This window comes from Phyllobates terribilis, unplaced genomic scaffold (genome assembly GCF_046119375.1).
Source record: "Phyllobates terribilis strain yellow unplaced genomic scaffold, ASM4611937v1 Scaffold_66__1_contigs__length_7565176, whole genome shotgun sequence".
Lineage (NCBI taxonomy): Eukaryota > Metazoa > Chordata > Amphibia > Anura > Dendrobatidae > Phyllobates > Phyllobates terribilis.
In genome coordinates this window covers 1057460-1129548 of record NW_027362826.1, presented here as the reverse complement: position 1 = coordinate 1129548, position 72089 = coordinate 1057460, and the positions used below count along the sequence as shown (strand labels likewise).

Genomic DNA, 72089 nt, shown 5'->3' with positions numbered 1-72089 from the left:
TTTTTGGATTTTAGAAGGGCATGACATGCCTATATCTGTGTCTCCCCCTCCTTTTACTCCTCCACCTCTTTTATTTTCGCATGACTATATGTACTTGTCACTTTTCCATGTGTTAGTTATGTCTTCTGAGCAGTTTGTCAGCTTTTGGACACCTTTGAAGGTGTTTTCTATGTGTTTCTATGTGTTTTTGTTTGCCTGCCATTGGTTTTAACGGTGTTCGAAGGTGTTCGACGAACAGTTCGACGAACAGTTCGGCGAACACACGGGTGTTCGACGAACCGAACCGAACTCGAACACTACGGGGGTGGCTCAACACTACTTTTAATCCACCCCTGTGTATATACATCATATAGGATACGTTGGGGACGATGTATATATGACGCGCCCCCTGGGCCATGTTCAAGGGACACCCGGAGCCGGATCTGGATAGGGGTAGTAGTCCTTGTGGCGGTGACCCGGTCCGTGCCCAGGGTGGTCAAACTAAGTGTGTGGCAGTCTTTTGTAGATGTTGTTTAAGTGTCGACTACGCCACCCGTTGATTGCGGCTAGGAGGCCGCCGCTGCAGAGCAGTCCGCTGAGGCCGGTGGTAGGATTGTGCAGCAAGGATGGTATAACCCCCAACGGGAGGGGTATGGCCTCAGGGCAGCAGATGTGGAAGATGGTGGTTGTGATGGTGCAGCAAGGAAGCTCAGAGACATGCGATGCAGTTTCAGGGTTTTTACTCACAGGTGTTGTTCCGGTCACTCCGGCCTTGAGTGACCACCCGAGCCGTGCTGCGTCCACCAGGTGTGGGACTCGGCCAACTCCCAGGCAGTCCAGAGCGTGGTCCTGAGCTCCCCTCTCTTCCTTCCTACTGGCCGTTCCCACCAGGGATCCACCTTTGTCCGGCTCCCTCGGGCCTCTTGGTGGTAAAACCTTCTCTGGCTTTCCTGACCCTATTCGTGGTGTGCCTTCCTGGTGGATGTGGTGAGGGTCGCGCCAAAACTTGACCACGACCTCCGGTTCCTGGCTGAGGATCATTAGCCTCCACCAGTTTGGGTTCCGGTACCCTTTTCTGCCAACCCTTCACCCCTTTTGGTTTACTTCTGGGATCTCAGGGTTCCCTCTTGTCTTGCGTCTCTGGGCCTCTCTTCCTCCTCCTTTCCACTGCAGGCCTGGCCCTGGAGCTGGGCCCAGCCGGAGCCACAGCTCCCTGTCAGCCCTCCTGGCTGAACTCTCCCTCTGACTCCCTCAGCTCTGCTCTCCCTGTCTCTAGATGGTGCCCACCATATATACTCCCTCTATGTGTGAGCCCAGGTGACTAGCACCCAATGGGCTCCTACCTCTATGCCCAGAGTCCCTCCCCTATCTGCCCCTACACTACTGGGATGTTCCTCCCCCCCTCCCACTCCAGCCAGGGACAGACGCTGTCGTACCTGCACATCTATCTGGTGGGAGTACCGTTGTTCTGTCCCCCGGAAATGGGATGAGTGTAGTGCATGCAGCTAGCTGAGCTCAGTCCCACACTCCATCCTTACCCGGGAGTGGAATACCACACCTCTGGATCGAGGTGCAATACCCCTGTAGCAGCCGAGTCCTCGGGGTGCTACATATACATCACATGGGATACACTGGGGCCGATGTATATATAGGTGCATCTCACTAAATTATAATATCATCAAGAAGTTAATTTATTTCAGTTCTTCAATACAAAAAGTGAAACTCATATATTATATAGAGTCATTAATATAATTGTCTTATCCCGTCTGTCTGTCTGTCCTTCTGTCCAGGAAATCCTGCGTCGTTGATTGGTCCGGCGCTGTCAATCAGCGAGGCGGCATTTCAGAAAAAGATGGCGGATGTTAGCGGCTCATCTGCCACACGGAGGTCAGCGGCGATGCAGCCGGGAGATGCAGCCGGCTGCTCGCAGCATAAGTCCCCCACCGGAGGCGCTGCTGACCTCCATGCGGCTACCGTCGGGAGATCAGCGGCTACGGCCGCTTATCTCCCGACGGCAAGTGTGACGCCCCCCCTCCCCTCTCCTCTCCCCCCCTCTCCCCTCCTCTCCCCTCTCCCCCCTCCCCTCTCCCCGCTTGCTCAGGGCCCCGGCACCCGGCGCCATACTTACCCCTCCCTGTGCCTCCGCAGCAGCTCCTGTGTCTGCCGCTGCTGCTCTGTGACGTCTCAGGTCAGAGGGCTCGGTGACGTCTTTACACTGCGCTCTCTCCTGAGCGGTCACAGCGTGCAGCGGGAAGATGCCGGCTACGCTGGAGTCCGGAGCAGCAGCTGAGAAGTGAGGTGAGTATTGGATTTTTTTTTTTTATTGTATGGGGGCATAGGGCATTAAATGGTGGGGTGGGGGTGTGTGACATTGTGGAGGGGCCATTATAAGCGAGGGGGGGGTGTGACATCCTGCATGGGCCACTATGGGGGGATGTGACATCCTGCATGGGGTATTATATAAGGGGGATGTGACTTTCTGCATGGGGCATTATCAGGGAGGGGGGGATGTGACATGCTGCATAGGGCACTATGGGGGGGATGTGAGTTCCTCCATGGGGTATTATATAGGGGGGATGTCACTTCCTGCATGGGGCATTATAAGGGAGGGGGCGATGTGACTTCCTCCATGGGGCATTATAAGGGGGGTGGTGACATCCTGCATGGGGCATTTATATGGTGGGGGGGAGTGACATCCTGCATGGGGCATTATAAGGGAGGCGGGGATGTGACATCCTGCATGGGGCACTATGGAGGGGATGTGACTTCCTCTATGGGGCATTATATAGGGGGGATGTCACTTTCTGCATGGGGTATTATATAGGGGGGATGTGACTTCCTGCATGGGGCATTCTATAGGAGGGATGTGACATCCTGCATGGGGCATTATAAGGAAGGGGGGGGATGTGACATCCTGCATGGGGCATTATACAGGGGGGGGATGTGACATCCTGCATGGGGCATTATCCTGCATGGGCCATTATATGGGGGGGATGTGACATCCTTTTTGGGGCATTATAAGGGAGGGGGGATGTGACTTCCTGCATGGGGCATTATAAAGGAGGGGGATGTGACATCCTGCATGGGGCATTATATGGGGGGGGAGTGACATCCTGCATGGGGCATTATAAGGGAGGGGGGGTGACATCCTGCATGGGGCATTATAAGGGATGGGGGGATGTGACATCCTGCATGGGGCATTATATGGGGGGGGGAAGTGACAACCTGCATGGGGCATTATAAGGCAGGTGGCTACTCCCCGGTCCTCACTAACACGGTTCGCTGATTGGTCGCAGCCGCGACCAATCAGCGATTTCGGCGCCAAATTTAAACACCGCTCTGCTGATTGCTCGCGGCCGCCCGCGGCGACCAATCTGCGATTGTGGCGCCAAATTTATACACGGTCTCCGGCCAATTGGCGGCAGATTTAAAATAAGTATGCCACCGTCGGGAGACATTCTAGAATACCCGATGCGTTAGAATCGGGCCACCATCTAGTATATTATATAGAGTCATTACAAACAGAGTGATCTATTTCACGTGTTTATTTCTGTTAATGTTGATGATTATGGCTTACAGCCAATGAAAACACAAAAGCCATTATCTCAGTGAATTAAAATAATTAACAAAAAAACACATGCAAAGGCTTCCTAAGCATTTAAAAGGTCCCTTAGTCTGTTTCAGAAGGCTCCACAATCATAGGAAAGACTGCTGACATGACAGATGTCCAGAAGGCAGTCATTGACACACTCCACAAGGTCCCAGAGTTCCAATTTTCATTTGGAAATCAAGGTCCCAGAGTCTCGAGGAAGAGTGGAGAGGCCACAATCCAAGCTGCTTGCGGTCTAGTGTGAAGTCTCCACAATCGGTGATAGTTTGGGGAGCCATGTCATCTGCTGGGACTTGACACTAGAGTTGAGCGAGTATGTTCTATTAACCCTTTCGCCGACTATGCTCGGGCCGAGCTCCGAGTATTTCCAGCTGCTCGGTGATAAGGTTAAATTGCTTCTGTGTGCATGATTTGCAACTGTTTGACAGCTTTATTACATGTGAGGAATGTCTATTTCTTACACATTCCTCACATGTAATAAAGCAGTCAAACAGTTGCAAATCATGCACACGGGAGCAATTTAACCTCATCACCGAGCAGCTGGAAATACTCGGAGCTCGGCCCGAGCATACTCGGTCAGAACATACTCGCTCAACCCTACTTGGCACCTGTCCACACTGCCAAAAATACCAATACCTGGTTTAAAAACAACAGTATCACTGTGCTTGATTGGCCAGCAAACTCGCCTGACCTAATCCCCATAGAGAATCTATTATAGAGAATCTATGGGGTATTGTCAAGAGGAAGATGAGAGACACCAGACCCAACAATGCAGACGAGCTGAAGGCTGCTATCAAAGCAACCTGGGCTTCCATAACACCTCAGCAGGGCCACAGGCTGATCACCTCCATGCCACATTGCCGCATTGATGCAGTAATTGATGCAAAAGGAGCCCCGACCAAGTATTGAGTGCATTTACAGAACATACATTTCAGTCGGACAACATTTCGGATGTTAAAAACATTTTTCAAGCTGTTGTTATAAAGTATTCTAATTTACTGAGATAATGACTTTTGTTCATTGGCTGTAAGCCATAATCATCAACATTAACAGAAATAAACACGTGAAATAGATCACTCTGTCTGTAATGACTCTATATAATATATGAATTTCACTTTTTGCATTGAAGAACTGAAATAAATTAACTTTTTGATGACATTCTAATTTAGTGAGATGCACCTGTACATCATATAGGATGCTGGGGCTGATCAGTATACATAATGTAAGATACACTGGGGCTGATGTATATACGTCATGTAGGATACACTGGTGATGATGTACATACATTACATAGGATATGCTGGAGACTATGTATATACATCATATAGGATACGCTTGTGCCAGTGTATATGCATCTCTATAGGATACCTTGGGAGCGATGTACATAGATCATATAGGATATGCTGGGGCCGATATATATACATCATATAGAATACACTGGGGCTGTGTCATGGTGTGACTGTGGGATAGCAAGTGTGCTCCTATTCTGACCCTCAGGCTAGGGGTCCCTAGCTATTTCTGTTCCCAGGATTACTCCTGAATGTGGAGATGCCCGAGCCTCGTTCCTTACTATGCTCCTAAGCAGCACTAGTTTGTACAGTGTATGGGGGGAAAACAAAACAAGATAGGACAGAACTGAAGCACAGTCACACAACACGCTCTCAGGGAAATACACAAAGGAATATAAAGTCTAAAGCCCGAGAGGCAACAAAGTAATATAAAGACACCTAGGGAAAAAGGAAAGGGTTACCAAACAACGCTTGCAACAACTTTAGCAATAACCACTAAACCAGTATGTGTTCACCTTTCCAGAACAGGATAGAGAAAAACGATACTGGCATTGCCAGCAAAGCACAGCCGGCTTAAATGGAGAAACAGCAGACACGACTGGTTCTCCTCTAGCATGTGATCAAAGGCAGTCAACAACCTCAGCCCAGCAAAGACTAACTTTTGCTCACCTGCCAAGGAGCTGCAGCTCTAAGAGTCGATGCCCTAGTCACCCTGCACTGACCATAGCTATCAATGGAGTTACAAGGAGCAGTATATGAATCTGTGGAATCCACAGACTTGGACGCCGCCATCACAGTTTGTGATGTTAGAGAAAACCTCCTTGTGACATGCTGATGTACAAACATCATATAGGATGCACTAGGGCTGATGTATATATATCATATAGGATACACTAGGGCTGATGTATATATAGTACATCTTAAAGGATATACGGGTGCTAATGTAGAGTATATACATCATATAGGATACACTGGGGCTGATGTACAAACATCATATAGGATACACTAGGGCTGATGTATATATAGTACATCTTAAAGGATATACGGGTGCTAATGTAGAGTATATACATCATATAGGATACACTGGGGCTGATGTATATACATCGTATAGGATACACTAGGGCTGATGTATATATATCATATAGGATACACTAGGGCTGATGTATATACATCACATAGGATACACTGGGGCTGATGTATATACATCGTATAGGATACACTAGGGCTGATGTATATATATCATATAAGAGATACTGGAGCTAATGTACAGTATATACATCGTATAGGATACACTGGGGCTGATGTATATACATCATATAGGATACACTAGGGCTGATGTATATATAGTACATCTTAAAGGATATACTGGTGCTAATGTACAGTATATACATCGTATAGGATACACTGGGGCTGATGTATATACATCGTATAGGATACACTAGGGCTGATGTATATATAGTACATCTTAAAGGATATACGGGTGCTAATGTAGAGTATATACATCATATAGGATACACTGGGGCTGATGTATATACATCGTATAGGATACACTAGGGCTGATGTATATATATATCATATAAGAGATACTGGAGCTAATGTACAGTATATACATCGTATAGGATACACTGGGGCTGATGTATATACATCATATAGGATATACAGGTGCTGATGTACAGTATGTACATCACATAGGATACACTGGGGCTGATGTATATATATCATATAAGAGATACTGGAGCTAATGTACAGTATATACATCATATAGGATACACTGGGGCTGATGTATATACATCATATAGGATATACAGGTGCTGATGTACAGTATATACATCATATAGGATATACAGGTGCTGATGTACAGTATATACATCATATAGGATACACAGGTGCTGATGTATATACATCATATAGGATATACAGGTGCTGATGTACAGTATATACATCATATAGGATACACTGGGGCTGATGTATATACATCATATAGGATATACAGGTGCTGATGTACAGTATATACATCATATAGGATACACAGGTGCTGATGTACAGTATGTACATCACATAGGATACACTGGGGCTGATGTATATATATCATATAAGAGATACTGGAGCTAATGTACAGTATATACATCGTATAGGATACACTGGGGCTGATGTATATACATCGTATAGGATTGACTGGGGCTGATGTATATACATCATATAGGATATACAGGTGCTGATGTACAGTATGTACATCACATAGGATACACTGGGGCTGATGTATATATATCATATAGGATATACAGGTGCTGATGTACAGTATATACATCACATAGGATACACTGGGGCTGATGTATACACATCATATACTGTAGGATACACTAGGGCTGATGTACATACATTACATGGCCTCTGCTTGTTAACTCATTCATAGCCTGGAGATGAATCAGTGTAGCATGCAGCCCTCCCAGAGCTTGAAGATGAGTCTGCAGGAAAGTAAGGAGCCGGCGCGCAGAGAGCGGTAGCCCCTCCTACCAAGAACATCCTGATAACACTATCTGGCACTAGGCCTGGCAAAGAGTACGCCACTGCGGTGTACTGAACGCTGTGCGTGTGCGTCGTGCATGGGCGCGCATGGGCGGGTACACACGACATGGACATGAAAAAATATTAAAAGGCCAGCAGCTGCAAAACCACGGCCGATGGCCCACAATGTAGGTGAGGGCTGCAGCCCAGTGAGCATGTGCCTGTTGGGCTTGTAGTAGTGGCATGGTTCTAGAGGTCAATATATCTTTGAACATAAGTATGAGATATACAACCAATACCATTTTAATGGCAACTCTCGTATATATATATATAGACAGTGTCGGACTGGGGTGTCTGGGGCCCACAGGAGGAATTTATCCTCAGGGCCCACCCTACAACTATATGTAAATACCTGATAGCCGATATCCCCGTTATAGTGGAGCGTCTGCTGTAAATCACAGGCGGCTCCTGCACATCTACTGTGCACATGCTATAACTAGGATGTACAATTACGGTAGTTTGCAGTAAAGGGGTTCTTTGGTTAAAACAAGTTATCACCGATCCAAGGGCTCCATGGGATAGGTGATAACTGACTGATCGTTTGGGTCCGAACATTGGAAACCGCACCGATCAGAAGAATGGGGAAGTTTTATCCCTGTCAGGACACTTATCCCCATTTTAAAATGCAGCGGCAGGTGGGACGTTTGACTGCAGCTCCCTTCATTCTCTTTGGGGTTTCCAGAAAAAAAACAAGAACAGCCACTGAGGGAATGAATGGATCAGTGGTCAAGTCGCACATGAGCTCCAGTCTAATGGGGATAAAAGCTCCACATTCTACCAATCGGTGCAGGTCCCAGCATTCAGACCCCCACTAATCAATAACTTATCACTTATCCTGTGGAGAGGTGATTACTTGTTTTCATCGGAGAACCCCTGTAAGTGCATCTTGTTCCAAGTATTTAATTAATCACTAATGGAAATAAAGAATCTTCTCCTAATTAATATCAGAGAGAACAAATGACTGCCATACACAACACAATCCACTGTACCAACACAAACAGTACTACATACAAGGGAGAAATACTGCCACACCATGACTGGACTACATATTACTACCACATAGTGACCGAATAATACTACGTATAAGGGAGAAATACCACCACACGATGACCAGACCACATATTACCACCTCATAGTGACTGAATAATACCACATACAAGGGAGAAATACCACTAAACCATGACCAGACCACATATTACCACCACATAGTGATCGAATAATACTACATATAAGGTAGAAATACCACCACACCTTGACCAGGCCAGATATTACCACCCCATAGTGACCGAATATTACTACATACAAGGGAGAAATACCACCATGCCATGACCAGACCAGATATTAACAGCAAATAGCGTCCAAATAATTCCCCATCATTTCTCTCTACTACCTCCATAATTGCTCTTCTCCATCCCAATCATTGCTCTCCCCCACCTTCTCCAACATTGTCATATCTCCCCCACCTTCTCCATCATTGCCATATCTCCCCCCACCACCTCCATCATCATTGCCATATCTCCCCCCACCACCTCCATCATTGCCATATCTCCCCCCACCTGCTCCGTCATCATTGCCATATCTCCCCCACCTGCTCTGTCATCATTGCCATATCTCCCCCAAACTGCTCCGTCATCATTGCCATATCTCCCCCCACCTACTCCATCATCATTGCCATTTCTCCCCCCACCTGCTCCACCATCATTGCCATATCTCCCTCACCTCCTCTATCACTAATGCCATGTCATATCTCCCCCTACCTCCTCCATCACCATGCCATGCATATCTCCCCCCACCTCCCCCATTGCCATGCCATATATCCCCCACCATGTCATATCTCGCCGCACCTGCTCAATCACCATTGTTCTCCCTCAAAAAAACCCAAAACTTGTCTCTCAGCGCGCTCCCCCGCAGCACTGTCCTCTGCTTCCTGCCCGGCATCTTTCTCCCTGACACAGGCCCATGCTGCATGATGACATCATCAAGCAGCGCGAGCCTGTGTGAGGGAGGAAACGCCGGGCAGAAAGCAGAGGTGAGGACGGATCCCTGCAGCTATGCTGCCATTTTCCTCCTGTCGGCAGTGGAGCTGGAGGGATCGCTCCTTGCCTGCCGCACAGGATGAGGGCAATCTGCCCATGGGACCGAGAAGCAGGCCAGATTGCCTTCATCAGCCGCACTGCAAGGGCCCCTCTGACCCTCCAGGCCCTTGCAGTGCGGAGCACCGGCGGCCATGTTAACCAGGGGCACCCGTGTGTCCTGCTCGGGGGCCCGCTAAGGACCCGGGCCCACCGGAGAATTCTCCGGTGTCTCGGTGCCCCAGTCCGACCCTGTTTATAGACACACTTACACATTGGTGTGTACATACAGTACATGTGCATGTGTGTGAGTATATACTGTATGTGTATATGTGTATAGTGGCGTTGCTCGCAGTTTATAGACCCTGTAAGGCAGCGCTAGTCATCATGCTGCGGGACACTCGCTGCATCGGGTCAATTAAAGCACACCAGCCACGTTTTCCAGTATTTCACAATCCAGCAGTTTATTACACTTCACTACTGCTTATCACCGAGTCCAACTCAGTGGCTCGCCGACATACACATATAATGTCCAGGAGCCTTTCAAGTGGCAGACAGGCCCACTTGGCTCCAGTTACAGCCATCAGCAAAGTCACTTATATCAACGTCCATATAATGCAGTGCTTTACCTTTGCCCGGTTTTAGCTGCTTCAGTCAGATTTGTTCTGCCACCACTGTGGCTTTACGGCTTCCCAGATGGGGGTCTCCAGCCCTCGTTCCTTCAAAGGCTACTGGTATGTTTTCTCACCTAACATCCAGCCTATGCCTTCCAGGGCTCTTGCCTTTCAAGCCTCTGGCCCTCCAAGGCTACTGGTATCGCTTACACGTAAGGATCCAGCCTCTGCCTTTCAGGCTTCACTAGGCCTCACTAAGCCTCTCCAGGCTAACAGTGTCCCACACACGGGAACAGGCCTCACGCCTTTCACACCTGTCTCAAATCTACCAGGGTTTATATATCCTCTAGTGCACACACAGGACCTGTGCTGATGTCACAGTCATGTGATCAGACCTTCTGTATGCACAGGACCTGTGCGATGTCACAGTCATGTGATCAGTAACCTCGGGAGGTACATGGCCGGCCAAAACACACCCTGGACCATTACAGTAATGCCGCAAGCCGCTGCCCCCAACCATTACAGATCTTTAATAGTACTGGTGTTCTCTTATGGGCCAAAAGGATATTTTGGCCCCATAGGCTCCAGGGCTAAGTGCGACTGCAACACATGTACCTACTATAGTTATGTCTCTATGTTTGTATCTGGACAATCAGACAGGCATTTACCATGTAGCCTATAGTTATTCTGTCCTATTCTGTAGTAGATGTGTAGGTACTGTAATAATCTGGCAATTCACCTATATCTCTGCTCTGTACAACAGCTGCATTTGCTCCTTGGTCTGAAATACGTGAGCTGCGGGGACTTTTACAGCTACTTACTGATGAAGGGGCAGCTTGACATCCCCAGTGCAAGGTAAAGTTTTATTTTTATGTAATTATACACGAATAGAAATATACAGTATATATAAACAGCAGTTCCGTCATCAGTATTGATTGCTCTTTGATGCCAATATGGATTAGACTAAAGCAATATATTAGTCATCAGAACCTGGACAGAATCCTGACCGGCCACTTTATTACACTATGGATATGTAGCACCCCGAGGACTCGGCTGCTACAGGGGTATTGCACCTCAGACCAGAGGTGTGGTATTCCACTCCCGGGTAAGGATGGAGTGTGGAACTGGGCTCAGTTAGCTGCATGCACTACACTCACCCCATTTCCGGGGGACAGATCAACGGTACTCCCACCAGATAGATGTGCAGGTACGACAGCTTCTGTCCCTGGCTGGAGTGGGGAGGGGGGAGGAACATCCCAGTGGTGTAGGAGCAGATAGGGGAGGGACTCTGGGCAGAGGTAGGAGCCCATTCAGGGCCGGCGTCAGCACCCGGCGCACCCGGGCAAATGCCGGGGCCCTGAGCAGGCAGAGGGGCCCACTGGCGGTCGCGCACCCCGCTGGGCTATGGGCGGAAGAGAGCGGTGTCAGCGCCCGCCCTTCTCCTCCGCTTGCTCAGGGCCCCGGCAGCTGGATACTTACCTCTCCCCGTGCCTCCGCAGATCAGCTGTCTTCCTGCTCTGCGCTCCCTGTGACGTCTCAGGTCAGAGGGCGCGGTGACGCCTTTACACCGCGCCCTCCCCTGAGCCGTCACAGGGAGCGCTGAGCGGGAAGACGCCGACAACGCTGGAGTTCGGACCCGAGCAGCGGACAGCGGGCAGCAGGCAGCAGGTAGCAGGTAGCAGGTGAGGAGAAGGGAGGTGAGTATTTGATTTTTTTTTTTTTAATGTATGGAGGCATGGGGCAGTATAAAGAGAAGGGGGGGGCATCCTGCATGGGGGATTATAAAGAGGAGGGGTGACAGCCTGCATGGGGCATTATAAGGTGGGGAACAGCCTGCATGGGGCATTATAATGAGGGGGGGGGACATCCTGCATGGGTCATTATAAAGAGGAGGGGTGACAGCCTGCATGGGGCATTATAAGGTGGGGAACAGCCTGCATGGGGCATTATAAAGGGGGAGGACAGCCTGTATGGGGCATTATGTGGGGGGTAACAGCCTGCATGGAGCATTAAAAGGGGGGGGCCTGTATGGGGCATTATGTGGGGGGTAACAGCCTGCATGGAGCATTAAAAGGGGGGGGCCTGTATGGGGCATTATGTGGGGGGTAACAGCCTGCATGGAGCATTATAAGGGGGGGGCAGCCTGTATGGGGCATTATGTGGGGGGTAACAGCCTGCATGCAGCATTATATGGGGGCCAGTATCCTGTATGGAGCGTTATAAGGGGACCGGTATCCTGTATGGAGCGTTATATGGGGGCCAGTATCCTGTATGGAGTTTTATAAGGGGACCAGTATCCTGTATGGAGCGTTATATGGGGGCCAGTATTCTGTATGGAGCCTTATATGGGGGCCAGTATTCCGTATGGAGCCTTATATGGGGGCCAGTATTCCGTATGGGGGCCAGTATTCCGTATGGAGCCTTATATGGGGGCCAGTATTCCATATGGGGGCCAGTATTCCGTATGGAGCCTTATATGGGGGCCAGTATTCCGTATGGGGCCTTATATGGGGACCAGTATTCTGTGTGGAGCGATTCACCGGTTTCTGAGCTATTGTGGAATTTACAATAGATATCACTCATGTAATGTAAGAAGTGAAATCTTTGCATTGTACTATATATATATATTTCTCCGCCGTATCTCTGCATCATGAATCGTGGTATGTGTTAAAGGGGCCCACTGAGACTCTTTCGCCCGGGGCCCAGAAAAACCTGGAGCCGGCCCTGAGCCCATTGGTTGCTCGTCACCTGGGCTCGGGTGTCAGAGGGAGTATATAAGGTGGGCACCATCTTAGGACAGGGTCTTTTTGGTCTGCTCTGTGCAGAGAGGAGCTCAGCCAGAGAGGGCTGACAGGGAGCTGTGGCTCCGTCTGGGCCCAGCTCCAGAGCCAGGCCTGAAGCAGAGAGAGAGAGAAGTCAGAGGAAGAAGGAACAGAAACACCAGGAAAGGCCCAGAGACGCAAGAGAAGAGGGAACCCTGAGATCCCACGAGTTAACGGGTGAAGGGTTGGCAGAACAGGGTACCGGATCCCAAACTGGTGGAGGCCAATTATCCTCAGCCAGGAACCGGAGGTCGTGGACAAGTTTTGGCGCGACCCCTCGCCATATCCACCAGGAAGGCATACCACGTATAGGGTCAGGGAAGCCGGGAGAGGTTTCACCACCAGAAGGCCCGAGGGAGCTGGACAAAGGTGGATCCCTGGTGGGGACGGCCAGTAGGAAGGAAGAGAGGGGAGCTCAGGACCACGCTCTGGAACTGCCTGGGAGTTGGCTGAGTCCCGCACCTGGTGGACGCAGCACGGCTCGGGTGGTCACTCTTGGCCGAAGTGATCTGAACACCAACTGTGAGTAAAGCTGTGAAAACTGCAATGCACGTCTCTGAGCTTCCTTGTCACACCACTACCACTATCATCTTTTCCTGCTTCATCAGCTGCCCTGAGGCTATACCCCTCCCGTTGGGGGTTATACCATCCACGCTGCACATCCGTACCACCGGCCTCAGCGGACTGCCCTGCAGCGGCGGCTTCATAGCCGCATTCAACGGGTGGCGTAGTCGGACACTAATACCATCATATCAATAACGCCACTTAGTTTGACACCCTGGGCACGGACTGGGTCACCGCCACGAGGACTACTACCCCTATCTGATCCGGCTCCGAGTATTCCCCGCGTGCGCAACGCTACACAAACATGGCCCAGGGGGCGCGTCACCTTTGGCGTAGTCGGCAGGATTACGTGCCCGCAACCACCGGGTACTGCGTGCCTGAAGAAAAGTTCACATTTACCTCAAAAAGGAGTCTCCCGCCAATTCCAGAGGGTTCCCGCCATCAGACGCCGTCCGGAGTCGTTTCCCGCCGTTTGCCCGCCATCTGCAGCCTTTGCCCGCCATCCACGAAGTTTCCCGCCATCAGTGGACGATTCCCGCCATCTTGGGCAGTTTCCCGCCCTGGCAGAGCGGACGCCATTGTGGGCGTGCCAGAGAGTGGCAAGAGACCACCTCCCATCGTGGGCGCGGTCCCAGAAGGGCGCCAAAAGCGGAGACCGCCCCCACCAGCCGAGACTACCACCATGGAAATGTCCATCAAGGTGGGGGGTCTGCCCCTGAAACTGACTGTCACTAAGTTGCCCCGGGACCACTCCCAAGGGGGGCGGATAGAGAACAAAACGGAGAAGATGGGTGCAGCCTGGAGGAGTCTGGACAGATCGCACCCGGGGATGGAGGAAGAGACAAGCGGTACCGACCCCGTGGTCCGGGGCCTGCTGCAGGCCGCCACCCCAGAAGGCCTGGTGGAGATCCTGGCACAGCTCCCCAGAGATCGGGAGCGTGCACAGACCGCGCTGGAGGCCTTGGCCCGGAAGATGGCCCGAGTACAGCAGGAAGCACTGGCCGAATGGGGGAGGGAGATGGCCCAGCAGGCTGGAACCCGCCAGCAGAGGACGCCACCCGCAACGTGGAGCATGTCTGCCCCTGAGGATGGTGCAGGAGGGACGAAGGCCGGAGACGACGCCGCGGAGGGAGCCGCAGGGATGGAAGCAGGTAATGGGGACGTCACCACCCTGAGCCCAGTAGCCGAAAACCTGCCCCAGCTCCCCGTCGCAGAGCCTGAAGTCCCACTCACCGCGCCCGTTGCCGCACCGCCACTGCTCCCAACTAGGCCTCAAGCGGCCGGAGCCGCGGTCACGCCCCCTTCCGCGCGCCACGCCCCTTGACCCTGAGCGCGGCAAAAGAGGAAGTGCCCCCGGCCTGGTCGCAAGGCCGAGTACCCCCGGGCGCCGCGGTCTCAACAGCGCCCTCCTCCCGGAAGGCGCCATATTTGAATCCAGACAGGATGCCTACGGCCTGGACACAAGGCCGAGCACCCCCGGGCGCCACTGCCCCTACAGCGCCCTCTACCTCCACCGTGCCACCCCTGGGTGAAGATCTGTTTGCACAGCATACTAGCCCGGATGGGCTGCCCTTCGTTTGGCCACCGGAGTACATCAATTCCCGACTCCGGAGGGAACGGCCCCTGTGTGAGCCTCTAATCCCGGCTCCGGCGCCCGCCAAAATTGTCCCACTCCCGTTGGAGGAAGCCCAGTTTGCATGGGACCCCACCGGTGAGAACCTAATGGGGTTTACCCAGGAGACCCGGGCGGACGCAGCCCGGCGTGAGGAGTGCTGCCGTCAACAGCTAGAGGTCTTCGGGAGAGAACGACGAGAGAGGCGGATCCGCGAAGAACAGCTGCAGGTCCGGAGCGCGGAGCAGAAACGCCGAGCCCGACGAAACCCCCGTGCGGCCCACGGTCCCCGCGCCACCGGGACCGTAATAAAGTTCCAGCTGGAGCATGGCTGGGGCTTTATCCGGGATCACCGAACCCCCGGCGACGTCTTTGTCAACCGCAGGGATGTCGAGAGCCACCTTCCAGAAGGACACCGAGGACGCGACCTCTACTCAGGTGATGAGGTCACCTTCACCCGGCATCAGTGTGCCAAAGGACCGTACGCCCTTCACGTACACCGGCTGACTGAGGAGGAGATACAATATGAGGAAAGCCAAGAGGACCCGGACGGGTCTGAAGACTACCCTCAGGAGGAGGCAAGGAGAGGATACCGCTACTGAAGGAAGTAGCATAAACAAAGTACTGTATATAGTTACCCGTCAGGGAATGAGAACTGTTGCTGAAGTTGTTGCTGAGTGAAGTGTGGTCCCCGTTGGGACTAGTGTGGGACTGTTAAAGAACTGTTTCCTGTGTGCCCCTATCCATTACCAGGCTGAGGACTGTGAGCAGCCATTCCCCTATTCCCACTGGCCGAGGACTGAGAGCGGCCATACCCTGTAAATAGTTGCGCTTCTTAAGGCGCCCCCTACTGGTTTTAGAGAAGAACTGCTTTTCTACTTTGGAACTAGTGACTGTTGCACTTTACCTGGTCACAAGTTGCACCGTGGCCAGAAGATCAAGAATATGTTTGAAAATGTTTTATTTGAGAATGTCTTATAATGGAAAGTTAAATATGCTGCTAAAATAATAATGCCAAAAGTTTTAAATGGTGTTTTTCAAAAAGAGTTCCGGTGGCATTAGGAAAATGTTTTATACCTGTAACGTTTAAAAAGAGTAGAGTACCTCCCATAAAGGGATGAGTTCATAAGTTAATATCTTATATATGAGTGCACTTTAAAAATTTTGTATGTTGTAATTTGCTTTTGCTCTATTCCAGCCCGAGGACGTGCTGTGGTTTACCAGGGGGGAATGTAGCACCCCGAGGACTCGGCTGCTACAGGGGTATTGCACCTCAGACCAGAGGTGTGGTATTCCACTCCCGGGTAAGGATGGAGTGTGGAACTGGGCTCAGTTAGCTGCATGCACTACACTCACCCCATTTCCGGGGGACAGATCAACGGTACTCCCACCAGATAGATGTGCAGGTACGACAGCTTCTGTCCCTGGCTGGAGTGGGGAGGGGGGAGGAACATCCCAGTGGTGTAGGAGCAGATAGGGGAGGGACTCTGGGCAGAGGTAGGAGCCCATTGGTTGCTCGTCACCTGGGCTCGGGTGTCAGAGGGAGTATATAAGGTGGGCACCATCTTAGGACAGGGTCTTTTTTGGTCTGTCTGTGCAGAGAGGAGCTCAGCCAGAGAGGGCTGACAGGGAGCTGTGGCTCAGTCTGGGCCCAGCTCCAGAGCCAGGCCTGGAGAGGAGGCCTGAAGCAGAGAGAGAGAGAAAGGAGAAGAAGGAGGAACAGAAACACCAGGAGGGGCCCAGAGACGCAAGAGAAGAGGGAACCCTGAGATCCCACGAGTTAACGGGTGAAGGGTTGGCAGAACAGGGTACCGGATCCCAAACTGGTGGAGGCCAATTATCCTCAGCCAGGAACCGGAGGTCGTGGACAAGTTTTGGCGCGACCCCTCGCCATATCCACCAGGAAGGCATACCACGTATAGGGTCAGGGAAGCCGGGAGAGGTTTCACCACCAGAAGGCCCGAGGGAGCTGGACAAAGGTGGATCCCTGGTGGGGACGGCCAGTAGAAAGGAAGAGAGGGGAGCTCAGGACCACGCTCTGGAACTGCCTGGGAGTTGGCCGAGTCCCGCACCTGGTGGACGCAGCACGGCTCGGGTGGTAACTCTTGGCCGAAGTGATCTGAACACCAACTGTGAGTAAAGCTGTGAAAACTGCAATGCACGTCTCTGAGCTTCCTTGTCACACCACTACCACTATCATCTTTTCCTGCTTCATCAGCTGCCCTGAGGCTATACCCCTCCCGTTGGGGGTTATACCATCCACGCTGCACATCCGTACCACCGGCCTCAGCGGACTGCCCTGCAGCGGCGGCTTCATAGCCGCATTCAACGGGTGGCGTAGTCGGACACTAATACCATCATATCAATAACGCCACTTAGTTTGACACCCTGGGCACGGACCGGGTCACCGTCACAAGGACTACTACCCCTATCGGATCCGGCTCTGGGTATTCCCCGCGCGCACGCGCGCCGCACCCCAGACATGGCCCAGGGGGCGAGTCAGATAGGGCAGGATTTCTTGTATTTCTGTAGACCGTCACTAATTTCTTGTCTCTCTGTCAGATTCTATGCCGCTGAACTCGTCTGTGGAATCCAACATCTCCACTCAAAGGGCGTCATCCACAGAGACCTCAAGCCCGAGAACATCTTGGTGGCTGAAACGGGCCATATTAAGATCACAGATTTCGGTCTCTCAATTGACAACATGCATGGAGACCGAACAGCCACTGGATACGCTGGAACTGCAGGCTACATGGCTCCTGAGGTGAGAAGAACAAGGATTTTCTCTTTTTTTCATACTGTAATTGTATGTCTGCCTGGATCACACACATAATCCAACAAATGTCCATTACAGTAAATGGGACATTCTGACATTGACATCTGGCATGCCATACACATTAGATAGGCAGCTTGCCTCAGCTGAGTGTACATGCGTTCTGAATGGGAGGGGGGAGTATGACCATGCCAGACACAAAGGATCGGGCACTGAAATTCAGCATCCAGTGTTTGAGCTGAATTGGGATGTCTCCATACACATTAGATGATCTCTCCGGAATCTGTGAGTCCGGCCACAATACATGATCATGCTATATGTTTTGCCAGCATTAGAGACCCAAAGAGTTACAAGTCAGCCAGCAAAGGTTCTGGAGCTCAGAAGAGCAGCATGGCTCCTTTCAGTCATTAGTGTAGTAATCATAATATTCAAGTGATGCCACAACCAGAGGAATCATCCACTCTCACTATATTACATAGTCTTACAATTATTATACTGAGAACTTTGTTACACTGAAGATATGGAACTTTTTGACCAACTCTTTATTTTCTTCTTCTTTATGTAGATTTTGGCTGGGAAGGAGTATAACGCCGGAGTAGACTGGTATTCTTTTGGTGTCATCTTAAAAGAAATGGTTACCGATGAGTGCGCCTACCATCAGACACTCAACGATAAATCCTCCGGCATCAGGAACATCATTAAACAGGTCAGTTGTCTTAACAGTCATTAGTACTATGATGTATACAATGTTATAGTTGTAGAGATGAGCAAACCTTTTGAAATTCAAATTAACCAGCTTGTTCCAATTTTTTCCCAAAAATGTTAAAATCGCAAGTACTCAACATAAATGGGTAAACTTGTGGTAACCGTTCTTTACTGCTGTGCTGTCACATACTATCTGTGCAGTCTTTTACTGTTTTATGTCTTTCTCTCTCAATCTCTACTGCTAAGCTGTGATGTGCTCTCCCTATCCAGATTCACCACAAAATGACTCCTACATTCATTGCTTTGGCTTTCATACAGGCTATGATAGTCCCTCCTGATTGTGCTATAACATGTGATGTGACACCTTAAAGCATTATGGTGAAGCCTGGACGGCTTACATCAGAGGTCCCATAAGTCTTCTCTGACTGATGTAATTTTTAGTAATACTGCATGAAAATTGGCTGCAATTATTTTAGGTGATTCCCAAGAAGCAAATCACAAATTGTTGAAATTCACCGGGTTCAGCAGATTCACAAAAATTCAACACAAATTCAGTTCGCATCAAGTGGATTTGCTCATCTCTGCATAGTAGTCATCATTTTCTCTCCAGTTTACATTCATGGATTTTGGTTTTATCTTTATTAGCTCCTTCAGAAAGATCCTGCCAGTCGCTTAGGAGCCAACGATAACATCAGAAAGCACAGGTTTTTTCAGCGTATCGACTGGGTCTCTGTGGAAGCCCTGAAACTGCCTCCACCATACGTCCCTGTGGTAAGTATATGAGCAGATATGGTTTCTTAGTATTAAAATCTTTGTGTCTATTCTTTTACTAGTTTTCAATCAACACAACTTGTTTTTAACGGAGACTCTGATATAAAGTCATAATTTTAATGTTATAATTCCTTTTTTCCTTTATAGCCATCTGAGCCTCCCCGTCGTCATAAACCATTCCATCTGGAGAAACTAGAAGCAGCAGAGGCCACAGCACCTATATCAACAAAGGACCAGGCATTGTTTGAGGGATTTTCATTTGTCAACTTGGAAACCCTTGAGCAGACCCCAGCTCTATAGTCATCAGAGCGAGCGGCCCACCTGAGCCTCCGGAAGACTGAAAATCAGAAGACTGGACATCACTGGAACAAACGCTGCAAGAATCAAGGTGACCATGGAGACGTCGAGGGACCCCGAATGAAGACACAGAGAATGACGGAGCCAGCAGATCCACCTATGGGCTGGCGGTAAGAATAAGCGCCATAATATCTGCGCTTTATTCCAATCATAGGCATGTGCCAAACATTTTTCACTGACCGGTAATAGGATTTCCTCCTGCTCATTTTAGCTCCAATTTTTGGTGCTGTCTTGGGCAGCGATGAAATACTGAGGTGCGTGATGGCCGGCTATTAAGGGGTGGCAGGAGGCCGGATTTTTTTTTTTTAACAACATCTTGCACTTGCCTATGATAAATCTACCATTACCGGCAGTTGGATTTCCTCATACTTATGATAGTGTTGTCATAGGAGTGGGGAAAAAGGTGAGAGATGGCCGGCTATTAAGGGGTGGCAGGAGGCCGGATTTTTTTTTTTTTTTTTTAAAATAGGGAAAATTTGACCTATGGAGAACACAAGAGCTTACAGCTAGTGGACTTGCACATCCTCCAGATGTAAGTGTAAAATGAGAGCCGCAGTCTTAAAAAGTACATTTTGTTAAGACCCTGAGGATGGCAGAGCCGGCAGATCCACCTATGAGCTGGGGGTAAGAATGGAGGACTATTTCATCAAAGTCCTGTGAAGACACCCATGCCAATGTCATTCCAGTCCATGCCAGGGGTACCCATTCCAGAAGCCATTGAGCCTTCTCATGGAACATCTATATAGTTAAACAAAACAAAAAAACCTGCAAAGCTTTTTAATGCAACTAAAACCTCTTACATTTTTCTTACATCTGTAAATAACAACAGAATGAAGTGGGTTAAAAGTGTATTTTGAATATTCCCATTTTTTAAGGCACCTAAACAGGAAAGGGTTCTTTACAGTCAGAGCAGTGGGACTGTGGAATTCCCTACCACAAGAGGTAGTGATGGCAGACACTATAACAGCTTTCAAAAAAGGGTCTGGATGATTTCCTCGAAACACATAACATTGAGGGTTACAGTTAAATTAGACAAAATGTTACAACTATAGAAGTACATTTAATACCATAATAGTAATTACATAATTAGTATCATAATTAGGTTTGATCCAGGGTTCCTGGACTGATCGCCTATTTTCGGGGTCAAGAAGGAATTTTTCCCCTGTGACACAAATTGGCTGAAGGTGTCCTGGGGTTTTTGCCTTCTTCTGGATCAACAATGTAGGCATAGGGCAGTATTATTAGTGATAGGAAAGTTAGAATAATACTGTAATAAGATAGCAGGATGTTAATAATAGTAACGATATCAAATAGTCACATTTATAAAAATAAAAACAAATTAATTAATAACTGCAGTAGTACAATAAGTAGTGTAATATTAAATATATAACTAGTAATAACATAATTAGGTTTGATCCAGGGTTCTAGGACTGATCGCCTTTTCTCGGGGTCAAGAAGGAATTTTTCCCTGTGATGAAAATTGGCTGAATGTGTCCTGGGGTTTTTGCCTTCTTCTGGATCAACAGATTTAGGCATAGGGAGTCTAGTAATACCATTATTAGAATCACAAGAGTAATACAAAATATAAAACTAATTAAAAAATTAAATTATAAACGGGTACATTCTTAATTGTTATAGTGCAGCAATAATAAAAAAGGTAATAATAATAATAATAATAATAATAATAATACATTTGTGAGGCCTAGTGCCAGTTAGTTAGTAAGTTAGTGTAGTGTTAGTGTAGGGAGTACAATTGGGGGAGGAAAGTTGAACTTGATGGACCGAGGTCTTTCTTCAACCTACGTTACAATGTTACTAATATCTGCGCTTTATTCCAATCATAGGCATGTGCCAAATATTTTTCACTGACCGGTAATAGGATTTCCTCCTGCTCATTTTAGCTGCATTTTTTGGTGCTGTCTTGGGCAATGATGAAATACTGAGGTGTGTGATGGCCGGATATTAAGGGGTGGAGGAGGTTGGATTTTTTTTTTTTAAATAGAGAAAGTGTTTGACAAGTCAATGTATTGTTCAACCCGGCCACACAAGGCTTCAATACTGTATAACCCTAGAGACATTGCTTCATCTTCCGGCTCAGCTGTAAATGGAGAAAATCATAATCTTTGAATGGGCGTTAATATACTTTTTTTTTTTTTAAATCAAAGCAGCAAAAGCATATATAAATATAAGAGCTATAAAATACATACACATTTTGCCAAGATGTTCTTTCTGTAGGCTTTAATTCTGAAAAAGAAGAGGTATAATATAACAGCACAGGCAGAAATAAGCATGCTGTTACAGTGTAACCCAATGAATGAGGTTATGACCCGGAAATATGAGCCCCGAGTCGCCGTCTGCTGTAAAGACTTAATATTCTATTCTGTATTGAATGATCTTAAGGGCAATAAGCACAAGAAGAACAGTTACTCGCTCCAACACTTTTAATGCTCTCACTATTGTAAGGCTACAATATGTTTACATGGGGCGTAATTACTGAGGATTCACCATCCAAATCTGCAATAAAGCTCAGTACAGAATTTGTGTTTATAAAGGAAAAATATCTCAGCAGATTTGAGAATTTCTTGTAAGGCATGGATGCTCCTAAAAAATATATATTTAAAAAATAAATCCAACGCAGTTCGCTCTGAGGTCGGTGCTGCCTGCTCCGTTTGGAGGACCCAAGACTGCTAAAGCCTGTGATTGGCAGCAGCGCTCAGGTGACTAGAATTGGATGTTTCTTTATTGTCCCCATCACAGCCTCGGTGCAGGAGATTTTGGGAAGCGAGTGACGTCTTACACTAAAACTATGACAGGGACATTGAACTCTTCTTCAGTCACAAAGAGGGGGCATGATTATAGCACATGAGGCCGGGCTAGTCCCGGCCAATAGATGCCCACCCCCCTCTGGACTAGTATTGGTGGCCAATAGATTGCGCATCCCCACTTCCCCCTCTGGACTAGTCCCAGACAATAGATGCTGCTGCCCCCCCCCCTCCAGACTAGTCCCAGCCAATAGACCCCCCCCCCCCTCTGGACTAGTTCCAGCCAATTTGCATATTGCTAGCAGCAATGTAAGAAATGTTTTTACTGCACGTAGCAATCAACTTTTGGTTCCTGCATCATAATGAAGGATAATAGCAGTTTGGGAGACTTGGAAGACATCACAGGTTTCCTTTGATAGGAATATCCCATAAAGTGTCATACATGACAAATCTATAGACTGCGTCTCTTGTTGGGATACCCCTTTCACTTTCCAGTAGAATAGGATTTTATAGCATCAGTATAAAAAAAAAGTGCTAGGGGCCACACATGCTCAGTCTCCACAGCCAGATCTCTGTGTCCGTTCACAGGAAACTATTCCCATTGGTTCTTTACAGTGAACAGAGGATAACTGTGCAGAGGACAGGATGGGGGGACATAGGTCCATTAGCATTAAGCTTATTAGATGGACATGCAATTTGATACACACTTTGAACACCAGGTGGTGCAATACTTAACTTCACTTTTTTTTTAGTTTTTTTTTTAGTTGTGCTTTCAAGTAATGTTTCCGAATAACCAGTCTTGTGTTTGTGCATAAGGAATAACACTTTCTGGCCATTATAGGACTTGTTTTCCTGCATTTTCACCAGTTTTCCCCTCTGCAGGCTTTATCTCTTAATTTTCAACAGATGCTGAGCTGGTGGGAGGAGAATCCTGGCAGCTACAGAGGGATTCCTGCTCTTTATTCCTTAGTTAGCACACAGATGACAAAGCAGAAGCATGGAGGACATTATTATTATTTATTTAAAGCACCATTAATTCGAGGGTGCTGGACATGTGAACAGGTTTATATACATATAACAAATAGACTGGTACAGAGAAGAGGACCCTGCCCTCAAGGGCTTATAAAATACAGGGTAATGGGGAAGTAGAGAGAAGAACATTATACAGCAGTACGGAGCTGTGTAGCTGTGCATCCAGCTCTTATGTAAGGTAAAGCACTTAAGAGGAAGCTCAGTCCTCATTTTCCTCAGTCTGCGTCTCACTCCTCCTTCCACTCTCCATAGATTATAATGGGCAGCGTCACGACACCACAGTGAGCCTGCTGTCCGTCTTCTCCCAGCAAGTTAGATTTGAGTTTTGGGTTTTTTTTATGACAAGTTCAGGAGGTAAGGGGAGTGGAGAAGTAAGCAGATTTCTCTGATCAGATATATTACAAGGTGTTTTTTTTTGTTTTTTAGTAATCTCCTGTTCTATTGAGTTATGTAAAGCTGGTTGAAAATACAATTTCCTTTTAAATCTTGTAAATTGTAAAGTTTAATGTTTTATAATGAACACAGTGGATGTGATCTCCGTATCAACAAAAGCTTCCAGGCTCTCTGCAAAAACGTGAAGACCTATGGGCTTCTTGGCTCGATACTCCCGGCCTAGCACCACTGAGATTCACAAGGTTTAGGTTGCTAAACGCTGTCAAGATTGAGACCTTGGAACGGATTTGTTTTTTTGCTCTCCTTTCCCGATTATGTACACCCTGCTATGGTGTACGGTTTTATGTACTCTCACTTATTGCTGCTGGAGAAGGTAAACCTCATAAGCCCCTTATTCATCGAAGAGTCCTAGACCCCTAGAGAAAGCCCTAGGAGATTCCCTTATGGGGCATCTGATCTTCTTGTGATAATGTGCCTCAAACTGGACCAAATAGACTGTCAGTCTCTTGGAGTTGAGTAAGAAGATAATGTAGAACAATCGTACCATCTTTTGACTATATAGATATATCTTGTTTGGGAACAGCAAAGGCCGGGCGGAAGGGGTGAAGGTTTTGCATGGTTTTGTAGGTCTCACCTTGCATATCCTGAAGATAAGGATTTTAAGTTGTCATAAAAATCAACCACAACTTCATTCAAAGGTAACAAATACTTCATCATGATCCGGTGTTCGTCTATGTAAAGAAAGCTCTTCTGCTCTGCTCGCCGGGTCTGCGGAAATAAGCAATTGGCTTTATTGGAACGTAGTTCAGATTGGCATCACAGCTGCCATTCCTCATGGAGCCATGGACCAAGAGATCCGTCTTCTAATGAAACAAAATGAATCCTTGTGGGTCCCATTGACTTACAATTGGTATATCCGGTCTTCGTTATTTCTACATACATTACCACTACATTAAAAGGGAGTGGAAACCTGATGTAATGGAGGGTGGCAGAAACCAAATTGCCTGCTACGTGTCTCTGCTCCACTTGGCTCCTACATTAGTTTTGCTACATCTACCCCAAAATAGGGTGACATTTCCTATAATCTGCCGTCCTTGTATTATACGGGGTTATCTAGGACTTTGATAGATCAGGGGGCTTCTTACACTCGGTGATCCACTGTTTGCAGCTCACATGGCACCCAAAAGTGAACAGTGTATGGAGTCAGGACACCACATAGTGGCCATTCTCAGGTACTACAGCTCAGCTCCCACTGAAGTAAATAAGAGCAGAGCTGCAGAACCTGATAACAGTCTCTACACAGTGTACAGAGCTCAGGTGTTCCACCTCCGTATACTGTGTACACCCAGCTGCCGGGGGAGCTGCTGCGGACCTCCACCCATCCAAAAGATAAGTCATCAATATCTAAGTCTTGGACAACCTCTTTAACATATGGAGAGTTTAAGATAACATATATAATGTGTTTGCAAAATTAATGTTTATGATATAATTTCCCAATGTCATCACCTCAAATTTTGTGATCCAATGGTCACTGACCTGACACAGCGACATGATCTTTCCAAGATAGTCATCTGGTGAGATAATTGTACCCAAAATCATAGGTTCAAGATATTCCTTTACTACAGATTTGTCAGGAAATTCAGATGGATTTACAATAGTAATCTCCGATTCTCCATATTCCTAAAGAAATATAGTGGAAAATTAGATGGGATCATACAATTGGAGCTGATCTGCAGAACCCGGCAGTGACCAGTGACCAGCGTGCTGGAGTGGTGTGGATCCGCGCCGAACACCATCTGGCCACCGCTGCACACAGCACATTGTTAGTGATGCCAGTTGTTGGGACTTCCACCGATCTGACATTGATGACCAGTGCTGGAATTAGGTCATTAATGTTACAGTAGCAGAAAACCACTTCAACTGCAAATACTGAACAATGTCAACATCTCAAAATCAAAGTCCAATTTTACTGATTTTGTTACCCCCAGAAATAATGAAACACCCTGATAGTTAGTTTTGGGGTATGGCACAACAAATCAGAGTGGCCCACAATACAGCGCAGAGTGGTTACTGTAACGGGTCTGGGAGGTGGAACCTCTGAGCAACTATACAAAGGGGCAGTCCTTGTAAGGAAGCGGGTGGCTCCCAGGGAAGGCGGGCAGGCAGTCACGGCAAGTGACGGGGACAGTCTCTTGACAAGCGGGTGGTCACGGCAAGTGACGGGGACAGTCTCTTGACAGGCGGGTGGTCACGGCAAGTGACGGCTAAACCTCCAGGTAGGCTAGCAGGCAGGTAGCAGGTGGACGCTCCCAGGTAAGCGGGCAGACGGATCCATAGACAGACTGGCAGGGCTGGTAGGCAGACTGTCGGACCGCAGGAATGACAGCAGATAGACACGTATCAGGCAGGTATCAAGCAAGAAACTGGCAGGTAACTGGCAGGTATCTGGTAACGGGACCTGAGGGCTGAAGCAGAGTGATAGGCTATGCAACAACATTGCTCGGGCACCTCCATTTTGGAGGAGGTGCCTTATATATGGAGAGATCCTCCGGCCATTGGCCGGGGACTCCTTAGGACGGCGCGCGCGGCCCCTTTAAGAGAGGGGGAGCGCGCGTGCGTCCTAAGCACAGTGGCCGGGAAGGAGCGCGCGCCGCCAGCAGAGCGGGAGGAAGACGCCGGGCACGGAGCGGAGAGGTGAGGGGAACAGCGTCCCTGCCTAGCAGGAGGCAGGGACACCGACGCTACAGTACCCCCCCCTTTAGGTCCCCCCTTTTTTAGGCCAGACAGAAATTTATCAAGGATGAGAGGGGCATGGATGTTCTCCCGGGGTTCCCACGTTCTCTCCTCAGGACCAAACCCCTTCCAATCTACTAAAAAAAAGGTCTTTCATCTTACCCTTTTGGTGGCCAGAATGTGCTCTACCTCAAACTTGTCCTCAGCAGAAACCAGAGCAGGAGGCGTACCTGTAGACTTGGAAAAAGAGTTAAGTACCACGGGTTTGAGGAGAGATACATGGAAGGAGTTAGGGATCCGCAAGTTGGCCGGGAGTTTCAATTTATAGGCCACTGGGTTGATTTGTTTGATAACCTCCAGTGGGCCGATGAACCGAGGCCCTAACTTGTAGGAAGGAACCTTGAGCCGGACATACTTAGACGAGAGCCAGACTTTATCTCCAGGTCGGAATTGTGGAGGATCCAGGCGTTTTTTGTCAGCGTGTTTTTTTCATCCGCTCGGACGACTGAAGGAGTGCGGATCGGGTACTCTCCCAAATGGAGGAAAATTCGCTAACGAGAGATTCCGCAGCCGGATTGTCCACCGAGGTGGAGACGGGAAATGGGATCCGAGGATGCTGACCGAAGACTACAAAAAAACGGGGATTTGGAGGAAGATTCGCCCATGGTAGGAGATCCACCCAGTCTGAATGGTGGGTATTAACGAAGTGCCGGAGGTAACTGGTCAGGATCTGATTGATCCGCTCCACTTGACCATTGGACTGTGGGTGGTAAGCGGAGGAGAAGTCCAGGGTGACGTCTAGCTGCTTACATGTGGCTCTCCAGAAGCGTGAGGTGAACTGAACCCCACGATCCGACACGATGTGGAGGGGCAGGCCATGGAGACGGAAGATGTGGCGGATAAAGTCTTTAGCCAGCTCGGGTGCAGATGGGAGGCCCGGCAGGGGAATGAAGTGAGCCATCTTGGAAAAGCGGTCAGCGACCACCCAAATGACCGTACAACCGGCAGAGACAGAGAGATCTGTTATAAAGTCCATAGCTATATGCTGCCAGGGAGCAGCAGGTACTGGAAGAGGAAGGAGGCAACCGGCTGGCAGGTGTCTCGGAACCTTGTTGCGGGCGCAGGACACACAGGCTGAAACAAAGTCTATTACGTCCTTGTGCAGGGTAGGCCACCAGTAGTGCCGGGTAATAAGCTGGAGGGTCTTTTTCTGACCGGCGTGGCCAGCTAGCTTAGACGAGTGACCCCAGTGTAGGACCTTCTCCCGATCAGGTACAGTTACGAACGTCTTATCGGGAGGGAGACGATTTAGATTCACGGGGGCCACCTGCATTACTCTGGCGGGATCAATGATGTGCTTAGGTTCCTCCTCTAGATCAGACACCAGGAAGGATTCGGACAAGGCGTCAGCTTTGATGTTTTTGTCTGCCGGGCGAAAATGAAGAACGAAATCAAAGCGAGCAAAAAACAAGGACCACCGGGCTTGGCGCGGGTTAAGTCTCTGGGCACTCTGGAGGTAAGCCAAGTTCTTGTGGTCCGTGTAAATTATTACCGGGTGAAGAGCCCCCTCGAGCAGGTAACGCCACTCCTCCAGTGCCAGCTTAATGGCCAATAACTTTCGGTCTCCTATAGAATAGTTGCGCTCAGAAGAGGAGAAGAGTTTGGAGAAGAAGCCGCAAGTTACCATTCTTCCGGAAGGCGACTTTTGGGTAAGTACCGCTCCGGCTCCAGAGGAGGAGGCGTCAACTTCCAGGAAGAATTGTTTGTTGCCGTCCGGACGATGCAGCACCGGGGCGGAAGAGAAAGCCTGTTTTAAGGAAAGAAAGGCTTCCTCTGCTTCGGGCGGCCATTCTCGGGGATTAGTACCCTTACGGGTGAGCGCAGAGATTGGGGCAGTCCGGGAAGAGAAGTGCGGTATGAAGAGGCGGTAGTAGTTGGCGTAGTCCAGGAACCGCTGAATAGTCTTCAACCCCTCTGGTCGAGGCCACTTCTGGATGGCAGACAGTTTCTCAGGATCCATTCGTAGGCCGGTCTGAGAGATTATGTAGCCCAAAAACGGAAGCGAGGTCTGCTCAAAGAGGCACTTCTCATATTTAGCGTAGAGGTGGTTCCGCCTGAGCCTGAGCAGGACCTGACGAACATCCCTCCGGTGAGAGAGAAGATCCGGAGAGAAGACCAAGATGTCGTCCAGTTACACCACTACGCAGAAGTAGAGAAGGTCCCGGAAGATGTCATTGACCAACTCTTGAAAGACGGCGGGAGCGTTACAGAGACCGAAGGGCATTACCAGGTATTCATAGTGGACGTCCCGGGTGTTGAATGCCGTCTTCCATTCATCCCCCTGACGGATACGGACCAGGTTATAGGCCCCACGGAGGTCCAGCTTGGTGAAGATCCTAGCCCCCCTCAGACGGTCAAATAATTCCGGAATGAGCGGAAGGGGGTATTTATTCTTCACCGTGATCTGGTTAAGGCCTCTATAGTCTATACAGGGACGGAGTGAGCCGTCCTTCTTTTTAACGAAGAAGAAGCCTGCTCCCACCGGGGAGGTAGATTTCCGGATAAATCCCCGGGCCAGATTCTCCTCAATATATTCAGACATGGACTGGGTCTCAGCAGCGGATAAAGGGTAAATACGGCCACGGGGAGGAGTAGCGCCGGGTATCAGGTCGATTGGGCAGTCGTATGGTCTATGAGGGGGTAAAGTCTCTGCCTCCTTTTTATTAAAGACGTCCGCATAAGACCAATAGGGAACCAGAAGACCAGGTAGATTGGCTGGGGTAGGAGAAGGACGGACAGGATGGACGGGAACTAAACAAGTTTTATGGCAGTCCTGTCCCCAGCGAAGGACTTCTCCGGTCTGCCAATCAAGCACGGGTGCATGTTTCTGAAGCCAAGGTAGGCCTAGCAAGAGGGCGTGAGAGAGTCCAGGCAGAACATGAAAGAAGATGCTCTCAGAGTGCAGCATTCCCACCTGCAGAGTTATGGATTCGGTGATGAGTTGGATGGGACGTGGTAAGAGGCCCCCATCCACGGCAGCGACAGATAAGGGTACAGCCAGAGGTTTGGTGGGAATGCGGTATTTCTCTACCAGGGACTGAGAAATGAGATTTCCGGCAGCTCCAGGGTCAAGTTGGGCTAGTTCAAAATAACGGTTCTCCCCGCAGATGATAGAGACCGACAGCAACAGAGATGGAGAGGGTTTAACTTTTGTCTAGGATGACCTCTCTGAGCGATCCTAGACACAGGCGTTTCCCGACCTCTCCGGGCAGGAACGGATCCGGTGCTCCTTACTGCCACAGTAGAAGCAGCTCCCCTCGGCTCGGCGTAACTCTTGACGGGTTTTGACCATCTTGGTCTGGTCGACCTGCATAGGCTCGGGTGAGTGCGCCTGGGGAGTAGAGGGAGAAGTGACGGGTTTCTGAAAGGTAGGGGCTAGACGTGGAAACCTCCTCTCACGGGTGACCTCTTTGGCGCGTTCCTGGAACCGGATGTCAATCCGGGTGGCAAGAGTTATTAAGTCGTCGAGAGTGGAAGGAATGTCCCGACCGGCGAGTTCATCTTTAATACGGCCGGACAGACCCTCCCAAAAGACAGACACCAGGGCGTCGTTATCCCAGGCCAGCTCCGAAGCAAGGGTACGGAACCGTATGGCATATTGGCCCACGGTGAGATTTCCTTGACGGAGGCATAGCAGAGATGATGCGGATGAGGTCTTCCGTCCTGGTTCGTCGAAGACTTTCCGGAAAGCCATGAGAAAGGCTGGCAGGTTGGACACCAGGGGGTCTCCTCTCTCCCATAGAGGATTTAGCCAAGCCAGTGCCTCCCCCGTGAGATGGGACATGATGAAGGCTACTTTGGCTCGATCGGTGGAAAACTGGTGTGCCAACAGTTCGAAGTGTAGAGTGCACTGGTTAATGAAGCCCCGGGCCTGGCAGGGATCTCCGCCAAAATGAGGAGGGGCGGCGAGGCGGGGACCGGGAAGAGATGCCATAGTGTTGATGGGCAGCGGCGGTGCCGGGGAAGTAAGTGTGCGAGTGGAGGCAGCTCCCGATGAGGTAGTCAATGTGTCCAGGCGGGAGTTAACACTTCGCAGGTGACTCAGGATGGACTCCTGTTGGGACCTCTGACGGGAAAGTTCATGACATAGGTCCGAGAGCGAGGGAGCTTGGGTGCCACCGGGTTCCATGGCCCGAGCAAACTGTAACGGGTCTGGGAGGCGGAACCTCTGAGCAACTATACAAAGGGGCAGTCCTTGTAAGGAAGCGGGTGGCTCCCAGGGAAGGCGGGCAGGCAGTCACAGCAAGTGACGGGGACAGTCTCTGGGTAAGAGGGCAGGAGGTCACGGCAAGTGACGGGGACAGTCTCTTGACAAGCGGGTGGTCACGGCAAGTGACGGGGACAGTCTCTTGACAGGCGGGTGGTCACGGCAAGTGACGGCAAATGACGGGGACAGTCTCTTGACAGGCGGGTGGTCACAGCAAGTGACGGCTAAGCCTCCAGGTAGGCTAGCAGGCAAGTAGCAGGTGGACGCTCCCAGGTGAGCGGGCAAGAGTCTCTGGACAGGCAGGTGATCACAGCAAGTGACGGCTGAGCCTCCAGGTAGGCTAATAGGCAGGTAACAGGTGGATGCTCCCAGGTAAGCGGGCAGACGGATCCATAGACAGACTGGCAGGGCTGGTAGGCGGACTGTCGGACCACAGGAATGACAGCAGATAGACAAGTATCAGGCAGGTATCAAGCAGGAAACTGGCAGGTATCTGGTAACGGGACCTGAGGGCTGAAGCAGAGTGATAGGCTATGCAACAACATTGCTCGGGCACCTCCATTTTGGAGGAGGTGTCTTATATATGGAGAGATCCTCCGGCCATTGGCCGGGGTCTCCTTAGGACGGCGCGCGCGGCCCCTTTAAGAGAGGGGGAGCGCGCGCGCGACCTAAGCACAGTGGCCGGGAAGGAGCGCGCGCCGCCAGCAGAGCGGGAGGAAGACGCCAGGCACGGAGCGGAGAGGTGAGGGGAACAGCGTCCCTGCCTAGCAGGAGGCAGGGACGCCGACGCTACAGTTACGTATAAGGCATTACTGCATCATGGAAGCCATAGACAGAAAGTACCTTAATCAGCTTTGGAGAGGACAGCACAGCTTTGTATGGGACTGTAGAGGATGTCATTATGACAGATGCATTGTATTCCTGCTCCAGTCTCTGGTTAAACACCTCCATGTGTAAAAGCCCCAGGAAGCCCAACCTGTGCAGGACATGAACATTAGTTATAATTTATATAGAGAGGCAAATATACCGAAAGTGTTAATAAAATGGGAAACTACTTAGTGCTCGATAGGTATCCACCACTCTAATAGAAATTGGTCTGAAAAATACCAGTAATGCGGTGTCCTTCATAATAGAGAAACACCACGCTATTTGCACTGCCTACTATACACAAGGCAGGTCGTAGACTGAACTACAAACCAGTTCAAGACCAGATCATTTCTGATCATCACCAGGCATATTTTTTTTTTCCGTACATGGGATTTTAAGATCTCTAAAAATGTCTCTGGTTCAGTCATCCAAATAATGTTTGCCTCCATTTTGTCATTACTGAATTCCCCTGTAACTGGGGCTTATATGCCAGGCCCAGTTACAGGGAAATTCAGTAATAACAAAACATGACAAAATTCAACTTCCTGCAAACTGCTGAGTCAATCTGGGGCTAACCTAGCAACGCATGCTGCCAGCAACCGGTACTCACATGATCACCGCCATTGCTTCCTAAACTATACGCACAGCACTCGTTTAGGAAACAATCAGGAAGGCAGAGGTGGTAATAAACCATTTCTGACTTCTCTATGGGAAGTCCAGCAGGCTCACGTGTACATGTACATGTGTATTGATGAGGATATGAGTATTCAGATCTACACAATACTGTACCGGTGACAATCCTGGCTATGGAAATGCAGGATAATATGTCACAAACATATCTGGATAAGCTGGAGGTTTGGGCCGAGAAGGGACAAATGTGATTTAACAATGAAAAATACATTTTCACTAGTCAGACTCCATATGGAGCATGGTGCACAGATTTGGCCACCAGTGGGCAAGAAAGACAAAGCCGAGGTCTAGCAAGTTCAAGGTGGGAGATTAAAGTAAAGATGGAATAGGTGGACTGCAATACAAGGAAAGAGTAGTAAAAATTAATTATTTAAAATTATTAGTTATTATTATTAAATTATTAGTTAAAAAGAAATGCTAAGGAGTGACATACTGTAATATATTCAGTACCGTATCTATAACAAAAGGGCCAAGACCAGGATTTTTTACTGTAAGAGCGTGAGACTGTGCAACTCTGCTGAATTCACTAGGGGACTAGATACCATTCGTGAGTGTAATATACAAGTGGTTAACACATTGCCAAGATGAATTGTTGACCCAGTGGTTTGTTCTGCCAAAAATTGGACTTTACCTTGTAATGTGTTTTTGCTTTCCTCCTGATCATTGTTACAAAAGAATTTTCTGAGCTGAAGACGTTTTTTTTCAGCCTTACACACTAAATCAATAATTAAACTTGCACAAATGACCCCTTTTCAGAAATTAAAGTTATTGAAATGTCTATCTAATGCTCAATTAATCGGTCCGTAGGTGATAACTGTGCCCTTATGATCACTGTAGGACACATTAATGCCCGCACGGTATATTTTCATCATAAGTATAGGAAATGACTGAAATAAAATATATAGTGATATAAAATAATTCAGATAATGGCAGTAGAAGACGCACCTCCAGCCAGCACCCAGAGCTGCACTGCTGTCCCGACTAACAGACACTTGAATCGTTCAAGGTCAGCTTTTCCAGCGCACTCTTCATATTGCTGTATTCGGATTGGTCAACTGGAAACATTCCTGGAACAGAAAGTTAAAAGAAACCATTAGGGTATGTTCACACAATATTCTGAAGTGGATTCTGCTCCAAAAACCACATTTAGGGTATGTTCACACTGAGTTTTTTGACCGCTTCAGAAAACGAAGGGGCCGATTCATCCAGCAGTTTACGTCCGTTTTCTAGTGTAAAATTGCTTAAAATTTTGTGGGTTTTTTTTTTGCCCGTCTGGGAACACTTTGCCAAGTTTTTGAACGGTGGTCAGAACTCAACTGGGAGTGGGTATGGCCACTCAATAAATGCACATAAAAAAATCCACATTAAAATACTGTGTGTGAACTTACCCCAAGGGTGTGCGCACATGGCATCTTTTTCAAGTGGATTCCTTCCAGGCTGCTTTTTCAGCCTGGAATCTGCCAGATAAAGCGCCCCTTAATATGAACATAATGCACAGCAATGTCAAAGCAACATTGCTGTGCACATCTTCTGTCTTATGTCTTTTAACCACTTTAGGATTCGGAAACTGAAGTGGTTAAAATAAGGAACAGGTTCATTCTTTGAGTGTCTTCCGCTAGGAAGCCGCCTGCTCTCTATAGTTACCAGCGTAAAGTGAAAGCCGCTGCAAAGCCGCCGGAGAAGACACCTCAGGAAAACGACCGTTGCGGTCTTCCTCAAGCGGCCTTGTCTGGGAAATCTCAGTGGCGGTACCGAAATCTAAGAGACGCCGTGTGCACATATCTTAAAATGGTTTTCCAAAAACTCAGGAAGCAGCAGGGAATGGGTTCAATTCAAAATCCCTATTCTCACCTCTTTGTTCCCCCCATGGCTCCATCACTAATGCTCCGGTAGTCCGCACTGGTCTCCGCTTACTTCCTGCAGGCTTTCCGTACATCATTCATGTGACTAATGTACTGACTAGTGTTGAGCGAGTATGTTCTGTCCGAGTATGCTCGGGCCGAGCTCCGAGTATTTACAGCTGCTCGGTGATATGGTTGAATCGTTTGACAGTTTTATTACATGTGGGGAATGTGTAAGAAATAGACATTCCTCTCATGTAATAAAACTGTCAAACAGTTGCAAATCATGCACACGGGAGCGATTCAACCATATCACCGAGGAGCTGTAAATACTCGGAGCTCGGCCCGAGCATACTCGGTGAAAGGGTTAATAGAACATACTCGCTCAACACTAGTACTGACCTCAGCAGTGAAGCCGACATCTCCAGCACATGACCTTTAAGGCACCCGATTATCTTAGAGAGTAACCCTCTTTTAATTGTTATTTCATAAATCAAGAGTATACATGAAATTAAACAACTTTGTAATATATCTTATCAAAGACATTTTCTTCATTCTCTGCCAAAATTTATCATTCGCTATGAAATTCTGAGGTAAAATCTGTATTCAGTGAAGACACTTTCCCATTACTGAGATAGGAGATGGCAGCTGCTACTGATACAATTCTATGTTGGCAGGAAGAGGGAGGAGCTTGAGACAGCTCCTCCCCCTTATCAGTAGCAGCTGCCATCTCCTATCTCAGTAATGGGAAAGTCTGTCTGCACTGAATACAAATTTTTACCTCAGAATTGAGACTTGATGATGACTGATCAATTTTAGTAAATAAAGAAGCAAATTTCTTTGATAAGATATATTCCAAAGTTTCCTATTTTCACGTAAACTATTGATTTATGAAATAAAAATTAAAATGACGGATACACTTTAAGTGTCCACATGAATGATATACTGGATTTGGTCACTGCCAAAAGTGAGCAGGGACCGTGAGAGCCGCGATTCTGAAAGGGCAGAGTTTGAGAAGGTCTTTTCTTTTATTTTTTTATTCCATATGTAATCATTCCTAGATTCCCATCTCTCTGCTATATATTTTTTACAAATCGCAGAAAACCCATTTGATGTTAATTGTTTGGGCTTTTCTCATGCGCCGAGCATCACTCACGAGGAAAACAAGCTTCAAAGAACAAATGAGAGGAGACAGTCCATGCATTATGTGTCACGGTGGCGTGTCATTACCAACCCCCTTGCTGCAGCGCTCCCTAAATTCCCCACAATGTAGAAAACCTTGTCCACACGTCACGGCTCTGAGCTGACTAGTCCTGGAGGATCGTGAGGTTCCTTCCTTACATCTCTCCTCAATTATCTCGGCTTCTGTAAAATAGGCCGAGTCTAATGGGATGAAAGATGCGGCTGCAGAATAAAGGTTCTCTGGCATTTATCTACTCTGTGATCACCGTTCCTAATCCAATCATGGAGGCGTTCCTGGCTGTTACAAGGAATTAGTAGGATTACTAAAGTGTGACAGGCGAGGGTACAGCGCCTGTGCCGGTCATGGATTCTCAATAGAGGTGGCTGGGAATGGTCGCTCTCCACTGAAATGATCGGGAGGTGCACATACTTCCCACAAGAAAGCACTTGAATTGTCAAGGTCAATCTATTCTATAGCTGTAACTTTAGCCTTAAAGGAATTGATACAGTGGGTTACATCTGGTGCCTGGGGGGCAGTGTTTGGTATACTCTGTGTCCCTCTGAAGAAGCTAAAAAAGTGAAACGCGTGTTTAGGAGAGTGGCAGGCACATAATGGGTAAGGATCTCCTCATTACTGGTACTCAGGCGCAAAATACGTAGAATTTACACTACACTAGGGATGAGCAAACCCCGTGGATGTTCGGTTTCGACCAAACTTCGGTTCGGGTACCAGAACTTGAACCCAAACCCCATAGAAGTCAATGGAGGCACAAACTTTGATGCTGTAAAATGGTCGTAGTAAGGGCTAGGAGGTCTCTCACTCTTAAAACGGACTTGTCAGTGTTCGGAGTTCAGCATTGGACACTAGGTGTCCGGTATGAACCCCAAACTTTACAGTTCGGGTTCGCTCATCTCTACACAACACTCGTTATACTGTTGTACTGATCCATTACACGTCTAGTCCCTGTGATTGACTATATATTCATTGTTGAGGACGCTCTTGCAGATGTGTCTAATCTCTGATGTCACGCCATCTGGAGGCTGAATCTTGAACTAAGTGCTCTTGTAATACAGGTCTTAATATTACGCTAATAAAATATATACTGTATACTGTACAATAGCTTTCCGACCCCGTTACACAGTTTTTGAGCACTTGAGCTGAAGTTGTTAAAGCTCAATTGGTGTTTTGCATAGTCTGAGGGGGCTATAGGTGTAATTCTGCCGAGATTTTGACTTCGATGCGTGTTGCAGTTACATTGTCATAATACTCTGTTCCATGTACAATATTATGTAGAACAGAGTTTTGATTCTAAATGGACTGTAGATAAAACAGTATGTCCTGGAACAGTACCAATACACATGCTCTGTAACTTGCCATCCACTCTTTTGGAGTGGACGATTCCTCTTTATCAGCATTCTGTCAGCACTATAGGTCCTGGGACATCCCTTCTCTCATTACTCAGCACGTATTGCTTCCGCCATTGCTTAATGAGATGCCTACAATTAACTGAGAGGCTGCATCTCTGTTATGCCTGCATATACAGTTTGACAGGCAGGAGCAAAGAGACAAAGGCCAAGCCCCTCTTCCGGTAATCCATATAGGGGGGTTTCTGCTGCTAGAGACAAATTACACTTAGACAGAAGGGAGACCCTACCGGCCGACACTTTTAGGTTATCTAACCCCTGAAAAGTAACTCCAACTTAATTGAACTTTATAAAGGGATTTTGCACATTATCTATCGAATGAGATCAAGTACAGGGACCATTTAATTTGTATTAGGGTTCAACTCACCTGCAAACACCATGGGTTTCGCAGGCTTAAAGCCGGGCAGAGCCACTGGCTGCTTCAGTAAATGCAGAGTGTCTCCTATTTGTGCTTCCTGTGCGTCCTTCATCCCAGCGATTAGATAACCTACTTGCCCAGCATATCTAGGAAACAATGAGAGTAATATATTCACAATTAGTGCAGATTCATCAAATTCTACATTGAATATCGGGTACAAATCAGCCATAAAAGAAGGTAGCAACGGCTCTGAGACCCAGCACTGCATGAGTTCACTACAGCTATATACAGCTGGCACTAGAGGGCGCTCACTGGAGACAGACTTCTACTGCTGCGGGTGGGTCCAATACTAGCTGTACATAATCACATGTCAACAGCTCCCCCTGGTGGTGGCTGCATGCAGCAAAAATAGTATTTCATCTAGTTACATTCATTTAAGTTAGAAATGCTGTGACATTAGTCAGCACTGAATTTTGGATGTAAAACTATTTTGGATCTATCAACATATATGTTATAACTTCCCAGAGCCTAAATACCACATCAGAGAGCTCTGCTAATCGCACTGTAACAAGCTGAGAACCATCATACGGCTACAGCAGATTAGTATTGAATGGCAATAAAAACACAAAATTGTATTTTAATTTGCAGAACTTTCCATAACACAATATTGGCATTTTATTTGCTTTAATAACAGAATCCCCTTTCAGCTCTGCTCTCTCCTGGGCACCAAACATCCATGTATATTCATAGAAAGCAGCACCGAGGAGCATCAGTGCTGCATGCAGGATTAGAGCGCCATCTAGTGGCACTATAAGAATATTCCTAGTGTGATAAAATGTCGCTCTATTATATCCTGCACGGGGTCGTACACAATTTTAAATGCTTTGGATATCGGAAAAAATTACTTTAAAAAAAATGATGGAAAAACCCTTTTAAAAAGACACAGAAAGCAATAAGGAAAAAGCACAAACAAAAGAAGTGGTGCTGAGATGGGCCGGCTGCAGTTTATGCAGATCCTTGGGTGACAAAGTGCATGTGGGATAATCTTCACTTTTACAATTTGTTTTTTATCCTTGCCTTCTAAAAGCTATAAAACTTTTTTTCCAGTAGATTCGTTGTATCTGGGCTTTTTTTTCCAGTAGATTCGTTGTATCTGGGCTTTTTTCCCAGTAGATTCGTTGTATCTGGGCTTTTTTTTCCCAGTAGATTCGTTGTATCTGGGCTTTTTTTTCCAGTAGATTCGTTGTATCTGGGCTTTTTTCCCAGTAGATTCGTTGTATCTGGGCTTTTTTCCCAGTAGATTCGTTGTATCTGGGCTTTTTTTCCAGTAGATTCGTTGTATCTGGGCTTTTTTCCCAGTAGATTCGTTGTATCTGGGCTTTTTTTCCAGTAGATTCGTTGTATCTGGGCTTTTTTTCCAGTAGATTCGTTGTATCTGGGCTTTTTTCCAGTAGATTCGTTGTATCTGGGCTTTTTTTCCCAGTAGATTCGTTGTATCTGGGCTTTTTCACAGTAGATTCGTTGTATCTGGGCTTTTTTTCCAGTAGATTCGTTGTATCTGGGCTTTTTTCCCAGTAGATTCGTTGTATCTGGGCTTTTTTTTCCAGTAGATTCGTTGTATCTGGGCTTTTTTTTCCCAGTAGATTCGTTGTATCTGGGCTTTTTTTTCCCAGTAGATTCGTTGTATCTGGGCTTTTTTTTCCAGTAGATTCGTTGTATCTGGGCTTTTTTTTCCAGTAGATTCGTTGTATCTGGGCTTTTTTTCCAGTAGATTCGTTGTATCTGGGCTTTTTTCCCAGTAGATTCGTTGTATCTGGGCTTTTTTTCCAGTAGATTCGTTGTATCTGGGCTTTTTTTCCCAGTAGATTCGTTGTATCTGGGCTTTTTCCCAGTAGATTCGTTGTATCTGGGCTTTTTTCCCAGTAGATTCGTTGTATCTGGGCTTTTTTTCCAGTAGATTCGTTGTATCTGGGCTTTTTTTCCCAGTAGATTCGTTGTATCTGGGCTTTTTTTTCAGTAGATTCGTTGTATCTGGGCTTTTTTTCCCAGTAGATTCGTTGTATCTGGGCTTTTTTTTCAGTAGATTCGTTGTATCTGGGCTTTTTTCCCAGTAGATTCGTTGTATCTGGGCTTTTTTCCCAGTAGATTCGTTGTATCTGGGCTTTTTTTCCAGTAGATTCGTTGTATCTGGGCTTTTTTTTCCCAGTAGATTCGTTGTATCTGGGCCTTTTTTTCCCAGTAGATTCGTTGTATCTGGGCTTTTTTTCCCAGTAGATTCGTTGTATCTGGGCTTTTTCCCAGTAGATTCGTTGTATCTGGGCTTTTTTCCCAGTAGATTCGTTGTATCTGGGCTTTTTTTCCAGTAGATTCGTTGTATCTGGGCTTTTTTTCCCAGTAGATTCGTTGTATCTGGGCTTTTTTTTCAGTAGATTCGTTGTATCTGGGCTTTTTTTCCAGTAGATTCGTTGTATCTGGGCTTTTTTCCCAGTAGATTCGTTGTATCTGGGCTTTTTTCCCAGTAGATTCGTTGTATCTGGGCTTTTTTTCCAGTAGATTCGTTGTATCTGGGCTTTTTTTCCCAGTAGATTCGTTGTATCTGGGCTTTTTCCCAGTAGATTCGTTGTATCTGGGCTTTTTTCCCAGTAGATTCGTTGTATCTGGGCTTTTTTTCCAGTAGATTCGTTGTATCTGGGCTTTTTTTCCCAGTAGATTCGTTGTATCTGGGCTTTTTTTTCAGTAGATTCGTTGTATCTGGGCTTTTTTCCAGTAGATTCGTTGTATCTGGGCTTTTTTTCCAGTAGATTCGTTGTATCTGGGCTTTTTTTCCAGTAGATTCGTTGTATCTGGGCTTTTTTTCCCGTAGATTCGTTGTATCTGGGCTTTTTTTCCCGTAGATTCGTTGTATCTGGGCTTTTTTTCCCGTAGATTCGTTGTATCTGGGCTTTTTTCCAGTAGATTCGTTGTATCTGGGCTTTTTTTTCCAGTAGATTCGTTGTATCTGGGCTTTTTTTTCCAGTAGATTCGTTGTATCTGGGCTTTTTTTCCAGTAGATTCGTTGTATCTGGGCTTTTTTCCCAGTAGATTCGTTGTATCTGGGCTTTTTTTCCAGTAGATTCGTTGTATCTGGGCTTTTTTTCCCAGTAGATTCGTTGTATCTGGGCTTTTTCCCAGTAGATTCGTTGTATCTGGGCTTTTTTCCCAGTAGATTCGTTGTATCTGGGCTTTTTTTCCAGTAGATTCGTTGTATCTGGGCTTTTTTTCCAGTAGATTCGTTGTATCTGGGCTTTTTTTCCAGTAGATTCGTTGTATCTGGGCTTTTTTCCAGTAGATTCGTTGTATCTGGGCTTTTTTTCCAGTAGATTCGTTGTATCTGGGCTTTTTTCCCAGTAGATTCGTTGTATCTGGGCTTTTTTTCCAGTAGATTCGTTGTATCTGGGCTTTTTTTTCCAGTAGATTCGTTGTATCTGGGCTTTTTTTGCAGTTAGAGCTGTAGTTTTTATAAATATTTTCTGATCTTTTTATTACTTTTCTTGGTGAGGCAAAGTGAACAAAATAAACTCCAGAGATTCTGCCGCTTCATCTTTTTTCTTCTTTTTCATTCCATCATCCACTCGATAGGATTTCTAGAAGATATTTTTTTTAGTTTTAACACGAACAGATGTGGTGGAGCCAAAAATGATGTAACGGGAGAATTTAACTTTGCAGGCTCAGGTCACTGAAAACATCCAATGGCTTTACCGCTACAGTGTAGAGTAAAATGACCAATCTGATATTAATCCCAGTTATGGGACGGGCTTCATAGTTGTACAATCATGGAAGACATGGAGGCCTTCAGTAGGATCCTTGGCTGTCAAGACAATGCCATTGCCACATAACACTCATATGACTGATGATATGACATGGCTTTATAACTGATGGGGGGCCGTACCCCTTCAAGCCCCACTGATTCTCAGAAAGAGGGGGATGCAGTCTTTGCCTGCACAGCGGCACTCTAAGGCTATGTGCCCACGATGCAGAAATGCTCCGGTTTTTTCCTGAATGTTTCTGTATCTCCCTGGCATGCGGATTTTACATGCGTTTTTTTCAGCCAGGGACAAGCGTTTGTCACGCGTTTTGCACATGCGATTTCGCATGCGGGTTGTCAAGCGCTTTCCAAACGATTTTAGCATCACTTGGAAAAGTGCTTGACAACTTGGTCACACTATATAAATCCATGCAACCGGCATGGATTTTATATAGTGTGACCAAGTTAGTTAAAAAAAAGAATAAAAAAGGTAAAAAATAAAAAACATTATACTCACCTTCCAATGCCCCCCGGTCTCCTTATCCGATGCGACCCGTCACATGACTAAATGACGTCATGAAAGGTCCTTTTAGACCATCGCGAGCCGCCAGGGAGCCAGGACGCATCACTAAGGTGACCGGCGGCCATCAGAAGGTGAGTATAAGGTTTATTTTTTATTTTAAATTCTTTGTTTTTTAACAGGAACTATGGTACCGGGGTCTGGATGAGAGTCTCCTCTTCTCCAGACCCGGGTACCATCCGCACATTGAATCGCTTAATATCCGCATGTGTACATGTAGTCATGCGGATATTAAGCGATTCAATGCAAGTCAATGGCGGCAAAAACGCTGCGCTTACGCAAAATAATTGGTAGTGCTGCGGATTTTTCCGCAATGATAATCCGCAGTGGAAATTTCCGCAGCATGTGCACAGCACATGCGGATTATCATTGGGGAACATTGCAGGCCTTCTACCAAGCGTTTAAGCGTTCCTGCGGCGCAATTGCCGCTGCGGAAACGCTTAAAAAACGCATAGTGGGCGCATAGTGGGCACACAGCCTTACGCGGTGAAATGAGCTGCATCTGGATCTCGTCCACCTAAAGGGACTGTCAGCACAGAATGACTGTTCAAACTAAGTCGCAACTCTCGGTGCTTCATGACGGGGCCAATCATTTATATACACCTTCCCACCTGCTTGTTTGCCCTCTATCCACACCCTCCTCTTCTTTGATTGACAGCTCTGGCTTCATAGAACCAGAGAAGGAAGGAGACAGAGGTAAAACAAGCAGGTGGGAAGGTGTATATAAAGGATCGGCCCACGCCGTAATCCACGGAGTGCTTGTGACGCGCCCCCTGGGCCTGTGCGCTGCTGCTGTGCAGGGGGAATACCCGGAGCCGGATCGCTGGGGGTTGTAGTCTCCGTGTGGCGGTGACCCGGTCCGTGCCCAGGGTGGTCAAACCAGTGGCAGTCTTAATGTTGTAACAAATGTCCGACTACGCCACCCGTGGATTGCAGTCAGTGGGGACCGCCGCTGCGCTGCAGACCGCTGAGGCTGATGTTGTTTGTGCAGCTGAGTATGGGATGACTCCCCACGGGAGGAGTATTGCCTCAGGGCAGCTAGTGTGGATAATGATGGGAGTAATGGTGTGAGCGTCCCAGTACTAATGGTGCTGGTGCAGCGATGAAACACAGAGACTTGTAATTGCAGTTTCCAAAGCTTTACTCACGGTTGTTATTCAGGTCAATGCTGCAGGCGATGACTGCCCAAGCCGTGCTGCGTCCACCAGGTGAGGGACTCTGTCAACTCCCAGGCAATTCCAGAGCGTGGTTCAGAGCTCCCCTCTCTTCCTTTCTACTGGCCGTCCCCACCAGTGACCCACCTTTGTCCAGCTTCCTCGGGCCTTCTGTTGGCGAAACCTCTCTCCGGTTTCCCTGACCCTATGCGGTATGCCTTTCTGGTGGATGTAGTGAGGGGTCGCACCAAGATGTGGTGACAACCTCCGGTTTTGGCTGAGGATTAGTCGCCTCCACCAATTTGGGTTCCGGTACCCTATTCTGCCAACCCTTCACCCAGTATCTCCTCTGGGCATATGGGGTTCCTTCTGCCTTCGTGTCTCTGGACCTTTCTCTCTGTTCTTTGCTTCCTTTCTCCTCTGTTCCAGTTCCTTTCTTACTTTCCTTTCTGTTCCTCCTCCTCTCTCTCTCTGTTGCTTCTGGCCTCCATTCCAGGCTTGCCTCTGGAGCTGGGCCCAGACTGAGCCACAGCTCCCTGTCAGCCCTCTCTGGCTGAGCTCCTCTCCTCTTCTCCTCCTGCCTGAACTGAACACTGATCTAAGATGGTGCCCACCTTATATACCTCCCTCTATGTGTGAGCCCAGGTGACTAGCAACCAATGGGCTCCTACCTATGCCCAGAGACCCACCCCTATCTGCTCCTACATCACTGGGTGTGCTTCCCCCTCCCCACTCCAGCCAGGAACAGAAGCTGTCGTGCCTGCACTCTGTCTAGTGGGAGCACCGTTGGTCTGTTCCTCGGAAATGGGGTGTGTGTGGTGCATGCAGTTTACTGAGTCCTGGTCCACACTCCATCCTTACCCGGGAGTGGAATATCACACCTCTGGTTTGAGGTGCAATACCCCTGTAGCAGCCGAACCCTCGGGGTGCTACACTTGTACTTAGTTTCAACAGTCATTCTGTGCTGACTAGTGTTGAGCATTCCGATACTGAAATATCGGGTATCGGCCGATATTCGCGGTATCGGAATTCCGATACTTAATTCCGATAGTTTTACAATATCGAATACCGGAATCGGAAGTTCCCATAATGCCTGCTCTCTGCAGTGTCTCTGAAGGATGACAAGCTGGATGGCAGCGCTCAGCTGCGATCCAGCCTGTCATCAGAATGCCATCCCAGCGTGAGAGAATTCTCCTGATTGTTTAAAAGCCGGCGCGCGGTAAAAAGCCGCTGGCTTTTAAACAATCACACAGCCCCATACTGCTTCCCCGCAGCCTCCCACCCCGATCCTCCGCTCCCCTCGCCACCTCCCATCCTGATCGTAAGTTAGGACCGGGCGGGGAGCAAAGCACCAAGGAGCGGGGAGCGAAGGACCCGGGCGGGAAAGCCGGCAGTGAAAAGACTTCACCGCCGGCTTTCCCGTTCTGTGCTGCGCTTTCCCGCCGGTTATTTCAAATGAACAGCTGAGGTATCAGGTGATGCCGATCAGCTGTTCATTTGAAGTCGCCGCGGTGCCCTCAGAGGGTTCATGTGAGTTCATGCTTGACTGCATGAACTCACATGAACTTTCCCACGGCCGCTCAGGTCAGCCACACCTCGCAGACCATCAGACCCGTCATGATTGGTGTGTGCGGGTGTCTGTGCGATGTCTGCAGGGGTGTGCGCGGTGTCTGTGCGATGTCTGCGAGTGTGTGCGCGGTGTCTGTGCGATGTCTGCGGTGTCTGTGCGATGTCTGCGGGTGTGTGCGGTGTCTGTGCGATGTCTGCGGTGTCTGTGCGATGTCTGCGGGTGTGTGCGTGCAGGCAGACATAGGCCGATGTGACACTACTACTCCCATCGGCCTATGTCTGTCCCCCGTCCACTCGTCCCAGCAGGATCAGCTCGATGGGAGCAATAGTTCCCATCAGCCTGATCCTGCTATTTAAACTGCCCCATGGTCCCCAATAAATTTTAAATACATGTCATTGGTGGCCAGTGGTTACCTACAATAAATTAGTTCATACATTACCTGTCTCCGCCGATCGCCACCTAAAATAAAGTAAAAAATAAAAAACTACACCTATACTCACCTAGACACCTAATTCCCCGAAGCCATCGATCTCCTGTAATAAAATATAAAATAATAAACCACAACCTTATCCTTACCCCTCCGTAGTAGTCCACGAGTGTCCCATGATGATCTCCAGTTTAGAGCAGCCACATAGAATGTGACCGCTCTGAACCGCTGCCGCCGCTAGAATGATGGGGCCGTAAAGCAGCCCCGTCATTGCATAAGCGCTTTCGCCGGAGTTCAGGCAGCGCTGCTCCGGTTAGCTCCTTTACGGCCCTGCTGTATCGTGAGAAATTCCCACGGTACAGCACTGCCGTAAAGGAGGTCTCCGGAGCTGCGCTGACTGAATGCACTCCGGTGACCTCAGTCAGTGGCTCCCGCTGCCGGGAGCGGACGTGTTCCCGGCAGCGTGAGCTTACAGCAGCCATGCACAGCTGTCACCATCTCCAGATGTGACAGCTGTGCATGGGAGATCAGCGCAGGAACGTGGACAGGTAACTATTTTTTTTTTTTAGTAAACTAAGAATTAAATAAAATGGTGTGTTTTATTTCAAATAAATTATTTTTTTCTGGGTGTAGTGTGTTTTTTCTTTTTAACACTTTGTAGGTTAGTAATGGGGGGGTCTTATAGACGCCCATCATTACTAACCTGGGCTTCATGGCAGCTGGCGCTGACATGAACCCCAACCCTATTACCCCCTGCCACCGCACCAGGGCAGCGTGGAAGAGCGAGGCTAAGTGCCAGAGTTGGCGCATCCTATGGATGCGCCATTTCTGGGGCGGCTGACGGCTGGTGTTTCTAGCCTGGGAGGGGGCCAATATTCATGGCACCCTTCCTGGGCTATTAATATCAGCCCCCAGCTGTCTGCCTAGCCTTTGCTAGCTATTAAAATAGGGGGGACCCCACGTCATTTTTTTGGGGGGGTCCCCCATTTTAATAGCTAGTAAAGGCTAAGTATTCAGCTGGGGGCTGATATTAGTAGTCTGGGAAGCTCCGTGGGTATTACCCCCTTCCCAGGCTTCAAACATCTGCCCCAGCCGTCTGCTTAACCTCCGCTAGAGACTAAAATTATGGGGGATCCCACGCCAATTTTTTTTTTAAATAAATCCTTTATTTTAACACTAAATGACATTTGAGGAGTTAATAAAGATGCAGTCCCTAAATTATTATTTATTTTTTAATTAATTTTTCCCAAAAATTTTGACGTGGGCTTTGCCATATTTTTGTATGCCAGCCAGGTACAGCATCCAGCTTCTATGAACGCGCCATTTTCCGGGGCGGCTGCGGACTGCAATTTGTAGCGGGTGGGGCCCAGAAAGCTTGGGTCTCCCTGCGCTGCAGATTCCATCCCCCAGCTGCCTAGTTGTACCTGGCTGGACACACAAATAGTGCGAAGCCCCACGTCAATTTTTTTTTAATTATTTCAGGAAATTCATGAAATAATTAAAAAAAAATTGATGTGGGGCTTCGCCCTATATTTGTGTCCAGCCAGGTACAGCAGGCAGGAAAGGGCTGCCCCCAACCACCAGCTGCCTATTTGTACCTGGCCGGACACAACAATATAGGGAAGCCCTTTTTTTAAAAAATTATTAAATGAAATAATTAAAAAAAAATTGACGTGGAGCTTCGCCCTATTTTTGTGTCCAGCCAGGTACAACTAGGCAGCTGGGGGCTGGAATCTGCAGCGCAGGGAGACCCAAGCTTTCTGGGCCCCACCCGCTGCAAATTGCAGTCCGCAGCCGCCCCGGAAAATGGCGCGTTCATAGAAGCGCCATCTTCTGGCGCTGTACCCAACTCATCCAGGGCCCTGGTGCGGTGGCTCACTGGGTAATAAAGGGGTTAAGGCCAGCTTGGCATTATCAGCTGGCCCTAAGCCCGAAATTCATGGGGTCACGCCAATATTAGACATGACCACCATGAATTTCTAGTAAAGTATTTAAAAAAAACACAACACCCAGAATAAAGTCCTTTAATTGAAATAAAGACACAATTCTTTATTGTTCTAAATTAAACTATGCTTACCATCACGCCCATTCCAGCTGAAGCCAACGATCTCCTGCAATAAAAGAAAAATAATAAACCAACCTCATCCTTACCTTCCCATGGATCCCACGACAGCTTCAGCTCTGCTACATCGAGATGACAGGCTGGTCCGCAGCAGAACGCTGCCATCCAGCCTGGCATCCCGCAGACACTGAGAAGCGCAGGCTTGCTTGCGCTCCTCAGTGTCTCTCTGTGACGGCATCCAGATGAGCCGAGGTCATGTCCAATGAACTCGGCTCACCTCATGCACGTCACTGACAGCGTGGGAAAATTCTCCTGCACTCAGCGCTTCAGCGTGAGAATTCTCCCACGCTGTCAGTGACGTGCATGAGGTGAGCTGAGTTCATTGGACATGACCTCACCTCATGCACGTCACTGACAGCGTGGGAGAATTCTCCTGCACTCAGCGCTTCAGCGTGAGAATTTTCCCACGCTGTCAGTGACGTGCATGAGGTGAGCCGAGTTCATTGTCGGCTCATCTGGATGCCGTCACAGAGAGACACTGAGGAGCGCAAGCATGCCTGCGCTTCTCAGTGTCCGCGGGATGACAGGCTGGATGGCAGCGTTCTGCCGGTCCAGCCTGTCATCTCGATGTAGCAGAGCTGGAGCCATCGTGGGAACCATGGAAAGGTAAGGGTGAGGTTGCTTTATTATTTTTCTTTTATTGCAGGGGATCGTTGGCTTCAGCTGGAATGGGCGTGATGGTAAGTATGGTTTAATTTAGAACAATAAAGAATTGTGTGCTTATTTCAATTAAAGGACTTTATTCTGGGTGTTTGTGTTTTTTTTTTAACTTTGACTATGGGGTTAGTAATGGGGGTGTCTTATAGACGCCTCTCCATTACTAACCTGGGCTTGATGTCAGCTGGCATTATAAGCTGACATCAACCCCAACCCTATTACCCCACTGCCACCGCTACAGGGCAGTGGGAAGAGCGAGGCTAAGTGCCAGAGTTGGCGCATCCTATGGATGCGCCATTTCTGGGGCGGCTGACGGCTGGTGTTTCTAGCCTGGGAGGGGGCCAATATTCATGGCTCCCTTCCTGGGCTATTAATATCAGCCCCCAGCTGTCTGCCTAGCCCTTGCTAGCTATTAAATTAGGGGGGACCCAACGTCATTTTTTTTGGGGGGTCCCCCATTTTAATAGCTAGTAAAGGCTATGTATTCAGCTGGGGGCTGATATTAGTAGCCTGGGAAGGTCCGTGGGTATTACCCCCTTCCCAGGCTTCAAACATCAGCCCCAGCCGTCTGCTTAACCTCCGCTAGAGACTAAAATTAAGGGGAACCCCACGCCAATTTTTTTTTAAATAAATCCTTTATTTTAACACTAAATGACAAGTACAGTAACCAACACTATCACTGTACTTCTTATATATGTGACTGACATGTTTCTATCTATCTAATCTATGTGTGAAGCTCTATTCTGTCTGTTATAAATTGTCGGGTACAGATGCTGAATTGCCGGCCGGCTTTCTTAAAGAGACGGTGCACGAAAACACTATTATTTTTTTAAATAAATCCTTTACACTAAATGACAAGTACAGTAACCAACACTGTCACTGTACTTATTATATATGTGACTGACATGTTTCTATCTATCTAATCTATGTGTGATGCTCTATTCTTTCTGTTGTAAATTGTCGGGTACCGGTGTATGCGCTGATGAATTGCCGGCTTTTCGCATAATACATTCTACATTATTCTTAGTTGTTTTACTTCATGTAGAATTAACCTACAAGGAAAGAAAGGGTTTATTTTCATTCCGATATTAGTGTCCCATTGACTTGCATTGGTTTCCGGTATCGGAATCGGCGATATCCGATACTTTTTGAGTATCGGTCCGATCCAATCCAATACGATATTTCCTGATATCGGAAGGTATCGCTCAACACTAGTGCTGACAGTCCCTTTAAAATCAGTGTTTCCCAAACTCCAGTCCTCACGGCCCCCCACAGGACATGTCTTCAGGATTTCCATAGTATTGCACAGGTGAGAGAATTCCTGATTCCTTGATGATACTTTCATCACATGTGTAATACTGAGGAAATCCTGAAAACCTGACCTGTTGGGGGCCATGAGGACTGGAGTTTGGGAAACACTGCCTTAAATGGAGTGGTGCTGCAGTTTTATTATTCAGCAATTAGCAGGATCCCCCAACAATTTCTTAAGCAATGAGAAAATGCAGTCCCTAATGATGTCCTCTGACAATAAGCGGATCACGGACAGCAGATGCATTGGGTTCTGCATTTCTTGGAGAATGGGATGGGGCAGCTTCTGTCTTCTCAGTGATACAATCAGGAAGGAGATGCAGCGTGAGACAATCCCTGTCTAGATCTTTGATCTGATCATCAATACAGAGGGCTGATTGGTCCCCCAACAATTTCTTAAGCAATGAGAAAATGCAGTCCCTAATGATGTCCTCTGACAATAAGCGGATCACGGACAGCAGATGCATTGGGTTCTGCATTTCTTGGAGAATGGGATGGGGCAGCTTCTGTCTTCTCAGTGATACAATCAGGAAGGAGATGCAGCGTGAGACAATCCCTGTCTAGATCTTTGATCTGATCATCAATACAGAGGGCTGATTGGTGAAGACAGAGGGAAAGGCTAATAAAATTATTAAAAAAAAAAACTTAGTTTTTCGGCTGGCACTTCCTCTGGGGTCAGTATGCCAACCTCATTGACTTCATAGCACTTGCCAGAGTGAGCAGACACGATTTTATTGCCTTTACACACGTCACCTCCACACAGGGTGATGCTGCTACGACGCCTCAGTGCTGGAGTGAGCAGAGGTCCGCAGCTTGTGACACTCCTGCTGTAGTGAAACTACAGGTCCCAGCAGACTGACGGTCTCTCATCAAGTTATGCTGGGAGCCGCAGGTTCACAAATAGTGCTAGAGGATCCATGTCAGAAATATGAGGCTGCCACTAGGGTTTCTCCCACAAATATGTAATCGGACGTGGAGCAGATCTGCACGTGGATGAGCCATATTCTCTATCTGTGAACATACTACTCCTTCACTCAGATTCTAAGTGGTTCTGCAGCGCATCTGTGCAGAGCAAGCTGTCAATCAAAATCCGGGCCGGGTTTACAGCCGTCGCCCCTGATATAGCGAGCGGTGCTGTGATCCAAGACTGTAGCCGCTCCGTGCACAACGATGAGTGAAGGCCGGCGGCTGCAGGGAGGAAAGAAGTTAATTTTCTCCCGGTACCTACACTATCAATAAGGCGGCCGGGCAGCATTGTAACAATATTTATCTGCAGATTAACCCTATACCTGCAGGTACATAGCATTTTCCAAGGTGACAGGTTCCCTTTAATAAAGAGAAGATGGATAGAGCCGCATTAGTCCGTACTCACGGTGGAAGCCTCCTGACAACTTCTTGAAGAACACTTTCCACATTTGTTCCAAGCTTCCCCGACATCTAATAGAAATAAACAGAGAAATGAATTTCTTAATACAGTTTAGAACTCGGCTACAACGAATCAGAAGAAATGAAACCTGTTTGAAGCTGACAAGCAATCAAGCCCCTCCGTAAGCCACACAGAACATGGCTACTTATGTCATCTGCAGGTGATTAAAGGAACCTGTCATGCTGAAATGGTATAAGATCTGTAGGGGGATGTTGTAGAGCAGAGAAGTTGATCAGACTGATAGACATATCTGTGGGAAGAGAGTCAGCAAAACTGGCATTTTATGCAGTGAAAAGTCCTGCCGTATGTACACTAGTCCAGTGGGCGGTCCTACTAAGTGATTGACAGTTCCCTGTATGACCATGCAGGCAAAGATAGCTGTCAATCACTAGTAGGACCGCCCACTGGACTCATCTGTACAAACAGCAGGATTCCACTGAATATATTGATACAGGAAAAACATCTATCTTTGTACCGTATTAGCCAGTAGATAGAAGAGTATTTAGATTTGAGAGTCCTCAGTGGTTGATACCATCTTTTCCGTTAGCCATTAAAAGGTAACAAATTGCAGACTTTCCAGACTACTCAGGTCTCAGGTCTGCCTGATGAAGAAGCCGGAGTAGTCTGGAAAGCTTGCAATTTGTTACCATCTTTTCAGTTAGCCATTAAAGGTATCAACCACTGAGGACTCTCAAATCTAATGAATAAATTACAATTTATACTGAATCTTCTCCCACAAACCTATATATCGTTCTGCTCAGTTTCTCATGGATAAAACCTGTACATCTGAATGGGGCTTTAATGTTGTTATTACAATCATGTAACCGCAGATCACAAAATCTTTCATATGATCATTTTTTTAACACCTAAAACCCCAATGGATATTTATGTTTACTAAAGGATTCCTTCCCCATTCTTCTGGCAGCTCTTCTTTAGGTATGGACACAGACCGGCATCCGGCATAAAGACATCTGGAGACTTTTCCTTTTTCTGTGATATTGGATAATCTTCTTCATTTCTAACGCTTTAAATCTTTCAAATTCTTTCCGAAAAATGTATCATAAAGGGACTTTCTCAGGTCAGTTTTGCTTGTGGTTGTGTTACCATTATTTGTGCCAAATGTATCAAAGTGTTGCACAATGTTTGATAAATGTTTATGTAGCACTTCCATCTATCTTTATTTATTTTACTCACTTATATGGCGCCATTAATTTCACAGCACTTTACAGACATTATCATCACTGCCCCCATTGGGGCTCACAATCTACATTCCCTATCAGTATGTCTTTGGAGTGTGGGAGAAAGCTGGAGAACCCGGAGGAAACCCACGCAAACACAGGGAGAACATACAAACTTCTTGCAGATGTCGTCCTTGGTGGGATTAGAACCCAGGATCCCAGTGCTGCAAAACAACAATGCTAACCACTGAGCCACCGTGTATCTTTATCCACTTTTAACGTCACCCGTCGTTCTTAGACCTGTGTAGCTTACCAAGCCCAATTTCTAAAAGTTGCAAGAGCGGTGTAAAATAGGAAGCTGCACATTTTTACGCAAAAATGATGCATCACAAAAGGGTTTTTTTTTTTTTTTTAACACCAAAAATTGATGTAAATTCCTCGCTACATTGCCCCTTTTCCAGCCACATTTTGTAGAAAAAAATAAAAGACAAGGTACAGACAGCGGAGTTAAATTTGCCTACAGGAATGATTTTGATCTGGAGCGCATCGTACCCGGATACAGTCACTAGCGGGAACGTCAAACATCTTCTCAATTTGTTTCTCCACCCTTTCCGGATCTGCATTCTTCAAGTCTATCTAAAAGCAAAAGTATAAATACTAATTATTTATCAAAGCTGGACAACATCTAGAAACCATATAATAAAACTGGCTTAAAATATAGTGTGAACAAGAGTTTAGGGAGAGATGTACAGCTGGCACTGGCCTATAAAAGGGATTGTGTAATCGTACAAAACTAGCAAAAATGTAAAGTGCCCGGAAAACAAGGAACGTGTAATTTACCTCTTAGTAAAATCCTATGCTTTCTCAAGAACAGAGGAATTTTAATTTCATATATTTTTTTTAATCAAATCATTTTTATTGAAAAACTCCAACTACAAATATTCCATCTTTCAAATAACATACATGACATAGTAATTCCATAGTAAAAATATGAACAAAGTATCTGAACTTCAATTCCCATAACCCACCCTAAACCCAAATCCCAACACTCCAGAGAGAACCATTTTCAGAGCAGTTCTAGAATAACGGACTATAGCATTCGTAGAAGAGGGAAGAAGATAAAAAAGTGACTAACAAAGGGGTAGCAGCGTTTTAATGTTATCATTTACTGCTTGATGCCTGAGCCGGGGAGTGCACGCTTGAAAACTGTTGCAGGCTGCTGTAATCACAGGACACAAGCAAACAGCATGGCATTTCCTATCAGCAGGGAGGAAGTAAAGGGCGACAGCAATGAAAGTCTCCTCCTACTCCGCTCCATATTGAAATGAATAGTGTGCATCCTACAAATGAGATGCATACAGCAAACAATTGATTTTCCATACATAGGTTTTGAGTTGACCACTGGATATACACATGTGTATCACTAATTACCAGAACTGGAAATCGAAAAAAAAGACGAGCAAGTTTGGGGTGAATCCAGCCTTCATTACTGCACAGCCGCTCAGAGGGATCGGTACTAGGAACAGCAGGAGTGCCGGCGATGTTCACAGATTTACCTGCTGCGGGACTGAAGGAGTCTGATCGCGCTCGGCTCGAAGCTTTTTACCTGGTTTACGATAGGAATAATTGAAAGCTGTGCTTCAAAGGAGAGGAAGAAGTTTGCCACCGTTTGCGCTTGAATACCCTTAAGGGGGGAAAAAAAATATATACATATATACAAATACTGAAACATCTAAATGCATTAGAACATCAAACCTGGTGAACCGGTAAATGACTTGTCCTCCAGGGATACAAGCTACTGTCATTCAGTAATTATTGAATAGGAATTTTACATTTTATGTAATCACCACGCTAGAATGTAAATGGAGAAAAACACAACACAACTCCTCACCATGTGAAGATATTTTGTGTTATAGAACAGGATTTCTGTGGAATAACAAGACTGATTTACTGTGTATGCACCATAGCCTTCATTTGATGTCACTTACTTAGCACCAACACCTTGCCCCAACTCTGCAATCCCCAATATCAGTCCATGACCTCAATGGGGTCACTATAAAATTCTAAAGAGGACTGGTCATGTCTCTATTAGAAAATAGACAAACTTAGGATAGAAACAATATGAACATATACCCTGCTATAAGTAAGTAAAAGCAATAGGAAATATATATAATATAGGGTACTTAGTAAACATGGTTTTTGACAAAAAAAAAAAAAGCCATCCCACCAGCACCAAGGTGTACCCAGTCAGTTATGTGAAGTATATAATAAAATACACTTTAGTACAATATTAGTATCTTGTCCCTTTAAATCTGCAGCTACTTCTGTCACCATGGTAACTGCATTCATACTCAGCCAATAGGATTGCTCGGTTTGAATTTGAAAAAAAAAAAAAAGTTCTATATGGTCAGTTTGTTCCATCTCATCTGAGTGTGAAGACAGACACCTGCGATCAGCGAGATTATAGGTATAAGACGTGATATAATATAACGGACGGAGCCACATCCCATCACACGCACTCAGCGACCACAACTGACAGGAATCAGCACATTTATCAGAGGATAAGTCATTATTCCCCAACACATGATAAGTGACAACTTCTAGATCTGCTGGGAACCCAACTAATCCCTGCTAGTACCTCCCCGGACCACCGCTCCATTCATTCTCTATGCAGGAGAAAGCTGAGTACAGCGCCCCCCATAGAGAATGAACGGACCGGCGGTTGAACATTTGCACTTCGCTCACTTCTATCTATAAGTGCTGTTCTGCTGATTGGGTCATAGCGGCGAAACCCACCGATCTAAGAGTCATCACCTATCCAGAGATCAGTGAGAACTTGTTCCAACTAGACATCCCCTTTAATGGAAGAGATCACATATCTAACAGCCAATCCTATTCATTCCCAATCTTCCCTGTGCCCATTAATGCCCCTGGGGATATCGCCAATATGAGCCAATCACCAAACCCTCTGCTGACTGTTCCCGATGTTTTATAGATTTTGGATCCGTTTCTACAAGAGAAGATCTCAGCGGCCACCATGGGGATGGGTTACTCTGCCAGCGATGGAGCAGGTAGTATCCACCAGCCGGTGATATCTCACCTTCCTCCATATTCTGCTGTTACATGCGTTTCTTCAGCTTTACACCTTCCCAACATAACCAATTGATGTTTTTTCTGTTTTTTCCTTCGCTTTTTCCAAGGGCTATAACTTTTTCATGTCTGTCCACATAGTGTGAGGTCTTGTTATTTTGTAGGATGAGCGGTACTTATAAATCCCACCATTCATTTACCACATAGTACTAGAAAACGGGAAAAAAAGTCCAAGTGCAGTAAAAGTGCGAGGAAAAAAAAAGCCTGACACTGTTTTTCTGGGAACGGTTTTATCGGCGTACATAGTGTGGTGAAAATGACCTGGTAATAGGATCCTACTCCTCAGTGTGATTACAGCATGACCAAACTTCTCCAAGAGTTTTGGCAAAAGAAAAAAACTTTTTTTTTATGGTGTCACCATTTTTTCTGAGACCCGTAACATTTTCGTTTTTCGGGTTGATGGAGCTGTGTGGGGGCTTATTTTTTGAAGGGCAAGAGGACTTTATTGATAACATTTTGGGACACATATGACATGGTCATCGCTTCTTACAGGGTTTTCTGCAGTATTGTGGCGAACGAAAAAAATGTAATTTGGGCTTTTTGAATTTTTTTCTGTGTTCTCTGATCGTTTGTTTTTTATATTTGGATAGATTGTATTTCTCTGAAAGAGACCATACCACAAATGTGTATATTTTTATTATCTTTATTTTTAGTGGGAGGTGAGCTGAACGTGTGGGGTTTTAATATTTTAAACTTTTTTTTTTTTTTTTTTTTTTTAAATTTTCACTGCATTTGTATACATCATCTGATTGCTTGTGCTATATACAGCGATACCACAGTAATGCTCCATATAGCAAAATCACGGTCTTCTTTACAGCCCAAATGAAGCTTTATGATGACAGGCACGGAGGCTTCAGCAGACCCCCGGATGACATAGCAGTCCATCTGCGCCCTGTGATCGCGTCACTGGAGCGCCGGTGGGCACATGGAACGATGCGTCCCAATGCTGGTGCACTGTTAATGCTGCTGTTAGTGATTGACAGCAGCACTGAACAGGTTAACAGTGGTGAGCAGATCTTCGCTCCACTCGCAGCTCTTAGAGGCAGGTCCTGGTTGTTTGTCACAGCCATTATCTGCCATGTACGGGGAGAGCTGACTCTGCTCCATACACCCGCTACTGACTTATACCATACACGAACGGCAGATGTTGGTAAGGAGTTAAAGCGGTTGTCCAGATTTGGGGTCATTTGTTTTTTTTACTTTAATGCAAGTATTTGGGGCTAAAATTGATTTCTGTAATTGAGTTTCATTAAAAATGTTGCCTTCTGTAGCATCTGTGCTGCACTGTCTATTCCTGGCTGCAAAATTAGCTAACTGAGAATCTATCAGTGAGCTCCTTCTGACAGTCTTAAGGAGGATCATTTGTGGCCTGCTGGAGGTCATTTTGCAGGGCTCTGGCAGTGCTCCTCCTGTTCCTCCTTGCACAAAGGCGGAGGTAGCGGTCCTGCTGCTGGGTTGTTGCCCTCCTACGGCCCCCCTCCATGTCTCCTGGTAGCGTCTCCAGCCTCTGAACACTACGCTGAGACACAGCAAACCTCGTTGCCACAGCTCTCACTGATGAGCCATCCTGGATGAGCTGCACTACCTGAGCATCTTCTGTGGGTTGTAGAGTCCGTCCCATGCTACCACGAGTGTGAAAGCACAACCAACATTCAAAAGTGACCAAAACATCAGCCAGAAAGCACTGGTACTGAGATGTGGTCTGTGGTCCCCACCTGCAGAACTACTCCTTTACTGAGGGTGTCTTGATAATTGCCAATAATTTCCATCTATTGTCTATTCCATTTGGACAACAGCATGTGAAATTGATTGTCAATCAGTGTTGTTTCCTAAGTGGACAGTTTGATTTCACAGAAGTTTGATTTACTTGGAGTTATATTCTGTTGTTTAAGTGTTCCCTTTATTTTTTGAGCAGTGTACATAAAAAAATTACTGCAGCTTTAATGCTATTTATTACGTCTCAGGTAACTTTGTGACTAACTATACAGCATCAAAAATACCAAAAAGCTTAAATCTCCAATGGAAGCCAATAGCACCAGTGAGAACACGGCATAAGCTTAATCTAAAGGAAGAGGAGGACATTATTCACTCCAGTTTCCTGCGGCCCCTCGGGAGTATAGGTTGCTGCATGGTAGTCCGCATTCTGTGTAAAGCAGGAAAAACACTTTTACTTAGCGGGATGAGGTCAGTAGTGGCGCTCTGTCAATTGAGGATTGCTCCTAATATCTGGTTGCGTTTCCTGAGAAGAGGACAGAAGAGGACAGAAGAGGACAGAAGAGGACAGAAGAGGACAGAAGAGGACAGAAGAGGACAGAAGAGGACAGAAGAGGACAGAAGAGGACAGAAGAGGACAGAAGAGGACAGAAGAGGACAGAAGAGGACAGAAGAGGACAGAAGAGGACAGAAGAGGACAGAAGAGGACAGAAGAGGACAGAAGAGGACAGAAGAGGACAGAAGAGGACAGAAGAGGACAGAAGAGGACAGAAGAGGACAGAAGAGGACAGAAGAGGACAGAAGAGGACAGAAGAGGACAGAAGAGGACAGAAGAGGACAGAAGAGGACAGAAGAGGACAGAAGAGGACAGAAGAGGACAGAAGAGGACAGAAGAGGACAGAAGAGGACAGAAGAGGACAGAAGAGGACAGAAGAGGACAGAAGAGGACAGAAGAGGACAGAAGAGGACAGAAGAGGACAGAAGAGGACAGAAGAGGACAGAAGAGGACAGAAGAGGACAGAAGAGGACAGAAGAGGACAGAAGAGGACAGAAGAGGACAGAAGAGGACAGAAGAGGACAGAAGAGGACAGAAGAGGACAGAAGAGGACAGAAGAGGACAGAAGAGGACAGAAGAGGACAGAAGAGGACAGAAGAGGACAGAAGAGGACAGAAGAGGACAGAAGAGGACAGAAGAGGACAGAAGAGGACAGAAGAGGACAGAAGAGGACAGAAGAGGACAGAAGAGGACAGAAGAGGACAGAAGAGGACAGAAGAGGACAGAAGAGGACAGAAGAGGACAGAAGAGGACAGAAGAGGACAGAAGAGGACAGAAGAGGACAGAAGAGGACAGAAGAGGACAGAAGAGGACAGAAGAGGACAGAAGAGGACAGAAGAGGACAGAAGAGGACAGAAGAGGACAGAAGAGGACAGAAGAGGACAGAAGAGGACAGAAGAGGACAGAAGAGGACAGAAGAGGACAGAAGAGGACAGAAGAGGACAGAAGAGGACAGAAGAGGACAGAAGAGGACAGAAGAGGACAGAAGAGGACAGAAGAGGACAGAAGAGGACAGAAGAGGACAGAAGAGGACAGAAGAGGACAGAAGAGGACAGAAGAGGACAGAAGAGGACAGAAGAGGACAGAAGAGGACAGAAGAGGACAGAAGAGGACAGAAGAGGACAGAAGAGGACAGAAGAGGACAGAAGAGGACAGAAGAGGACAGAAGAGGACAGAAGAGGACAGAAGAGGACAGAAGAGGACAGAAGAGGACAGAAGAGGACAGAAGAGGACAGAAGAGGACAGAAGAGGACAGAAGAGGACAGAAGAGGACAGAAGAGGACAGAAGAGGACAGAAGAGGACAGAAGAGGACAGAAGAGGACAGAAGAGGACAGAAGAGGACAGAAGAGGACAGAAGAGGACAGAAGAGGACAGAAGAGGACAGAAGAGGACAGAAGAGGACAGAAGAGGACAGAAGAGGACAGAAGAGGACAGAAGAGGACAGAAGAGGACAGAAGAGGACAGAAGAGGACAGAAGAGGACAGAAGAGGACAGAAGAGGACAGAAGAGGACAGAAGAGGACAGAAGAGGACAGAAGAGGACAGAAGAGGACAGAAGAGGACAGAAGAGGACAGAAGAGGACAGAAGAGGACAGAAGAGGACAGAAGAGGACAGAAGAGGACAGAAGAGGACAGAAGAGGACAGAAGAGGACAGAAGAGGACAGAAGAGGACAGAAGAGGACAGAAGAGGACAGAAGAGGACAGAAGAGGACAGAAGAGGACAGAAGAGGACAGAAGAGGACAGAAGAGGACAGAAGAGGACAGAAGAGGACAGAAGAGGACAGAAGAGGACAGAAGAGGACAGAAGAGGACAGAAGAGGACAGAAGAGGACAGAAGAGGACAGAAGAGGACAGAAGAGGACAGAAGAGGACAGAAGAGGACAGAAGAGGACAGAAGAGGACAGAAGAGGACAGAAGAGGACAGAAGAGGACAGAAGAGGACAGAAGAGGACAGAAGAGGACAGAAGAGGACAGAAGAGGACAGAAGAGGACAGAAGAGGACAGAAGAGGACAGAAGAGGACAGAAGAGGACAGAAGAGGACAGAAGAGGACAGAAGAGGACAGAAGAGGACAGAAGAGGACAGAAGAGGACAGAAGAGGACAGAAGAGGACAGAAGAGGACAGAAGAGGACAGAAGAGGACAGAAGAGGACAGAAGAGGACAGAAGAGGACAGAAGAGGACAGAAGAGGACAGAAGAGGACAGAAGAGGACAGAAGAGGACAGAAGAGGACAGAAGAGGACAGAAGAGGACAGAAGAGGACAGAAGAGGACAGAAGAGGACAGAAGAGGACAGAAGAGGACAGAAGAGGACAGAAGAGGACAGAAGAGGACAGAAGAGGACAGAAGAGGACAGAAGAGGACAGAAGAGGACAGAAGAGGACAGAAGAGGACAGAAGAGGACAGAAGAGGACAGAAGAGGACAGAAGAGGACAGAAGAGGACAGAAGAGGACAGAAGAGGACAGAAGAGGACAGAAGAGGACAGAAGAGGACAGAAGAGGACAGAAGAGGACAGAAGAGGACAGAAGAGGACAGAAGAGGACAGAAGAGGACAGAAGAGGACAGAAGAGGACAGAAGAGGACAGAAGAGGACAGAAGAGGACAGAAGAGGACAGAAGAGGACAGAAGAGGACAGAAGAGGACAGAAGAGGACAGAAGAGGACAGAAGAGGACAGAAGAGGACAGAAGAGGACAGAAGAGGACAGAAGAGGACAGAAGAGGACAGAAGAGGACAGAAGAGGACAGAAGAGGACAGAAGAGGACAGAAGAGGACAGAAGAGGACAGAAGAGGACAGAAGAGGACAGAAGAGGACAGAAGAGGACAGAAGAGGACAGAAGAGGACAGAAGAGGACAGAAGAGGACAGAAGAGGACAGAAGAGGACAGAAGAGGACAGAAGAGGACAGAAGAGGACAGAAGAGGACAGAAGAGGACAGAAGAGGACAGAAGAGGACAGAAGAGGACAGAAGAGGACAGAAGAGGACAGAAGAGGACAGAAGAGGACAGAAGAGGACAGAAGAGGACAGAAGAGGACAGAAGAGGACAGAAGAGGACAGAAGAGGACAGAAGAGGACAGAAGAGGACAGAAGAGGACAGAAGAGGACAGAAGAGGACAGAAGAGGACAGAAGAGGACAGAAGAGGACAGAAGAGGACAGAAGAGGACAGAAGAGGACAGAAGAGGACAGAAGAGGACAGAAGAGGACAGAAGAGGACAGAAGAGGACAGAAGAGGACAGAAGAGGACAGAAGAGGACAGAAGAGGACAGAAGAGGACAGAAGAGGACAGAAGAGGACAGAAGAGGACAGAAGAGGACAGAAGAGGACAGAAGAGGACAGAAGAGGACAGAAGAGGACAGAAGAGGACAGAAGAGGACAGAAGAGGACAGAAGAGGACAGAAGAGGACAGAAGAGGACAGAAGAGGACAGAAGAGGACAGAAGAGGACAGAAGAGGACAGAAGAGGACAGAAGAGGACAGAAGAGGACAGAAGAGGACAGAAGAGGACAGAAGAGGACAGAAGAGGACAGAAGAGGACAGAAGAGGACAGAAGAGGACAGAAGAGGACAGAAGAGGACAGAAGAGGACAGAAGAGGACAGAAGAGGACAGAAGAGGACAGAAGAGGACAGAAGAGGACAGAAGAGGACAGAAGAGGACAGAAGAGGACAGAAGAGGACAGAAGAGGACAGAAGAGGACAGAAGAGGACAGAAGAGGACAGAAGAGGACAGAAGAGGACAGAAGAGGACAGAAGAGGACAGAAGAGGACAGAAGAGGACAGAAGAGGACAGAAGAGGACAGAAGAGGACAGAAGAGGACAGAAGAGGACAGAAGAGGACAGAAGAGGACAGAAGAGGACAGAAGAGGACAGAAGAGGACAGAAGAGGACAGAAGAGGACAGAAGAGGACAGAAGAGGACAGAAGAGGACAGAAGAGGACAGAAGAGGACAGAAGAGGACAGAAGAGGACAGAAGAGGACAGAAGAGGACAGAAGAGGACAGAAGAGGACAGAAGAGGACAGAAGAGGACAGAAGAGGACAGAAGAGGACAGAAGAGGACAGAAGAGGACAGAAGAGGACAGAAGAGGACAGAAGAGGACAGAAGAGGACAGAAGAGGACAGAAGAGGACAGAAGAGGACAGAAGAGGACAGAAGAGGACAGAAGAGGACAGAAGAGGACAGAAGAGGACAGAAGAGGACAGAAGAGGACAGAAGAGGACAGAAGAGGACAGAAGAGGACAGAAGAGGACAGAAGAGGACAGAAGAGGACAGAAGAGGACAGAAGAGGACAGAAGAGGACAGAAGAGGACAGAAGAGGACAGAAGAGGACAGAAGAGGACAGAAGAGGACAGAAGAGGACAGAAGAGGACAGAAGAGGACAGAAGAGGACAGAAGAGGACAGAAGAGGACAGAAGAGGACAGAAGAGGACAGAAGAGGACAGAAGAGGACAGAAGAGGACAGAAGAGGACAGAAGAGGACAGAAGAGGACAGAAGAGGACAGAAGAGGACAGAAGAGGACAGAAGAGGACAGAAGAGGACAGAAGAGGACAGAAGAGGACAGAAGAGGACAGAAGAGGACAGAAGAATCGATCCTACAACATAAAGGAAGAAGCAGAACAACATCTGCCATTACATCAAAAGGTATTTGAGAGGAAAGAGGAACACCATGTGGACCATCCTGCTGGGACCTCTCTGCCGATATCATCATACGGCAATACCGGCTGGTAAGTAGAAATCCACCAAAGTAATAATAGCAGGATAGTAGTAATCTAGAGGTAGTATATCAGTATTAGTGTAATTTGAGTAATACTACTAGTGATAATAGTAAGAAAGTAATAAAATAACAGTAGTAATAGTAGTAGGTAGAATAACAGTGTGATCCAGGGTTCTAGGACTGATCGCCTTTTCTCGGGGTCAAGAAGGAATTTTTCCGCTGTGACACAAATTGACTGAAGGTGTCCTGAGGTTTTTGCCTTCTTTTGGATCAACACTGTAGGTATAGGGTAGTATTAGTAGTAATAGGAAAGAAGAATAATACCCCGTAATAAGATAGCAGGTTATTATTATTAATAATAAATATAAACTAGTTATATCTATAGAAAGAACAAAGAGTAAATAAAAATAATTATAGACGTAGTTCAATCAATACTGTAATATTAAATAGTTATAGAAAAATTAGAGTAGTACTTTAATAAGAAAGCAGGACATAAGACAAAATATATAAAAAAAATTATATTAAAAACTGTAGAAGTACATTTAGTACAGTAATAGTAATTACATAACTAGTAACATAATTAGGTTTGATCCAGGGTTCTAGGACTGATCGTCTTTTCTCGGGGTCAAGAAGGACTTTTTCCCCTGTAACACAAATTGGCTGAAGGTGTCCTGGGTTTTTTGCCTTCTTCTGGATCAACACTGTAGGTATAGGGCAGTATTAGTAGTGATAGGAAAGAAGAATAATACTGTAATAAGATAGCACAATGTTAAGTATAACCATCTCAAATAGTTAGATTTATAAAAACAAATTAAAATAACTCCAGTAGTACAATAATTAGCGTAATATTATATAACTTGTAATAATATTATTAGGTTTGATCCAGGGTCCTAGGACTGATCGCCTTTTCCATAGGTCAAGAAGGAATTTTTTCCCCTAGGAAACATATTGGCGTTAGGTGGGGTTTTTGCCTACTTCTGGATCAACAGCTTTAGGCAAAAGGATTTTAGTAATACCATTATTAGAATCACAAGTATAATAAAAAAAAATTGAATTAAATTTTTTTAATTAGTGTTATAACAGTTACAATTAATTGCATTATTGCAATAATAATAAATAGTAAAAATGGTGGTAATAATAATACAAAAAACTAGTCCCAGTTACTAAATTAGTGTAGTGTTAGTGTAGGGACCCATCTGAAGAGGTCGCCTTGACGTTGGCAGATGGGCTCGCACAATTTGCTCAAAATGTGCGCTAAGAACCTCATATTTCTATGTACAGGAGATCTAGCAGTAATTCCATTCAGGAGATAGATATCTGTGTACACACACACACACTTTGTTATATAATTTTGTGCAGCACACAGGGCAGGGATACAGGTACAGGGCGAGAGTGTTACAGTGATATTATAACTCGGCCTAAAGGATAAAATGCTGATAACTACAGATCCTGGAAACACATCCGAAACTAGACCTTGTAAGTAACTGGTTCCCAGCTAGTGGTGAATATGTACAGGGCAGTCCGGTACCAGGACCCGCTCTATAGGACACATTATCATCAGGCAGGTCCTGTCAGGGATCTTACAAGATCGGCGGCAGAAGTGTGGCTGTATAACACAGTCCTGCTCCTGCCTCAGCCACCGACAGTGGAGCCAACCCGGATCCTGGCAGCTTAATGCACTGTATGACACAGTAGGGGGCTTCCACAGCATTTAGGCACTTTAGACAGGAGAGGGAGGTGCGATCATGGTGCTGATGAGTTTCTATGGCAGCCGAGATCTAACAATGGACCCCATGACGGCCATCTTACTGCTCCTATTAGACCCCGGCTGAGGAAAGGTCTATGAGGACACCGGTCAGACTTATGTCGCCTGCTCTGCACATATTAGAAATGCCTAGGGCTGATTAGTTTGCCATTTGTAAATCTGATCCAGCAGCGCTGGGCTACCACTGACCTGATCAGGGCTATTGAGCTCCTAGATTGGGCAGAGGAGCTCAGTCTTCAGCAGAAGCTGGCCGAGGAGAGCGGAGCAACTTGCATGGGGCTGCTGCACAAGAAGTAACTCAAAAGGTGGAGATTTACCCGGAGACGTGGTGCCCGGGCTGTGATCTGCTGTGCAGGCTGCATAGACGATGCCTCCTAGGACCCGATCTTCACCCCTAACAGGCACAGCAGAGCTCGGACCGACAAGTTCTTTTGCATTGGAGGAGAGACCCTTTTCGATATCTGACCAGGTCCCCTGGGCTCCCCACCCTCTGGGACTCGCATCTGTGGTAATTGTGCTAGTGACCCCAAGTACCCAGGGAACCCCTCGAGATTGGTGGCAGGATGAGCCTAACCTCTATAAAGATTTTACTGACCGGGGTGATAAGGACATCTTCCTTTCCAAGTGCCCTTAAGAGAAACTTCATTATGTAGCAGATCCCACTGTAAAACTCTGGAATGGTATTGTGCTCACAGAACCCACGATATCAGGGTACCCAACAGGTACATTGCACCTCCAAGGGACATGACCGAATTTGCTATGGCTTTCTTCACCGGGCCCCTCATTTATCGTATTTTAGCTTCCGGGAGGTAGCATTCTTGAGATTCGCAATCCCCAAAAACTGCTGAACTGTTGAGTAATCTGGATCGTGTGCTCGCGATTCCAGACGAAATCCATGACACAGTGATGGCAGGGTGAGATATTGCGTGATCTCCCCGGTGTCGTCTCTGAGGAACCCCTGACGCTGTGCATTAAAAAGAATATTGCACAGTGACAAGATCCTGCTGAGCAACTGATAGTTAGAATTGACACATGCGCAGAGTAGCAGGGACTAGCCCATCCCCTGAAACAGGCATCACTGATGACGCTTCATTCAGGGTGGGGAAAGAGGCAGCAGCAGTGACCGCAGCCTCTGCTCCCTGATCACGTCCGTCTTCATATCCCAGGATGCACTGGGGATTTTCAAACTAAATGTTATCAAACAGGAAGTTGGTAAAAAAAAACAAATGTATACACACATACAAACACACCCCAGTTAGATAAATTTAGATTAACTTTTAATTAAAGTATATTAGAAAAGCAATTACCGTATTTTTCGGACTATAAGACGCACCGGACCATAAGACGCACCTAGGTTTTAGAGGAGGGAAAAAAAAAAAAAAAAAATTAAGCAAAAAATTGTTCATGATGCACTTTTAAGGGGGAGGGGGTCTTCTGGTATAGGGGTAATACCCAATTCTGACAATATCCCCTATCCTAGTATATATGCCCAACCCCCTTCCTTTTATACGTGGCCATCATCCCCGTCCAGGTACGCACGGCGGCCATCATCCCCGTCCAGGTACGCACGGCACCCCTCATCCCCATCCTGGTATGTATGGCCCTCTCATCTTTATCCTGTTTTGTATGGCCCCCTCATCCATACCCTAATATGCATGGTCCCCCTAATCCCCATCAGGCTGCACATAAAAAAAAAAAAAAATAAACACTTATACTCACCTTTCTTCTCTCTCCTCATGTCTGCCCGCACTGATCTCTCCATGTGAGCCGCACGTCACTGCCATGTGCGGCTCACATGGAGAGATCAGCTGCCGGAAGTCACTGCTCCCCACGCCGGGTCTGTGTGCGCGGGGAGCAGTGACTTCTCTCCTTCATAGCCGGCACACAGCTTGGCCGCGCTGCGGCTCCTGCTGCTGCCGGGCTATAGCGTGTGCCCGCTTATTAAAAGGCATGAATATTCACCCCCTCCCCACGCCCATGAGCGTGGAGAGAGGTTGAATATTCATGCCCTTTAACAGCGGGCACAGGCGATTCCGGCAGCAGCAGGAGCCGCAGCGCGGCTACACTGTGTGCTGCTATTAAGGAGCAGTGAATATTCATTTTCTTTAGCAGCAGGGACAGTGTAGGCTGCACCGCTGCCTCCTGTGCCCCGCTCCTCCACAGCTACCACTCCCCTCACACCCCACAATCTATAATATAACCGGGGATGCGGGTCTCGGTCCAAAGCCTCGATAGACTGCGCATGCGTGACGCGCAGTCTGGCTCCAGACAGAAGACCGCATCCAGCCGTTACAGGTAAGAGGTGTATGGCGTCAGAGATCGCGGTTGTGTGTAGGCACTGAACGCACACTGCGATCTCCGGCGCCATACTTACCTGACCGGGAAGAGCGTTGCCGCGGCGCCTCTCTTCAGCGGAGACCGGGGGCAGAGTGAGACGTTGGATCGGCGCGTGCGCATAGCGCTATCCGGCGCCATTTTTATGAAGACACATTTACAGTGTGTCTTCAGCAAATTGGCGCCGGTCGGCGCTGTGCTCTGTCGCCGCACTCCTCCCCCGGCCTCCGGCAGAACAGGACGCTGCAGCGCTGGAGTACAGAGAAGAAAGGCGAGTATAACTGTTTATTTTTTTGGGGATGTGTGTATAGTGGGGGGGGATTAGGGAAGCCACGCATACCGGGATTGGGGATGAGGGGAGCCACGCATACCGGGATTGTGGATGAGGGGAGCCACGCATACCGGGATTGGGGATGAGGGGAGCCACGCATTCCAGGATAGGATGGCGGGGGCAGCACAAATACCAGGAGGGGGGCAGCACATACTAACATGGGAGACCATATACCAATAAAAATGCTCGCCACCAGGGCGTAGAACGGGTTCAATAGAGATTATATATATATATATATATATACATATACACACACACACACACACACACACACACACACACACACACACACACACACCCCATTCGGACTATAAGACGCACCCCCCATTTTCCTCCAAAATTTTGGAGGAAAAAAAGTGCGTCTTATAGTCCGAAAAATACGGTAGATTATTAAATTAAATAGAGATTTAGGATTAAATCAGTATAAGGTACGGACAACCCCTTTAATGTTAATTGAAATCAAAACAGTTCCCCGTTGTATTAATAAGGCAGTGATTCCAACTATTACCACTGGGAGACCCCCAACTCACACTCCTATTTCCCGAGTGCCTTCCACGCCAAGCTTGGTTATGGAGGCTTTGGATTACCATCCATACTGTTCAGCACAGATCATGCTTCTTATGTCTTCATCGATCCCCCAGAACACAGCCCTGCATTACAGCGTCCTTCAGGCTTTGTCCAATTATTTTCTCCAAATTTGTTTGCCGATCAGTGGCAAGAGGCTGTTGAGCTACTCAATCTCCTTGTTCCTTTGGAAAATTGGCACACTCTTGCATATAACAGTAGAGAATGGCCAAATCTTACGGATACACTGGTAGATCGCAACGAAACATGGAGAGAGCAGATGTTCAGCGGTGAACTTGGAGTCTCCCTCCTCTATGAAGCTTTGCCGTACACATCTGACTTACTCCTGAGGACTTCTCGTAATTCACATGTGCAAAAATAGTTCAATCCACAACTAAAATGCTTGAACCAACTTGTGGAAAACTGCATAAAGATAGATAAAAGGCACATTACCTGTGGGTAGCCCAAGTGTGAAGTAATGGTCGGGTCCAGGATTGAACTGGGCGATGCGATTACTTATGTATTTTGCTGCCCATTCGCTGGCCAGGGCATAGTCATCAAGAATCACCAGCCGCATGATTGTGCCCACAAGTTTTCGCCTGGCAGCATGTGGCTAACAAACTGAAAAGAGAGAAGTGATACACAAGATAAGAGGTGACACAATAATATACAAAAGAGGTAACAAAATAATACACAGTCGGCAAGTTTGGAGACTGAAACACATTCTGGCTTTCATAAAGTTTGCTGCTTCAGCTTTTATAGTGTCAATTTGTATTAACTGTAGATTGTTATGAAGAATGATCAGATGAATTGTTAAAAAAAAAAAAAAAAAAATGCATATTAATTTTTTCCCAAGGAAATTACTTAACCACAAAACCCCCATTTCCACAGTCATGCTTACTGAATTACAAGAGCAGGCTGGTGCTTCAAATCATGGTCTTCTGATTACCTTCAAGGAAACATGTGCAGTCATCATTGCTTTGCAGGCAAGGACATTGCTGCTTGTAAGATTGCCCCTAGATCAACCATTTATCGGGTCATTAAGAATTTAGTCTGCGGTGCATCATATACGTGCTGTGACGGATCAGCTCTTGGGTAGGCGCAGGTTCACACAGGTATGCAGTCCGCAGGTTCCAAAACAAACTGGTGGTTTATTAAATGTCCATAAACCAACCAGGAAAACAAAATATAACAGCTCTTTCAGCTGCTCGTAAAACTCGGCCCTTCAATCCGGGCCCACTAACTCCCTACACTATGTGTGCTGGAGCCTGCTTCTCCGGGTCCTACATCACCAAAGCTTGGCACTTCGGGGACACATACCTCCCGTCCACGACCTGTCCGGCAGCAACCTTACACACCCCCCCCTCTGCTCAAAGCAGGGGGGGCTTGGCACCTTCTGCCACCATACAATAGATACACAAAAGGTATAACGCAGTGTTTCCCAAACCCCATCCTCACAGACCCCACAGGTCATATTTTCAGGATCTCCTTAGTATTACACAGGAAGGCATCAGGAATTCTCTCACCTGTGTAATACTAAGGAGATTCTGAAAACATGACCTATGGGGGTCTGTGAGGATGGGGTTTGGGAAACACTGCTATAACAGAACAAAACTAAAAATAACCAGTCCATACAGCACGTCATCAGCCGTTTAAATGTAGTGCTTTTCTCTGCCTCCAGCAGACTGAGCACCACATGCAAGGTTTGCTCACCTTGCACAACACACAGCACCACTGAGACAGGCGCAGCTGTCTTAAATCAGCCTTCCAAGACCTGGACTGGAGGTAAGTGAGCAGCTGTTTCCCCCCAACTCTTTCAGCTGCTCTTGAAACCCGGCCCTTTAATCCGGGCCCATTAACTCCCTCCCAGCACTATGTGTTCTGGAGCCTGCTTCTCCATGTCCTACATCACTGAAGTTTGGTACTTCGGGGACACATACCTCCCGTCCACGACCTGTCTGGCAGCCACCTTACATTGTGTTGCACTGAGTTAGACCAGAATTGAACCAGAAGATAACTGAAGGTAACTGCACAGCCAGAGTAAAAAAGGTTTCTCTTTGTTTTCACTCTCACCCCTATAGTCCTACACGTTCTACTAACCCTTCTCATCCCTACACCTAGTAATGAACTGGTCATCTCTCCCTCCATCTCACCTCCTCCTCAGATCTGTTCCTCAACATACAATCCTCTGTCTCCAAACACAGACAGCCACCTCACGCTCTCTCCTGCTGCTCCTCACTGCTGGCGATATCTCTCCAAATCATGGCCCTCCTCACCACATCCCCACAGTCACTTCTACCTCTCATCCACAATCTATCAAATTTCCACAACCTTTCTAACCCTATACCCATTGCCCATCCCCCGCTTCCCCAATCCCACTAACAGGAGCTCTATGGAACGCTCTCTCCATCTGCAACAAACTTTCCTACATCCATGACCTTTTCATTACTAACAAACTTTCCTTCCTTGGCATCAATGGTACCTGACTCACCCCATCTGACATGGCGTCTCCAGCTGCACTTTCATACGTTGGATTCCACCTTTCCCACACCCCATCGGCAAGCATGGCAAAGGAGTTTGTTTTCTCCTGTCAGATAACTGTACTCTGCTGCCCGACTAATCCACCTGTCCCCCCCACTATTCCCTGGCCTCTCCCCTCTTTCAATCCCTTCGCTGGCTCCCTATTATCCAGAGACTGCAGTTGAAAACCCTAACCATAGTATACCAAGCCATCCACAACCTGTCTCCTCCATATAACTGTGACTTAGTGTCCCGCTACATACCTGCACTCAACCTCCGATCCTCACAAGATCTCCTTCTCTACTCCCCTCTTATCTCCTCTTCCCACAATTGCACATAAGATTTCTCCCATGCATCCCCCTACTCTAGAACTCTACCCCAATATATCAGACTGTTGCCAACCGTGGAAACCTTCAAAAGGAAGCTGAAGATCCACCTCTTCTGACAAGCCTACAATCTGCAGTAACCACCGCTCCATCATACCACTGCACGACCAGCTCTACCCTCACCTACTGTATCCTCACCCATTCATTGTAGACTGTAAGCCCTCGCGGGCAGGGTCCTCGCTCCTCCTGTACCAGTCGGTGATTCGCTTTTGTTCAAGATTATTGTACTTGTTTTTTGCTATGTATATCCCTTTTCACATGTAAAGCTCCATGTAAAATGCCACTATAATAAATAATAACTTAATAGGGGGAGGTTAATTTGCTGTGAAGACTTCAGGACTCCGAAGAAAGTCCAGCAAGTCCCTGTATCATCTCCTACATAGGATTCAGCTATGGAATTGGTTCAACACCAGTGCAGAGCTTGCTCAAGAATGGCAGCAGGCAGGCGTCAGTGCATCTGTACACACCGTGAGGAGAAGGATTTTGGAGGCTGTGCTGGTGTCAAGTAGGGCAGCAAAGAAACCACTTTTCTCCATGAAAAAGATGAAGAACAGGATTATATAATGCAGTAAACTACAGTGATTGGATTACAGAGGACTGGGGTAAAGTTATTTCCCTGATGAAGGCCCCCTTCAAACTGTTAGGGACATATGGAAGAATGAATGTCCGGAGAAGAAAAGCTGAGCGCTACTTTGAGTCCTGTGTTATGCCAACAGTAAAGCACCCCGAGACGAGTCATGTGTGGAGTTATCCATCATCAAAAGGGAGTGGGCTCACTCACAATTATACCTAAGAACACAGCAATGCATATATCAGCATGACGGAGAATATGTCACAAGGCAAAAGTGACAACTAAGTGTCTGGGTAACACTGACATTTTGGGTTCATGGCCAGTAAACTCTCCAGATCTCAATTCGATTGTGGTCACTCCTCAAAAAGAGGGTGGACAAACAGAAATGTATGTAGTGAGCTCCTAGCACTGATTAGACAAAAATTGTCCATCGTCAGTCAGGATTTGTACATAAAGTGACACAAAACAAGATACAAGACATAGGTAAAAAAAAAATTCTCCATCTTCTTCGTTACGTCAATCCGTGAAAAATGGGACTGCACTCAGATGTCATCTGAGTGCAGTGCGATCTTTTCCAAGGACTCATTAACTTGCATGGCAGAGCGTGATCCGAATATTAGATGAAACTCAAGCATAGTGATTTTTGTCCTCGGACAGACTGTCTATCGGGCCGTGCACATGTCCGATTTTTCTCCTTGGACAAACACTAGTCACAGTGCGATTCAATGTTTTGTCAGATCGCACTCCGACCGAAAACACTGCTATCTGCACCTGCCTTAACATTGCAACGCTAACAATAGTGATCTCAGCAAGGACTGCTGGGAGATTTCAGCTCAGAAGCCTGCAGATCTCTGAACGCAGCTCTAGACTATCACTGGCTGTAACTCAGGATTAGTAATCGATACGTTTTTCGAAAGTTACACAATAAACTATAATAAATTACTCTCATGTGAACACAAATTCTAAAGGAGAACTCTAACACTAAGATATTAACTTAAGGAGGAATTCACACATCCGTGGTGGGATCGTAGGACCCGGCCCGGCTCTCCGGACCTGATCAGTGCCTCATCTATTCCTAGGAGGTAATCACAGATCAGCACTGGTGACCCAGCGGTTGTCAGATCTGAGCTCGCTCCGTGGAGCACAGATGTGTGAATTCAGCCTTACAGAAGTTGTCCCAGAGTAGAAAGCCAGAGCTGTTGTATTACAGCGCCACCCCTGGGCACAGGCTGTGTGTGGCATTACAGCACCTGTCACGTCACTAGACCGGAGCTGTAGTACCAGACACAACCTGTGGCCAGGACTGGCGCTCTGTGTTCCTTTTTCTCATGGACAAACCCTGTGCAGAAAAATACAGAATCCAGGAACCTCCAAACATGGCAGAAATCGCCAAGTTCTAAGGCTGTGTGCCCACGTAGCATTTTTCAAGCATATATGCTGCGGAATTTCCGCAGCATAAACGCTTGAAAAACGCATGGTAATCCGCACCCCATGGTCCCCAATGGGATTCCGCAACTTCTATGCACATGCTGCGGATTTTTCCGCAGCGTTTATGCCGCGTTCAAAAATCCGCAGCATGTCAATTAATTTTGCGTTTCCGCAAGCAGAATTGCCTTTGTCCAATGCATAAAAAACGCAAGGCAATTCCGCATGTGGAAAACGCGTGATAAACGCGCGAAAAACGCGCGATAAACGCGTGCGGAATTCCGCATGCGTTTTTCCGGGAGAGGACTTGCATTTATGCAGCAGAAATTTTCTGCTTCATAAATGCAACGTGGGCACATAGCCTTACAGTGCATAATGGGCGCAGCTCCAGCCATACTGTCAGTGACTGGAAACCTGGTTTATAGTCCAACTGCTGACAGGTGAGGGGCTGCGGCTCCCTGTAATCACCGGCTCTGACCCGTCACCGACCATTGCTGCTCTACAGCAGTCTATGTGCCGCTCTCTATAGTGCAGGGGACTAACCACATCCACAGGAAGCCAGGGTGCCCCCCCCCGG

The 72089-nt window shown here is 47.1% G+C and overlaps 1 pseudogene; it reads right to left on the bottom strand.

The window, feature by feature from the left end:
- Positions 1-23779: 23779 nt before the first annotated feature.
- LOC141193543 (translation factor GUF1, mitochondrial-like) lies at positions 23780-37395 on the bottom strand (annotated as a pseudogene).
- Positions 37396-72089: the final 34694 nt, after the last annotated feature.